Raw genomic sequence first — 72,089 nt, forward strand, 5'->3', positions numbered from 1 at the left:
TCTTGAAAAATAAATCAAAGGGCTAGTTTCCATCCAAAATGAAGCATGGAAATTCACTGGAAGTTTATACTCCTTAAGTACAGCTCAAGCGCACTAGGACCTGAAGTGATAAGAGCTTGAGTTTGTGGTTCAGCCTTAAGGGCTAAGTGCTTCTCAGAAGGAAATAAATCTGATCTCAGTATGACCATACTGTCCAATTATTTAATGCTAAAAGTGCAAGCAGAAGAATAATATCTGTTTCTCAAGATGAGGTGAAATCTCCTTTTATAAATGTCCTGATATTTGATTAGTCAGATTTCAACAGAAGTGGTACTTCTCCAGTAGCCTTACAGTCTCATTCCTGTTACCACTTATCCAGCCCAAATCAGGCTACCTAAAGGCATTCTTGTTTTCACTGCAGTGCAGCATAGTGCTAGTATTATGGATTAATTATGTGTATTTTTATTTATTTATTTGTAATGCATTTATTTTATTATTATTAGTTTATTTTATTGATTTATTTATTTTTAATTTATTTATTTTAAATTTCCATCTGTTCTGCTAAGTAAAGAGCTCTGTAATTACTCTAGTTTCCCAAGCTAGAAAGTCTGATACATAATTTCTGGGTTTACTATTAACTAACCTTGACCTCAGGCAATCAGAATGTTAAAATGCTACCAATTGTTTTGTTACTAATTAAAGATTTTTAAAAAATGTCCTTGTCATATTTTTACAACCTGTAGCAGAAAGTCCAGAGTTTTCAGTTCTCTAAACACCAGAAGTCAGTCTCATTCTTTCAGTGCTTGCACTCATTTGTCTGTGAGCTAATAGAAAGGCATGTGGCTGACCTCTAAAAACCTTTATAACACTTCTGGACATGCTTCTGTTTTGAGTATATAAAGCTAAACATTCTCAGGAAGCACCAGTACCTGGAGAGTGTGGCTGTAAAACTGCAAAAGTGTAGCTGCAGAACACAGATGTTGTGCCTCTGCCACATCTTTAAATGCATGTGGGCCCATCTGATCACCAGATCCTAGGATCTGAGATTTGCTTGGTCAGTCCTGTCATGCAGAAATCTGCTAACAAACTTGGATGGTCCTTTGCCTAGATATCTAACCATCTAGCCTCCAGAAAACAGAGCCAAAGAAGAACAATGCATTGACCTGTACTAGATGTGAACTCCTCTTTGCCCTCTTCCTTATGCTCTCAGGCTTTGATGGTCTAGCTCCTCTCTGAACACCTCCTCTCTTGTCTCCATTGAAACTCCACTAATGCTATTATTGGAAATACCATCTTTTGTTAGCTCACTGATTATCAAATTCTACTGTTTATCAAGAGCAACTGGTTTATTGCAATTTCAGAGGTAAATCACCTGCTTGCTTTAAGGCTGTATCTATACAGTTTGTATTCGCTTTGTAAGAGCTGAACATAAATGCCTCTCACACTGAAAATGAGATTTCTTCTAATTAAGGATATAAACCTGTTTAGGACCTTGCTTTTGCACAGTTATTACTTGAGGTAAGTCAACATTGTGATAATTACTTGTATAAAAGAAAAAAATTAGATTCTTCTTAATTAAGTATCACTGCAGAGAGACCTCTCCACATCACAAATGAGTATTTTTCTTCTTTTCATTAAGATGAATTAATTTCTTCATCAAAAATTATCTTCTTCCAGGAAATCCAAACATTTTAATTTAGCCTTGAGGCTGAGTTCCTGCTTCTGATTGTGGTTTGTTGTTGAGTCTAGAGTTTAAAGCTTACACTTTGGTTTAAGATACTAGTAATTCTAGGAAAAAAATATTTGTGAAAATATGAAGCTTTTTCTAAAATTAGTTTTGCTTGCCTAAGCTGTTGCCTTACTCTAATTTCATGTAGTTTATTTCAGTGTATAGTAAACAAACTATTTCTCCTCACTTTCAGATGTTAAAATATAGAGATAAGTTTCTTGCCATTTATCTGCAGCAATCTTGTATTTCTGCATCTCTATTGATCTCTAGCTTGGTTCTGGAAGAGAAATGTATCTCTGCAATGTTATAGTTGGCTATCCCAGGGCTGCTCTTTCTGCTAATCATCTGGCATTTATGTTGTTTGCAACCCAAAGCCTCCTGATGTTAACTGAAATCTACTTACTGCTTTTTAATGAACTGTGGATTTGGATTCTATTATATAAGTAAAAATAATGCCAAAGTATTTTTACTTTGAAATACGAAAAATTATGAGGCAAATGAGGGGAGAACCCCCCAAGAAAATCAAAATAAACTTGCCTACTTGCTAGTATATATTGGAATGGAATGGAATGGAATGGAATGGAATACACTATTTCATTTGGGATAGACCTACAATAATCATCTATTTCAACTACCTCAACACTTTAAAGCTGACCAAAAGCTAAAGAATGTTGTTAGGGGCATTACAGAAATTTTCCAGTTATGACCACAATTTTATTTTCTTTGTCTGGAAAGTGATTTTACAACTGGATGACCCTTTTCAGAAATGCTTGGTTCATACTGATCTACTTTAACCCACTTTATTACCCACAAAACAATTATAAAAGAAAAGTGTGCTTAATTGGCAGTTGAATTTGCAACTGTCAGCTTTTCATAATGTCTCAGAATGAAAACCTGTTAATTTGTGCATTTATAATTATGAGCATTTAATTCACTTCCACATCTGTTGTATTAAATGGAATTTCTGTCCAAATTTTGACTTCTTTTTGATATAGAAAAATGGTAGCTTATTTTTAAAGCATCAAGTAAAAGGTAAAGCCTTTGAATACAGGGTACAGGATTGCAGGACTGCAGATATCACCGTATCACAGTATATCAGAGGTTGGAAGGGACCTTGAGATCATCAGGTCCAACCCCCCTGCCAGAGCAGGATCACTTAGGGCAGTCCGTACAGGAATGCATCCAGGTGGGTTTTGAAGTCTCCAGAGAAGGAGATATCAGATGTAGAAGGTGAAAAGTCTTCACAGACTACCAAATGTATGGTTAGAAAACTCTAATGATAAGTGACGAAATTATTAACCCACAGAACTCCATCAGTTTGCCTCCCTTCACGTTTGCAAATGCTAAAGGGTTCTACATTAAAGAGATACTTTTGATTTTGTTCTGTTTCCTGATATTTTTGATAATCAGGAGCAACTAATATCAATCCAACTATGATTTTGTTAACAAAACTGAAGTATAGAAAAGCATGCACAGTTTGCAAACAGCAGCATTAATTACAAGTTATTAGACAGAAAGGAAGAATTTCAGTGGGTCAGAACTTTGACTGTCCTATTAGCATCTGCTCACAAGCAACAATGGATGGTGTTTTTCATTTCTTCAGTGGGTTATCCAGTCCAAATACTTTTTTATTCTGGTAGGAATTGGAATAGATGCATCTGAAACTGAAAGCATCGTATTTCATCTTAATTGCCTGAAAGAAATGCTTGTCAGGGCCCAGCACAGCAGACTGGAAGATAACATTTTAAAGAGTTGCCTTTATCTTTCTGGGGAGAGGATTACTTCACCCTCTCCTGTTTATTTATGTAGATTGTAAACCTGTCAGGAGTGCTGAAGTGTGCACTGACTGTCCATGCCATCTTGACTGTGCTCTGGCCATGACACAAGACCATCACAATGCTGACAAGCTTTCTCCCATTACTTGCATGCCCTCCCCTATCTCCTCCCTCAAGGAGTAATGAACTTCAGATGGAGTATTATACAGGCTGTAATATGCAAACTACTTCACATGCAAGGGGCATAATCATAGCTCTGAGAAGGAGCTCATACAGACCTTTCACAGCCTCCAGCTGTGCCTCCTGCAGGGCTGAGGCTGCTAAAACTTCTGTGAAAGTGCTGCAGGTCACTGAACCCCCCTACCAGTAAGTCCTTAGATTGTCCTTTTACCCTACTGCCAAAGTTAAAAGGGCCACAAAAATGGGTTAGAAATCCCCCTTTTAAAGAAAAATACATAAAATCATAAAATAGCATTTTAAATGCAATTTACCTCTCTTCTTAATTAACTACTTCATTAGAAGTCTCCTGGAATAGTAATTAATTTGATGAATTACTCTCTACCATACTCCTTAAATGAAAAGCTGTTCCATTAAACAGCATTTCACCCTTCTTTGGAGCCACAGTTAAAACAACTCACATATAAACACATTAAAAAATCACATGGATAAAATAGAAATTAAGAATGTCTCTTTAAAACTGCTGATCATAAATACACTCATTATTTGGTGGTTTAATTCTGTAACAATTTATTGAAGTATTGAGTGAATATTTTTTGTTTTTATCTTTTTGTTTGTGAAACTGATAAAGTCTGAAGAGAGAGCTCTTTACCTGTCAACTAGCCCAGAGACCAAGTGGGCAGGTAGCACAGCATGATTATTACAACTTGTAATGAACTCAGTGAAGTATGGGTCACTGATTTTAAGTAAATTATTTCTTTGAAGTCACTGTGGAAATTTTATTTGCAACCAATAGAATAATATGACCCTTGAGTTTCAAAATATCCTTTAGAAGTGTTCAGTCTATAAAACCTTCACGTATTAAATCCTTAAACATGTGTACAAGCAAAGAAACCAAATAAATAATGCCACATAACTTGAAGGCATACGGCAGGCATAATCTTAATGAGATTTTTCTGTGTAATGGACTTATTTTGGCCATTATGCCACATGGCATAAATGTAATAGGTTAGAACAATTGGAGGGAAATGATTTCTTTATTTGATTTGACCTGAGCAGAGTGATTGAAAAGAAATCTTGACGAAAGATTTCTTCTGACTTGGTTTTGCTGTGTTTCCGTTCCGGAGAATGGAAGAAGAAAAGGAGTCAGTGTGGCTCAGCATGTAACACCACTTTGTGTAGATTGCTTGTTTTTATGTGTCAGAATATCAAAGGGGTGAGTCATAAGAGAAAACATTTTGACCTACACATTTAAAAACAAAAGAAAGTTATACTGTTACTGTTATGGGTAGAACAGTACTTCCAGTCTTTATTAAGCCTACTCACTACAAATTACCCTACCCTGAACAGGGAAGATTCATACCAGTAGTGGCAATATACATCTCCTCTGGTAGTTTAAAGATTTGGTTCTATGGTAGCACAAAAAGTGGATACTTTATACAATTGTAAAGGAGACTACCCTTGATTCTGAGATGTCACACTGAGCTTTAAAAAATATATTTCACACTGTTAAATGCACTTTTCATTAAAGCCAGCCAGATGGGTACAGAATTCCTTCATGAAGCTTCCTAAAAATTCTTGAAGTGAATGCTTGTAAATTTGTGGATTTGTAGGAAGAACATATTCAGAATATGTTTCAGTGATGCACTTGCTATATAATCTTCCTGCTACTATTCTGTTCCTCTTCCCTCATTTCTATATGGCATGCATGTACAAAGTAATGCATAAACTCTACATAAGAAAGAATCAAACTACACACAGAAGCATCCTAACTGCCTCCCATGTATGCCTTGTAGTGACAGAAAAAAAAAAAAGATGTCAAGAAAGTACAGATACACAGGGTTTGAAAATCAAGAAGAAAGAAGGGGAATTACTGTCCCCAGTTCTTTCTATTATTCTGTTACCATCAAGTCAGGCACTCCTTGCAATAATCAATTTTACAGTGAAAGTATGTGATTAAAATGAAAGTGTGCCTCTAACTGGGAACAAATGCAAATCAATAATCTGATGTAATAAAAGGTTTCAACAGCCTCTTCTAATATTTGGCATTGGTTGGTATGATCTGTTAGCGAATTATTTGACCGATAATTAACATTTTCATTTTTATGTTCATGTAAACACTGTCAAGAAAAAAATGTGAATAAGATAGTGAAGAATCTTTTTTGTTGTTGTATTGCATATCCTGGCAATTGCAAATATTGTGGCTTAGACTGGAAACTTCTGTGTTTAGTAATTTTTTTCCACTTGAAGGGTTTTTTTTTGTTGCTTGTTTGGTAGCTGGATGATGGATGCTTGAACTCTGTCCTCTGCTAACATGGTTCAGCCATGACAATTAATGCCCAATTTAGCTGTTTCAGAAGCTTAGTTGATGTTTGGTCTGCTCATCAAAGAATTGCTTTGCAGGAAACAATCCTTTTATTTGATACCAACAGGCCCATCAGCCATTTGACAGCCAAATTCCTTGGCTAAAGGAATGCCTCTGAATGGACTTCTTGGACTCTTCTTGTTACAGAATTAAGACCTACAGTAAGCCAAAAAATCTGTCTTTGCTCTTCCTAATGAAAAAAACTACAGTGCAAACGTGACTGTCACAAATTATAGCAAATCTCTGTGTTCCCACTCCTTTCTCCACAGGCAAACTGTGACTATTTCCCTTTTATTCTGTCTGCAGCAACTCTTACCACAAGTGCCAGAAGGCACGTTTTGTTATTGAAAAGCGAAGAATTGGACTTCCTGGATGATAGGGATATTTAGAAAATAAAACACCATTATCCACAGCTGTACTTCCAGTAAGTGCAAACAATCCCTTTTTAGATATCAGTGCAAATCTCAGCAGAAGGATGTATGTTTGTTGTTCAAAGTCCTGATGACCTTTCTTCTTTTTATTTCACTCTGATAGTGAATGCCTTAGTGGCACATTGGCATTTTTATCCTCCTGAACTGATGTGGGGCTTGTTAAAAAACACCATTTATTTATATTTAACTACCTGGGAATTTCCTCCTTTAACTGCATTGGCCAGTGTCCCAACTCAGGCAGTACTTAGGCCAGAATGAGTGACTGCTTTATGAACTACTTCATGGTGAGGCATGAAGGTCAGAGTGGCAGTTATCCGAATGACAAAGCCATGGATAAACTGTTCAGTACATTCTGCTGAACTATATTTTTTTTTTTTTTGGTCAGAAAATTGTTTAAATATTTTTTTAAGATGAGTATTTTGAATATGGCAGGATAGTGGAAATATGTATTTTATCCCCTCTCCTCAAGAGCCATGGAAGCATAGCATCCTGTGACCTGATCTTTGAGGAGGCACATTACAACTTCCATTACTTGGTTCAGGTGCTTACATTGTTTAACTGCACACCAACGTGACAGTGCACGTGTTCTAACAAAAAGCCTGTTTTCTAGTTTTATCTTAACACTATCAAGCAAGGACCTAAATCAGAAGCTACACGTGATTCTGAAAGGGGACAAAACAGTCATTTAATGATTTGAAGAAACCTTTATTTGTTAGTTTTATATGAGCCTTCAAATGTTTACGAATTGGTGAAATCCTCTAATGTGCATTTATTGCCATTTTATTATGTACCTCATCACCTTCTGCATTACTGATATAATTTTCTGTCTATGCTTTCCAGACATGAGGTATTTAACTACACCTTTTTCTAAAGCAAAAGCAGCCTTGATCACTCTTGACTCTTTCAAGAAATAATATTGTAAATTGTCTCTCACTTGCATGTAATTAAAATCACAATATCTTTGAAAACCTGTTGTAAATTCAAATTAATAACCTCCAAACAGACATGCCAATTATTCCTCATTTTCTGATAATAAGAATAGTAAATAATGGCACTACAAATACAAGAATTAGTAATGCAGGTGTTCTTAAGCAGTGACTCAGACTTTCAAGAGTGTAATTTTTCATCTCCATGTTTCTGCCTATTGATAGCTTCAGAACAGAGCAAGCCTCTGCCTAACTCACCTCTCAGTAATGTTCATTGGCCTCTTGAAACTCATCATTTGCATCAATTTCATTTTTTCCCCTCAGCCATACAATATTTAGAATGGTGTGTATGCATTACAAAATGTCCAATATTCCCTGATGTAAATCCCATCTACCCTAAATGTCCGTCCTTTCTTTCAACTGAATATCTAATCTATATCTAATCTATATCTATATCTATATCTATATCTATATCTATCTAATCTGTATCTATATCTATATATCTAATCTATATTTATACAGATAGATATTTTAATTTTAATACCTTGTTCATTTTGTGTAGTTGGATCTTTGACAGATGGGGGTGGCAGGAATAACAATAATAATTCCTGAGGAGAAGAAGGTCCTGAAGGGCTGCTAATTTCAAAGAAGTGGAAAACAGTAACTGTAACCAACTCTAACCCTTCATGGCAATGGGTGCTGTGGGACTTGCAGTCGATGTCTGTGACCATTTAACTGAAGGATTTTCACTGACAGTTTTATTCGCCTGAGGACCCTATTTTATTAATTTCCACCTATAGCTATTTTGATTTACTACTTTTGTCTCCTAAATATAATGACTTTCATGTCACTGATATTTCACTAAATGTTACTAGTTGGAAATATGACATTTATTGTTATTCACATAGAAAAAAAGTCTTCCAGTGCTTTGCATTAGTACTGTGAATAATGCATCAGGAGTATATTCTGTCATTGAAGGCCACACATGAAATTTAGGGGAAAATGACAAAAGAGGAAGCGATATTGTTTCTATTTGCATTCTACCACCTTTGATGCTGCTACTGAGATGTCAAGTTTTCCTGGGGTTCGTCTTTAGTTAAAAATCAGTGCAACGCTTGAGCATGCTTCTCGATTTGTAGCAGGAGGTTTGAGGATTTGGTTACTGTTCACTTCATTTGCCAATAAGGAACATGCTTCCCTATCCAGAAGAGGTTTTTAAAAATTTTCCTCCCACTGTGTTGAGTTTGGTAATCTATAGGTGGATTGCACATGGAGATGCAGGTTGTCTTTTTATTCCTGCATATATGTTATACCAGTAGTTCTGAATTTTAAACATGGACAGAAAATACTGATTACTTCATTGAGGTTGAAACTTGGGACAAAACCAATATTTACCTTCTCAGTTCTTGAAGTATCCAGGAGTTCAGGGCTTTACAGAACAGAGCCCAAAACACATTCAGAAATGCTGAAGTCAGTAAGCCTAGCGACTGGCAGAACTTCTGTTTTTCAGTCTTTTGCAGCTTTTGAACAACCAGAGCAACACAGCTTCCATGAAACACTCCCATATGACTCCTGAACCTATAGCTTTTGTTTTCAGCAATATCAGGGACTCTGTCAAGCCCAGCCCAATTTTCTGGTCTATATTACCTCATTGGTGGATTAGAGAGAGGCAAATTGTATTTGGGATATGAAAGTAAGCAAAAACTCTAACATGTTTGAGAATTATATTTTTTAAATAATTTCCTTGTTGGAGCTAGGAGTAGCACAGCTCAAGGCTGTTTCTAAGTGGAATCAAACACAGGTTCTCCACCATGCTTGCCTATGTTAAATTCTACAATATTTTACAATTTGATTTTGTATTTTGGCTTATTTCTGTAGTAAAAAATTTCAATAAAAATTCCCATTCAGGCCTGGTTGGTAGTCCTGGATGAAAGAATTTAGAAGTTATCTTCTAACTTCAAGGTGTAGCAGCCTGAATACATAATGGGAAACAAAGAATCTTTGGATCTCCAGCTCTAACCATAGTATTATTAACTGCTTGTCTGTCTGTGTTCTCATCATATTGCTTTAGTGGAGAACTGGCCGAAGAAGCACTTCTAGCTCTACACGATCCAGTAGGTGCAAGGGGCATGTGTCTAGTGATGTGCGCAGCTGCATCCCGTGACAGTATTCCTGGAGCTCCCTGTCTGCCGGCGAACAGAGTGGTTGGGCGAAGCTGCGGCTGGGGACAGATACAGTCTCTTGGTTGCCCTATGAGTTGCTACTGCTGTGGGTATCCAGCCTAGCTGGGGTGGCCGTGTCACCTGTTGCTGTGACAGGCAGCCTGGCCCCCCTGGACACAGACACCTCTCTGCACTCCGGCTCAGTAAGGCAGGAGACTTTCCGTTGTGCGGAGCACGAGCGTCCTGCTTCTCTTCCTGCTCCAGCGGCGAAGGATGACCTGGGCTCGGGATCTCCACTTCCTTGGGACAGAGCTGGGCACCCGCGGGGCTGCCCCAACTGCCCCGCTGCTCCCTCGAGAAGGGGCAAGGGCAAGGGTACGCTGGGTGTTAGGGGTGTGGGGGGCAGGTGCTGCGTCCCTCGGAGCACATGGAGCCCCCCACTACGCGACAGCACGGTCCTGACGCGGCGACTAACCGACAGCCCGGGCGCTGGTGCGGGTGGCCGGCCGGCCTCCCGGACGAGGACGGGGCGGCGGCGGAGAGGGAAGGAGGGAGAGCAGGAGGCCGGGAGAAGAGGCGGAGGGAGGGCGGGAGACAGGCGGTGCTGGGCGGGCGGAGAGGCGGTGGCGGGGCAGCGCGCTGCGCCGCCGCGCCTGTCCCCGCTGGCGCGGAGTGAAGCGGAGGTGAGGCGGCGCTGGGACGAGGAAGTAGCGGTGCTTTCGGTCGGGGCTGGACAGTGGGACCCTTGCGGGGAGCGAAGGTACAGGGAAGCGGCGCGAAGCCGGGATGTCGAGGCCGGTACCGGCAGCGGCCGGTGTCACTCGTGCCCGGCGTGCGAACTCGCCCCGCCCCCGCGGCAGCGGCGGGCACTTAAGGGCTCTGCAAGCACTGAAGGGGCACTGCGGGTGGCCGCGGCGCTGCCTCGGGCGCGCTCCTGCCGCTCAGCCAGTGATGCCCACGTGCGCGCACGGCCAGGGCGGTTGGCCCTCAGCGGAGCGGCCGCGTTGAGCAGGGCCGGACAGGCAGGCAGGGAGGGACGGAAAAGCTCCGTGACGGGGTTCGCTGGCTGCGCTCCCGCGTAGCTGTCCCGAGTGACAGAAGTGCCTGTACCCCCGGCGTGCGCGGTCGCTGATCTCGCTCAAGTAACTGCCGCGCCTTTGTGACGCGTTCTTCGAGCCTATGCTGCTTTCTGCGTTGGGAGCTTTTGCCGACAAGAATGTCCGGAGAGTAGAGATGGGAGATAAAGTGTAAAATAACTTAAAGAATTGACTTCTGCATAAGGGAGCGTCTAAAATACAAGTTTGTGCTTCTATGAGGGAACTGGGGAGTTGGGAGACTTCAGTGTTGGTTAGGTTGAAGCTTTAAAACATTGACTTTTGAGAGGAGAATTACTTGGAAGATGTGAGGACGTTGTTTTGAAAATAACTGCCTAAGAGTGAGAAGGAAAATGGAGTTTGGTTGTCGTCTCAAAACATTTCAGTTTGAGTGTTTCACATTTGACTGCGCTTGGGCTGATAAATACTTTAGTTCTAGGAGCATCTCACAAAAACTTTTGTTCATATAGTTTAACCACCAGAATGTTTTTATATGATTTTTCTGATTATATGCACATAAGCATTATATATTTTAATACATTATTTTGTGTATCTTACGTGTGCAGAAGATATAAATGCACTGTATGCTATATCTTCATTGTATAATGCATGGAGATAATTGTTTTATCCTCCGGCTGAAGCGCTTAAAATGTGATGCCATGTCACATCACTCAGAAAACTGGAAATTGGATTTGTACCACAGACAAATATTATGGAATTTCTTCTTCAAATGTCATTTGAACAGCAGTATGCTTCTTACAATGTCTCTGTATTTGTTTTTAATATTGCAGATGCCTTTTGATTGCAAGACTGCTGAAATGTTCTGAAGGCTGCCTCTCTTTTCCTAACCATGAACAGTTCAAAATCACCAGGACTGGCTGGATTTGGAATTTTGAGAAACACTACCTGCCACACAGAGAAGAAAATTTCCGTTTTCTTTTCAATAATCTTCATGACAGTGGGAATTTTGTCCAATAGCCTTGCAATAGCCATTCTCATGAAGGCGTACCAGAGATTTAGACAGAAATCGAAAGCCTCATTTTTGCTTCTTGCAAGTGGCTTGGTTGTCACAGATCTCTTCGGCCACCTCATCAATGGAGCCATTGCAGTGTTTGTGTATGCATCAGATAAAGACTGGATTCGATTTAACCAGTCCAACATTCTTTGCAGTGTTTTTGGCATCTGCATGGTTTTCTTTGGTTTGTGCCCACTCTTACTGGGCAGCGTGATGGCTGTTGAACGGTGCATTGGAGTCACTAAGCCAATATTTCACTCTACAAAAATGACTTCTAAACATGTGAAAATGATGTTGACTATGGTATGTCTGTTTGCTGTTCTTATAGCTTTGCTGCCTGTTCTTAGGTTTAGAGCCTATCAAATTCAAGCATCGAGGACCTGGTGCTTCTATAAAACAGAACATGTTGAGGACTGGGAAGACAGATTTTATCTCTTACTTTTTTCTTGCCTTGGGTTACTGGCCCTTGCTATTTCATTCTTGTGCAATGCTGTGACAGGAATGACCCTCTTAAGAGTCAAATTTAAAAGTCAACAAAGACAAGGCAGATCTCATCATTTTGAAATGATCATTCAGCTCTTGGCTATAATGTGTGTTTCTTGCATTTGCTGGAGTCCATTCCTGGTAAGACCCTAATGTGTTTGCCAATTTTTAATGCACATCATTGTTTAAAAGTTACACTTTTTCATATCCAGGTTTTAAGGCGCTTTGGCTGTGGTAATAGCTGTATTAATTTTGCAGCATATTGCCCACAATGTTTGTTACTTATTCTCCACTTCTTACCATAAGCAAAATACGTTGAGTAAGCTAACTATATGGGGACTATGAGGACTGTGTTTCCCATGCTGTGAAGCAGAGAATGGTAGCAGAAGGACGGCTACAATAAATCAGAGCAATTACTGACTTTGTCCAAAAATTCAGTGAAATCATGAAGTGGAGAGTCTGTTTAGTCTATTCCGTGATTCATATATTTTTTTATTTATGGTAATCTGTTAGATATTGTTATGGTTTACTGCTACTTGTGAACTGTTTTACAGGAGATAACTGTTAAGAACGTAAAAATCCTCCACTCCATTAGCAGGTTATTAAGGACTTTGTTTAGAGTCATGTTAAAAAACAGTAGTTGGCAGAGGGTTAAAACAAAAGCTTGCTTTATACCCAACCAAGTTTATAGTCTGGACAGATGACTAGCAAAGATGCTCTGTGCAGTTGGTGCACTTTCTTAGCTGTCCTGGCTGCAATTTAGGACTGCTTACTGGTAACTGCTGTGACTTTTCTAAAGTGTTAGGTGTTGCTCATGTTAGTGAGTGCTCTGTCAGTGAGCAGGGTCAAAAGCAGCAAGATTATGATATGGGAAAGAATTTGACAGCTCCCATTGTATGGTGGCATTATAAAGCTGATATTAACTGTGAGTCTTTAGTAAACCTGACTGAACAAATTTTTTTATTGCTGTTAGAGTGAGAGAGGTTAAGTCACAAGTAATACGAAATCTTAATTTATTTCCTAGAAGCAAAGTCTCACAGTTTTCCACTGGTGTTAATGAGGAGCAGTTTTGATCCGAGTTTACAAATAAAGGAATTGAAATCTGAATCAGGTCTAGTTCTATCTCATCTATTTACTGCCTGTGGTATATGAAGTTACCTGAATTACTTCTGAATTAGATACTGATATTGGTTTAGCTGCAAGAATTAGGTGTATCTGGCAGGTAGAATTAAATTAATGCAGTCTTGCAGATTTCAAGGGGAAAGTCTGGATATACATCTCTGCATCACTGAAATACACAAACCCCCCTTCGCTTTTGTTCAACACAGAGTATTTTGCAAGGCTTGCTTTGCAGCATAGTTTAAATTCATATTGGCTGTAGCACATAGAGCATACAAAAGTCATCAGAACAGTATAGCAAGGTTTTTTAGTGAACTTCCAGTTACTTCCAGACGCCTCCTGAAATTTGTCTAGAGAAAGCTAGAGGACGGTTTTCAGGAAAAGTAGCTAAAATGATGAGTTTTTAATCAAAAAACAGTATATTGTGCTCTGGTGACATTTATTTTCATATAAAATAACTTGTCCCTAAAGGCTGGAGTAATTTGAATTTTAGTAAGCCCTTGGGTTTTCAAAGAGATACTTCACTTACTCAGCATATGAAAGAACACTAAATTGCAACTAAGATAGTTGTTTTTTCAGTGTTAGTAATTTTCCTATGCCTTTCAATTTTTTTAAATTATAGAAACATTTAAAAAAATTCTTTCATGGAATAATAGGACATCCTTTGTTAAAGTATTTAACTTCATCTAAATTGCAAGCAATTCTGGTTCACTTGTGACAAATCTGTTGGTGCTCTGTATGCATTCCAGGCTTGCGATGCTTTGCTTCTGGATCTTTTGCCACCTAAATTAGTCTGGCATTATGGAAAATAGCTCTGCAATGAGGAAAATTTATGTTAGAAATGAGCAGTTAAAAAAAGAAAATTTAAAACATTAGTGAAAGGTAAGATTTTGTTCTTGAAATAAAGTTTAAAGGAAGTGAACAAGTGTTTCAGCCAGAGATCCATAGTCAGGAAAATGCAATAGGATGGGGTCCTTGGTGAAGTGTTAGCTTTCTTAGCTGTTACAATCACAGAGTTTACATGAAATTTAATACGATGAATTACCCAGTCTTTGTTTTGTATTGATAGTGTTCTGTCCACTGAATGCAATCAGAATTTTAAGTGTTAATTTGGCAGGCTTTATTGAAATGCAGTCAAGTATACAAAAGCAAGGGAATAAAGCTTAGCCAGAAATGTTATGTGCGAGTGAATTGTCTTGATATCAACCAAAGCAATTAGAACCCAGACAAACTTTTAGAAGAGGAAGCAGAGGAAGGCAGTGCAGTTTATGCCATATATTTGCAGATACAAGGATTTGGTTTTGTTTGAGGTGATTCTATATTTAATACTATATATAATAATATATAATATTATAATTAATTACTATCTCTATTTTAAGAGTCCTGGAGATCCAGTGCATTTTTCAGAAGTGGAGCTTGTGACATGGCTTGTGTGGACAGGGACTTCTGATTTTTTCCTTCAGATTTCTTCCTCCTAGTTTCTTTCCTGAAACTCCATCTCATCTGTTCATCGAAAATCAGTGTATTTTGGAAGGTTTCTACCACTGTATGGAAATCTTTCCCTAATGAAGTACCAGAATGAAGGATACTCTGTGCTGCTTCATATACAAAGGAACATTTTTCTCATTTTGAAGAGTTGAGAGCAGGAGGAAATTCACAAAAAAACTCAACCAGTTAAATTCATGAGTTTTCTGTTAATCTATATAGTCAATGATTTACATAGCCATATATGTTCTGATAGTTCAAATAATTTTGCTTTGTGATGGGTAATTCCAGGAAAATATGTTCTAAAGATCGTTACATCAATATCTCTGTTTAGTAGGTCATCCAATTTCATCCTTGCTAGAGTCTTAGCCCTTTGCTAGGGATATGTGAATTTTGTTGGTTAAATTTGATCCGTGGAGTTTGGATTTCCAAAGCAAATGGTTGGGCTGGATTATTTTGTGATAACCATCTGTGATTAAATAGATTCTTATATAAGGCTGTTTTTTGGCTGTGACTTGATGTCTGCCCTGTCATGAAACAGCCTGTTTTTTGGACCTGTGCTTGTATGAGCAAATTCTGACGTCGGGATGTTAAATTCTGTAGGGCTTAAGGGATAAATGTATTTTAAATTTTGTTTCTGGAGTATCAAAGTGAACTTCTTGTACTTAGGGTCTGGAAGGGTTTATTTCAGAGTGAATTATCTACAGGAACAAATGCTGATAATTGAGAAACATGTAATCTTTTTCATATGTGGAACACAGCTTTAGCCTGAGAAAAATACTTTTACATTCACATTATTCTTGTTAAGGTCTTTTTCCATGCATTTATCTGATTAATTCCATTCCAACTTTACCTCCCTCTGCTGCAGAAAATAGCCACTCTTTTTTTTTTTTTTTCTTTTTTAAGGTCTTAGCTGATTATTTCATGTGATTAAATCAGCTTTCAGTCAGTTGCCTTTTTTTTTTTTACTGCCCAGATTAATTGCTAACAGTCTCTTCTCAGGTAATCTCTTCCCTTTCCAATTTGTTATGCTAATTGATCTCTCTGAACTTGCTCTGACTTCTTTTCCTCAGATTGTCTCATGCAGCAAAGCTTGATGGTTGGTTTTCATGTACCATGCATTTAGCTAACAACTTGCTGAACCTAGAGCTGCTGGAGCTGGTTGGAGTGGTCCTTTCAGTGAATATGCTGCTGGATGAAGTGGTGCACTAACAGGGAAGCTCTGGGTGAAACACCCTTACCCCAACCCACTCCACCCCAGTTGCTCCACCAGGTAGTTTGGGTGCTGAGACAAGCTCACCATGGTTGGTGTGTGCTGAGGAAGGTCAGTGGGTTGAAGGTTTTATGCTAACTAAGTTCTAGGCTGCGTAGTTGCGTACAGTATGAGATAGTTCGTTGTACCTGGCAGGCCTCTGTGCATCTCATTTTAGTGTTTCTGTATGGATAGTCCTGTATATAGATGCACAGTGACACTTTGCCAAGAGTCATACCCGTGTTACCCTTGAAGTGTCTCCCTCCATTCCTATTCTCTTTATTTAATAAGCTGGCAGGTTAAACTCCTGTTGTACTGCCTTGTGTTTATATGTGCAACGGGCATGGTGCCTATGAGCTCATCGATTTACTAATGCTGTTTGTATGCCTTCAGATATTGCTGGTTGCATTGTCTCTACAACAAAATAGTTAACAATTCGTCCCTTGCCTTGTGCTCTCATGACTGGTCATTTGCATAATCAGAAAATGTAGCTGAGACACAAGATGTTCCAAGATGCAGGTCCATACTTTGCCAGGGAGGTCCTTGTTGCCATTAGAAGTATGTCTGCCCCAGGTTTCATGGGTGGCTGCTCTTTAAAAATGTGTTTTCTCACACTAGAAAAACATGCTTTTTTTGGTCAAAGCTACAACCTTTGTGAGCTGCTTGTGCTGCCTGCACAGGCACTGTCAACAAGGAGAGTGAACTTTTCTTCTGAAAAAGAATAATTGAGGCTTTCAGCTTCCAGTCATCTGCTTTTGAAGACTACTCTTAAACATGTCTATCTAACCTTGCAGCTTTGAATGCTGTTGTAAAATTTGCAGGCGAAAAATACACTTTGTCTGTCTTTTTTCAAGATTCAGATTTTAAAGAAGATAATCAATGATAATGATTATGTTTGTGCTGGCTTTTGTCATTGAAGTCTTGTCAAGTTTTGCTAGAATGGCTGTTTGTTGAGACCATACAGAGATGGGATGTGTTGTCAGAGTAAGGAAGGTATGGTTTGAACTGGATCTGTGGCAGGCTGATGGGCACAGGACAGCTGTCTTGCTGCAGGATCTCCACAGGAATACCCCACTGGATGTTGTCATTGCATTCCTTGGGCAGGGTACAAGCCCATCTTGGGAGCCCACTTCTGCCACACTGGTTTTAATAACTGAAGCAGGTTCATAGGGAAAGAAAGAAAGCTTTTTTTTTTTTTTTTTTTAGCAGAAGGCCAGTTAGATATGCCTCTATCTCTAGTCCAAAGCATCAATACAGTGATGTTTTATTATCTACTGCAGGTTGTTTTATGTTTTCCAGGTCTTGCTGTGTCAGAAGAGGTCATATCAGGAGCAGCTGAATAAAGTGCTCCCTGACTTCCTCTGGAGAGAAGAAAAAAATTTCGTATGAGTTAGCTTGTCTTTCAAGCTAGACTAGAAAAAGGGACCACACTCTCCTTTTTATCATGCCTTTTAATTGCTTTTTGAGTCTCCCAGTACATCTTTTAACACTGCAGATTCAGTTACTATTCTTACAGAATCATGGAATGGGCTGAGTTGGAAGAGACCACCAAAGGTCATCTAGTCCAACCCCCTCTGCAGTAAGCAGGGGCATCCTCAACCAGATCAGGTTCATCAATGGCATTTGTGCTGATGCCTTTTCCCTTTCAGATTCTTTCCTTTCCTTATTTCCACACTCAGCCCCACATCACCACAGCATCTGTAGGGTGGTGGACACAAACCCTATCAGCTTTCTGTTCAAGTTGCACCTATAGAAAATTTGCCACAGAACATCCTAATGAAGGCTGTTTACTAGAGAAGTGTTAATTCCTCTCAACACTGGAAGACACGTATCTTTGGCCATGTCAAAGCAGATGACCAGTCCTGCTGTTGTGGATGCCTGGGACGAGAAGTTTAGGAGTGGCCAAATAACTTTCCTCTCTTTGAGAAGAACACTCTACATCTCTTATTCTCAGGCCCAGTACTAGCAGAAAATGCTTGTATTTAATCTTCATTTTAGGTGACCTAACTTGTCATAACAAGTGCTGATGTCTTTATTTAGCAGCCTATTTGTATTACACATTCTGTAGTGGTTTAGCAAGTGTTAAATGAGCTTCTTATATCCAAAGTTAAATCACTGATCTAGTAGGGTAATTCCTAGCATTATGTCCCAAAATTTATTTTTTGAATAAATAGCTGATTTTAAGTTAAGAGGAAAGAAAACACTCATTTTAATTGAACTATTTGTTAGTCTCAAGACAGAAGTGTCTTTTTCAGCTAATTTCCTGTAGAATAAAGTTTAAGCAGCAGCTCAGACAATTTGAGCATGACTTTTTTGTGTCACCCTGAAACTACTCCATGGAAAGAAGTTGCAGGTGTTTGTGAAAAGAGAATAACAAAGTTTAATACAATGCATTAAAAATTCAATACACTTATTCAGATGTGTTGCTATGATACTAGAAACCCTTAGATAAGATGTTCGTGCCTTTTTCTAATATTGATTGTAGGGTGCTTTCTTTCATTTTGGATTTTTAAGAGGCACAGCTGACAAATTTCTGCCTCGTGAGATGAGAAATGGAATGAGGATCATTTTAGAGTATACCTACCTAAAATGTATACTGAATTTCAAAGGTACCATGGTGGGGTTTAGAATTGGTCTGTTACTATTTTTGTCTTTTACAGTTTGTAGAGATCTCACGAGCCTTAGCCTTTTTGAGAAATATGAATCATTTTTAAAAAATGTTTTTTAAGTGTGGGCCAAGGAGTAGTTTATCATAGCATGCTTAGAAACTGTATTAATTGTGGCTATATTTGTAATTCAAGTGTTTACATCCCTGTCACAGAAGGCAGGGAACTGAGCAGATGAGGTGCTCTTTCCACAGAAAAGAGGTTCTATAGAAGAAGTGTACTGTGCTCAGCATATTGTCCTACAGTAATAATGTAGGAAGGGAAGAAAAGTTGAGATTAACAGATTGTCCTTTACCAGAGGCTTTTGGGAAAGCATAATTATAGTTTTTGTTATCTATGTTTACTTGTGCTATTTGGAGAAACTTAAGTAAAACCTTTTCCTGAAGATGCAGTGCCATTGGGAATGCAATGAGATTGGTTTGGAGAGAAAATGTAGGAGATGCAGGTTTCAAGTCATGGGAGAACATTGCCTTTTCAAAACAACGTGATCCTCTTTTTCTTTCAAAATTACTTGCAACTCAGTTTAAAAATTTGTATTATGTATATATGCCATTAAACCATAAAGGTATATAAATTGAAGCCAAATTTTTGTTCCAAATAGATGTCAGTGACTTGCACAGAAAATGTTGCCTTTTTTTTTTTTCCAATTTTGAAGTCACTACCTTAAAAAAATGGAATTCTGAAGATTTCAGCTATATAAATTTGCCACTCCTAACCTCCTGTTATTTATTCAGTTGATAATGTTTTGGATTCTGTACTTGAAAAGTAAGTCAATTTGACATGTTCAAACGATGTTTGATATAAGAATTCTTCCTGTTTCCTAAATATTACACTTCCTCAGGCCTTTCTTGCTTGAAAATATCATACACTGCATAACTGTTTTTGGGAAATGCCATACATGACATAACCATTTTTCTGACAGACCACACCACATCACATCCTTTTCCTCCAGCCAGACTTTGAAATGCTGCAAATCAGATACCATCAAGTCATTAGGTGACTATGACTCTGATCCACCTTTAAACAACTTTAATTTTTCTCCACTCTTTATGTTGCATAACGCATATGCATACCATGCATAACATGGTAAACATACACATATCAAAAATATAATTACAAATTTTATATGTATATGTGTATATAGGTGTATATATATCATAGAACCATAGAATCAAGAAGGTTGGAAGAGACTTCAAAGATCATCGAGTCCAACCTGTCACCCTACACCTCATGACTATCTAAACCATGGCACCAAGTGCCACGTCCAATCCCCTCTTGAACACCTCCAGGGATGGTGACTCCACCACCTCCCTGGGCAGCCCATTCCAATGGCCAACCACTCTCTCTGTGAAGAACTTTCTCCTCACCTCCAGCCTAAACCTCCCCTGGCGCAGCTTGAGACTGTGTCCTCTTGTTCTGGTGCTGGTTACCTGGGAGAAGAGACCAACCCCTCCTGGCTACAACCTCCCTTCAGGTAGTTGTAGACAGCAATGAGGTCACCCCTGAGCCTCCTCTTCTCCAGGCTAAACAGTCCCAGCTCCCTCAGCCTCTCCTCATAGGGCTTGTGCTCAAGGCCTCTCCCCAGCCTCGTTGCCCTTCTCTGGACATGCTCCAGCAATTCAACATCTTTCCTAATATATATATATATATATTTCTCCTTATTTTTCCCTTACACCCATGTAACAAACATTGTAATTTCTCAGATAATTAAACTGAAGGTCTGTGTCCCTTGGTAGGCAATAGAGTAGGCTCTTTACTTTTTTAGACCTCTCTTGCTACTTGCGGTCTTGCAGGCTTGGACACGCACCAAGCTGTCTGCATTCCTGAATTGTAGAAGAGGTGAAAAGGCCACTATGTATCATGACTGACTCACTGTGAATTGTTTCTCCCTTCTTTTAACACTTCTAACTACATATGGGTATCTCTGGATTTGTTGGTATTTGCCCTGAAATCCTGCTTGTATGTGCCTTTCCTCTGAAATTGGAGTGAACTGTTCAAGCGAACCCATAGAGAACTCAACGTAATTCTTGGAGGCTTAGTAACAAATCTGAGAGAATTTTAGAAATGGCCAGGTAAGAACTGGCATTTCCTACCATCCCTGTAGATGAATATTTTCTTGCTTTCATTGATGTTAAGTGGAAGATTTGCCTCTTGTTGCTGCTTGTATCTCTTCACAGGCCTGTAAATACAGTGGAGGGACATGTCTTTAGAAATGAAGCAACATGAACCTGATGATGTTTGAAAAGAGTTTACTTCTAAGCTGTTGACTCCATTCTGTGCATAACAGTAATTAAATGCTGAATTGATTCTATAATTATGGGCCCCTTTGCAGCTCTTCTTTCCTCCAGGATGTCTGTGCATTGTCTCTTTTTCTCTGTATTCAGTCATTTCCTCCTTGGTATTATGTGTTATTTGTGATTCTTTCTTTGGGTATTTGAAGGTAATTAGTGAGAAAAATTCTGTTGCTCGTAAATCAGTGAGAATGTTTATTCAACCAATAAAAATGTGATAGTTTTCCAAATGAGTGTGAACACAAACCTGAAAAGGCAAAGAAATGAAAGAGAATAGGTTATTTCCAGGGTTTGAAACTTTATCCAACTGACTCCAATGAAAGACATGAGTGGATCCTGAATAAGTATAGTCCTTACATCCCTAAGTATTTATTTGATTTATGTTTCTCAGGATGGTCCTTTTTATGCATATTCTTGTTTTCTGGTCACAAGAAGTCTAACAATTGTTCTGTAAAGTTTCTCTCAGCATTGCTGAGTAAAAATATTTTATCTGTAAAATTAATCGTTTTGTACAAGAGATATTTGGTGCAGGCCTTACTATTAGGCAGCAATACATTCCTTGTTCTGTGGTAGCAGGCTTTTAAAAGAAATTTTAAGAATATAGCTCAGGAAACAGGTTGTTTATTTGACTTTGATGTGGACACTGTGTTTATTCATTATGAAGTGAGTCATATGAAGTGAGTTTTTAATTCTAAAATCTTCTCTATCCATATCCCTTCTTCTTTCCTTTCAAATGAGTTAATTGATTAAGCTATGAGAGTGATTACATTCCCAGCTAGTTGAACTGAAGTATTTCTAATTTTGAGGGGGGAAAAGAAGGAAAAAGGACTGTCAATCCCAGACAGAAATGTTTGGGTTCTTTGGGAGAAACAGAGAGATGACCTGAAATGCTTCACTCAAGGCCAACCTGAATTTATGTTGCTGCAAAACAAATGAAAATAGGTAGTCTCTAAGGGGAAAGTTGACAGAAAAGAAAAGCTTCACTTTCAGTTAATGTTTGCAAGTTGCGCACACAAAAAATCCTTCTGTTTATGAGGCTTAATTCATAATTGCATTCCTGCTTTATATAGACTATGATAATACCAAAGGCAGTTAATAAAATATAAATAGTGAGTATTTCATTGTGGCAGTTCACTTTTTTCCCAGTAATTTTGACAAATTCTTGCATGCACAAAAATGTAATTTCAAATTACATTTCCAAATATTTGTTCAGAAAGTGTATTGCCATCCATAAATATTTTGCGCAGAGCTGTAAAAATACAGCTGGTGAAAACGTCACACTTGACTCTAATGGCACAATAATGGAGTGCAATAGGCTTTGAGTCCTTTGCAGACCTGGGCATCCACAAGGAGAGCAAAAACTGAAGAAATGAACAGCTTCAGCAAGAAGATATCCTATGGTGAGGTCAGACAGAGCTGAGCTGCTGGGTAGCAAACACCCACAGAGGCTTAATGTCATGGCTGCAGTGTCATATGTATGCTTCTACACTGCAGTCCTCTCTTGGGCACTCAGTTGAGGTGAGATTTGCTCTGCCAATTAGGAGAGGCGCTTGAATGTTCTGTTTCAGGGCTTTTATATTGCTAACATGAGAAAAGTGATACCGTATTCATGAATCAGCATCATCACCTGGTCACAGAATTAACTGTGTCTGAGAAAGAATATTAGAAACTGTTTCCATTTATTTGCAAAAAAGTGTTGTGCTTTCCTGTATTCTCTCCTGTATTTTCTTTACTTGTATCATAGCAGTTGTTCTTTGGGAACAACCTGGAGCTCAGAGTGCCTTTAGCTTTACAATACCTCCAAAAGTTTTACACAGCTCCCTTTTAAAGGAGGTAAATATGGAGCACACGGAGGATATATAAATTATGGAATGTTTTTGCAAGTTCAACTACATCTGTTTGTCTGGGGGTTAGAATCACAGAATCATAGAATCAGTCAGGGTTGGAAGGGATCACAAGGATCATCTGTTTCCAACCCCTCTGCCATGGGCAGGGTTTTTTCTGTCTGTTTTTCATCTGGGTTCTGTATTTCCTGAGAGAGACTGCAAGCCTAATAGAAGAAGGGATTTTCTCAGACTATCTGCCTTTAACAGCACATTAAATTAACTTTTGTGTTTAAGGGTGCTTATAATGGCAGGTGGTAGCTACCATCCATTTACCTGTTTTGGACTACAGCTTGGTTTTGAGAGGTAGACAGCTATTTTCCTCAACTGAATAGTGAGCCAGTGGATCTGTTGTTAATTTTCAGTGGCATTTTTGTTTTTTTTCACTGAAGTGTACATGATGGAAAGGGGTCTCCCTTATTTTGCTACTACTAGTTAAGAGCTGATCCTGTAAGTCTTTACAGATGGAAGTATTACGTAGCCCCTTAAAAGTATCCTCTGATCTTTAATGTGGAGGAAAACTTGCTAATGTGAGTTCAATTCACTTTTAAGTACACATCTTTTTGAATAAAATCAGTATATTCAGTTAAAGTTTACATGCTAAGGCAAATGATCATCTGGTATATGAAAGTCGAAGGTATGGTTTGTGTTTTTCTTTTTTAAAAGGGAAAGGAAAATATTAGGGGAAAAACATGTTGCAGACCTGCAACATAAAAAACGTGGCATAAATAATGCAGTGTGTGTACTAACATTTTGATGACAGAAGTAGTGTGCTACCTGTTTTTCTTGGAAGCCCTTGCTTTTAACCTATATAGAATCACATTAAAAAATAAAATGAAGCATACTCTGTTGCAACAAATGCTTATTTTGTATACTGCAATATCTATATAAAATGATACAGGCAATTTGTTGCCAGGTTTTCTTTTCCAATGTCTGTTCTTAGGTGATATAAAATGGTACATAAAATGTGAAGATAGATGCATTTTGATTTCTCTCTTCCTCTCTTTTGCAAATGGTTTTCTTAAAGTTTCTGTTTATAGGGTACTACAAAGTGTCATCAACTCTTACCTGTATCAGACAGCAGCTTCTTTGTAGCACGTATGAATAATGGAAGTGCCAAAAATTCTGGAAATTCAAAATAATTATAAAATCTTTGTTTCTATTGAACGGGACATAACCAGTAGAATACTGTCTTGAGCCCTGTGTGGCTTACGAGGATGTGATATACATTTCTGGATTCAGCATAGGCATCAGTGACAAAATATAAGTACTCTGCAAATATTGGGGAAAAAAAAAATCATGGATTTTCTTCCATAATTGGAAATTCTCAGAACTGCTTCTAATTAATTCCAAAGGAAGAGGAAGAGGGTTTGCAAGGTTCCTGCAGGGATGTGAATCCTGAAGGCTGAGCTACTGCAGAGGAAAAGAATTTATAATATTTATCTGCCCTGCTTTCTATGTCAATCTCTTGGTGACCGGTTTTTATCCAGTTTCCTGAAGTCAAGGTTTGAACCTGCATTTAGCCAATGCTCTGAAATGCATCAAAGTGGCATTACAGTTTATTTCCTAACCAGCAGCAAAGTCTGCTTCTTGTTTTGATTGGCTGTCCTTGAATGCTAAGAGGAATGTGACTGAGCAGCACTGCCATTTAGCTTATTAGTTGTTCTCATATACTTGAGATCCAATTGGAAGGGAAATTAAAGTCATACTGTTTATATTTGTAGAGTAGTGTGAAGGTTTGGAGCATTTTTATTGTTTGTTGCACATCCCTGAGGGGAATGGCAATTCTTTGATGCTATGTGTTAGATGCAAAATTGTAGAAGTCAATGATTTCAAAATGATTTAAAATGGGGTTTTTTTGCAGACTTTCTGGATTTTGCAAAGTGAGCTCTGGTTTCAGTGAAACCTGAAATTGAACAAAAAGGATGGAATTTAATGTAGTGTGTCAAGTCCTTGCTTGACACAAATTTTATTTCTCTGCATTTGATTTTAGGGACAAGGAATTCTCAGGAATTCCCTCAGACTGTCAAGAACTAATAGGATTCAGAGTAACTTTATTTCTTACAAACAGGCAGCCTTGGTTTGAAAAGTCACTTTTACAGTTACATTTTTATAGTTCCTTTCCTTAAGAGAGTTTGAATTGTATTTGCTCCATCATGTGATACTTTCATTTCCTGGTAAACCAGGGAGACATGCTGCAGCTGTGTTGATATAAACGTCTAATTCAGCAAAGTGCTACTTTGATTTTCACATTGCTAAGCATGTTAGAAAATGGCATGAGTTACATTTCTTAATTTATCATCTGAGGATTAGTTTATTGAGTCATACTGCCAAATCTGCATGAATATTGCAGTTGTGGAGATCAAAGGCAACTAGATATGATGCAACTATGTTGCCTTTTCCCACTTCTCCACTTGTTTATGTCTGGCTACAGAGGACAGAATCCCTTCTTCATTCTAACTTGCTGGACCTACAGGAAAGGAAAAAAAAAAGTCAGTCTTTGAATTGGTTTCTCGACTTTGAACTAATTATTGAACAAAATTAATGAAATGAAAAGAAAATAAGTGTGCTTTGTAGGCCTGCAGATGAGGTCTTGCTCTCAGAAGTCAGCACCGCAGCAAGCTGTGGTGGCAGTTTCTGAGCAGGTATCTTACGCTAGTTCAATGATATGACTTTCTCACACCTAAGGAGCAAACACAGATTGTCTGCATGTTTTCCTTTAAAGAAATCCTTTGTTGAACAGCTAGCCCTTTTTTATCATTTGTGATTTCAAACTGACTTTGAAATAGTATTTTAAGAATTTAAATTTAAAAAAATTGACCATGAAAATGTGATAGAAATAACCATTTTAACCCTCTTCAGCTGGAGTTTGGCATCTTGTTCTAGAAATCATCAGATGATTTTAGAAGGGCTTAAATAGCCAAGACATGGCCTCCTCTTTGCCTTGTCTTTGGTTGTGGTTGGCTTTGTTTGCATACAGTTTTCTTAGGTGTTTTCTCAAGACATGGGAGAGCTCCCAGTATAGTGCAGGCAATTTGGAGGAGCGAGAAGCTATCTGCATACTCAGAAATAATGACATGGCAACATGTCTGTCACTACCACTGCTCTGCAGCAAGTGTTTTAAGGTGAAATTGTTCATGCTTGGGGTTAGTCAGAGATTCTCTGTCTTAGACCAGACCTTGATGTAAATCTCATTATCTCAGAACTAAAAAAGTTGGGTTGTCATTTTATGTTGATTATAGTGCTACAAGAAAGGAAACATTTCTTAATTTCTTCATAGCACTCTTGAATAATGAAAGTAATATGGCTAGTTCTTATTTTAGTAAACAAAATCTGTAAATAATGTAGATTGTACCTTATTATTTCCAGCAGAGGGATTCACAGCTGAGTTGCTGCAGCTTATGGCTATATACATAAACTCTACTTGCTACTTGTGATTTCAAATATATTGTTTTTCATATGTCCAGTATTCAGAAGAGGTTCTGGATGAAGCTTCTCCAAGTATCAGAATCTATAAAATTATGTATCAGATTTCCTTGTTCTGATTTACTTTATGTAAATACATAATCAAAACAGAGGTACTTTATGTTGTGCCAGCAAGTTGAACAGCAAACGAATGGATTCACTTAGAGGTGATTACTGCTAAATAGAATCTCAGAAGTTTACTGGGTAATGTGAGAAAACAGCAGGTTTACAACATCAGGACTGAGCTACTCTTTCTAGATGGTAACCTCGACTGCTTCCTCTGCCAGGCATGACATTGCAATGGATTTGGAATTTATTAACTGTTCAGAATATGAGAGAGGAACAGACAGAAGTTTGAAGTACATCAAGAAGTAGATTAAGAAGCTCTATGTCTGTATTAAGTCAGGCATGCAGTGCATTGGATAAGGACTTTCATCTGTGGGCTCTGCTGTGATGTCATTTGCTGCCCAGTCCTACTTGCATGACTAAGGAGTATTACATCTGATTTTGGCTTGTGGTATGAGACCTCTAATAAATAAAATGTAGAACTGCCCTAAGAAAACATCCCATGCAAAAGCCAAAGGAGTTGTCTAAGTTTGGGTGGGCTGCTGATGTCAGAGAGGAATGTGCCTAACGGTTGTGGAGTGAAGAGCAGATTCAGGGAACTGATTTGTAGGTGTTTGTGTTGGCTTGGTGCTCTGACATTCCTCCTCCTTGCACTAGCTCCCAGCTGTGCTTCTGCTCGTCTCACCAGCTTCTTTAGGAATGTTCCTAGGGGCTCACTTCACTGCTCCCAGAGTTGTCCCTACAGAAACACTTGATCAAATGTTTACTCAAATACAGTCTTCATGTCTTCACTCAAGTTTATACTCAGATGTGGTGCCTTGCAAGCTACAGGTAGGGCCTAGGAATACAGAGAAGCATTTAAAAAGTCATAAAATAGGTTTGCTGGAATCTTGAGTAGTAGTTTTCTCTCTTAATTTGTTATTATTTTTAGTGTTTGGTTTGTTTGTTTGTGTTTTTTAAAACAATGTATCTTTGTGAAAATGCTACCTTCTGCACTGGGGCATTCTAACCCTATCATCACCCAAAAAATCAGTTGTAAAATACCATGTCTCTTAGTTAAATAACTGTACCTCTTTAAAGTCTTTGGAACTGAAAGCTTTGCTGTTTCATCTTTCTACCAAAAAAAGTCTTCATGTGCTTTTAACATTAATAATAGAGATAATTTACCATCCTCTGGTGGATTCCTGGCTTTGCAGAGTCAGGCTTTCTTCACACAGGAACTCAGGTTACAAAAGCTCAGTGGCAGAAAGCTTGTAAAGGAGAGATCTGTAGGGTGGGAGCCCCAGTGGCATGTGGTTCACTGGGGCTGGTGTTTCAAAGCCTAGGTTGCAGCTCTGTAAAACAGGGAGGCCAGCCACAACTAGCTGGGCTGGTGTAGTTCTTGAGTATCCTCTGCCAGAAGCTGACAGTCTGCTGAACTATACTGGAAAAATAATGCCTCCACCCCTGTGAAACTGTTGGTGCTGTTGGAGGTCTGTCCCTGTGCAGCACCTCCGCAGGTGAATGAAGCCCTTTGTGTCTCCATTGGCAAGAGGAGAGGTAGCAGTGGTCTTTGTCACCATGGCTTAAATTTTCTTAGAAACTTCTAAACCCTCTGGTGTTAATAAATTGTATTCTGTTGCAGGTTAAAATGTGTGGATCTTCTTGATGAAATCAAGACGCTGTATTCCTTATACAGCCTTTAATTTATAAAATGTTCTAGTCTACCAGTGGCCCCTTGAAAAAATCCATCCCTGGAACAATCTTGATATGCTTTGTTATCCTAGAGACTGAATAAGTTTTTATTCTTTGCTGAAATCGATTTTGGAGAGTATTCTCTGGCTGGCTGGCATTCTCTGCTCAAGGTTCAGCAGAAGTAGTTTAGCAGAGACATGTATATGTCCTATATAAAACATTAGAGGGTTTCTAGGATAATAGATGCTGCAAGCCTCAGAATATTTACTTAGCAATTGAGATACACTGATCACAGAATGGTAAGGGTTAGATGGGATCTATGAAGATTATCTGTTCCAATCCCCTGTGCTAAAGCAGGTTCACCTCAAGCAGGTTTCACAGGACCAAGTCCAGCTGGCTTTTGAATATCTCCAGAGAAGGAGACTCTATGACCTTTCCAGACAGCCTGTTCCAATGCTCTGTCATCTTTAAAGTAAAGCTGTTTATACTTATGTTCAGGTGGAAGTTCCTGTGTTCCAGTTTGTGCCCATTGCCCCTTGTTCTGGCCCCATCCTCCTGACACGCACCCTTCAGATATTGATAAGCATTGATAGATCAGCTCCCAGTCTTCCCTTCTCCAGGCTACACAGCCCCCAAGTCTCTCAGTCTTTCCTTGTAAGACAGATCTTCCAAAGAGAGATGCTGTGAAGGTGTGAAGATTAGCGATAATATTGAAACAATTTCACTCATTTACATGCTCTCTTGTTTTACATTTTTGATGTGTAATTTTAAAATGTTCCATTTTCAGGTGACAATGGCCAGCATTGGGATAAGTGAGAGTCGTTCAAAGGAGACCTGTGAAACAATACTTTTTGCACTCCGAATGGCAACGTGGAATCAGATTTTAGATCCCTGGGTGTACATTCTTCTCCGGAAAGCTGTACTTAAAAACCTGTACAAAATCACAAGGGGATGTTGTGGTGTGCCCATCGTAAACTTACACATGCTGGAACTCAGCTCCATCAAAAATTCTTTGAAAGTTGCAGCAATATCTGAGTCACCAATGAGTTCCAAACAAATAAACCTGCAGCCACTCACCTCTACGGGGCAATAAAGTTAAACACAGTGTATGACAAGATGATGGAGGCAACGCTCATCCATGGACAATACTTTAAAATGAATGCCAAGGCTCAGTGGTTTGGCATTTGTTTTAAGTTGTGAGCTCTTGTCACTTACCAGTTCGATACTGCTACTCCAAAATGTGCATTTGAATGTTTCAATTCCCTCTGGAGTACATCCTTTTCAAAACTGGTAGAATATCCATAAATCACCTTATGTTTGGCCCTTCCAGGTACTAAAGTGAACAGGGTTCCTTATATTGCTCCCCACTTTGCTTTATCTTAGCAGGCTTCTTTGCAACATGGAAGCGTGAAAGTGATCTCCAAGGTGATTTTTAATTTACCAGTGATAATCCAAATCAGTTTTAGAGTCACTGCTTCCAGAGGTAAGGTCCACCATCCTGTCCATAAGGGTATTCTTTGCTTCTAGGCACTGAATTTTCCAGTTGGATATGTAAAAACACATTTTGACTGTGCTCCGCTTATTAAATGATCCAGTTTGCTTGGTTCATTGCCTTGACCTCTTAATTATATACTGTTCCATGAATTTTTGGGAGAGCTGCAAACTCAGTCAGTGAAAGTGTACCTTTCAAATCACTGACAAAAGATGGGGTTCCCTGTAGGAACAGGGAAACAGATCAGATTGCTTACAGGTATATTTTCAGGTCTATTGGTGAGTTTTTAGTCCTTTTAACAAATATTGTTGAAACTAACAGTCATAAAGCTGTGGTTAGTCTGTAAAAAGAGTATTTCTCTCCCCCACACCCCACCAGAAGGAAGTTTCTTGAAGTGTTCCCCAAATGCATATGCTGAAATGCTCATGAAGTGCATGTTCCTCTGTCAAAGGTTGCATGTCTCCTTAAAAACGTGTGTGACCAAACGGGCAGCTCTACAGGTAACTGCACAGGGAGCATGGTTTTGTTTGTGAAAGCGCACTGCATGCTCAGTTTTTGCAGGGTCTGTGTCTGAAGAGCTGAGGGCATTCAGTATAGTTGAAGGTACCAGAAAGCTTCCAGGTCTTTTCACAGGAGGCTCCTTCATCTTTAATGCTGCTAAAAAAAGCTTTGTGTTTTTATGACAGTATTCTGTTCAGAAGCAAAAAAGGAGAGTAGCAGAGACTTTGTAGCAGAGGGATTGTTTTAAGATAGAAATGTCTATCTTTTACTTAAAATAACTGCATGAGTGAATTGCTGGTGTGTTTGTCCAAAGTAGTGAAAAACTGATTCACAAAGACGACGATCTGAGGGACCAAACTATTGACAGACTAGAAATCCATGTTGTATGTGAGAATAGTTTAAGTCAGAAAATAAAAACTCAACATGTTTAAATATTTAATTTTTTTTTTGTTTGTTTCCAAAGCTATTTGTTTAAAAAAGGTTGAAAAATGAGTGTGTTAAGTCACCCTGTAATGAGATGAAATGGCTTCATTTACTCTAAGGAATTCCTGTATGTGGTTTATTTTCTCAAAGAGCTGATAAACCATGGAGAGATTTGATGTTGGTATAAGCTCCACACTGTTGCTTTATGTGAGTTCTGCTGAAATCTGGAAGCATTCAGTGAGTGCTTTTTCGTTTCATAGAATGTGATGCCATTGTATCTGCTGACATAAATTATTTGTTCTTTATGGAAGATTGTTGTTTTAGCAACTGCAAAAAAAATGCTGGTCCGTAAATTGTTGAAGTATGTGACTGGTGAATGAAGCTCATCAATGTTCGATTTTGTTATGTGAATAAACGTATCTTGTGTAGTTCATAATCATTGACTTGTAAAACAAAGAAGCAAAAGTTTATATGTATATGTGATTTCTTATATTTTGTGTACTAATACATAGTAAACGTAAATTGCAAAGCCTCATTAAAGTTATCAAAGTGTCTCTTGAGAGTTGTTGTATTTTTGCGTAACAAAAGTGATCTGAAATTGTTGAAACTGATCCTTGCGACAAAATCCCTCACATTAGACTCAAGCCATCCACTGCCTTTCGCAGTGTTTGTGCACTTCATTGTTGTGAGCAGCCCAGTGCAGTCAGTGGTGTAAGAGAAACAAGATCAAATTCTGATCACAGTATCACAGTATATCAGAAGGGACCTCAAGAGATCGTCAGGTCCAGCCCCACTGCCAAAGTAGGACCACTTAGGGTAGTCCACACAGGAATGTATCCAGGTGGGTTTTGAAAGTCTCCAGAGGAGACTCCACAAACACCCTGGGCAGCCTGTTTTAGTGTTCCATCACCCTCACTGTAAAGAAGTTTCTCCTCGTGTTGAGGTGAAATCTTCTGTGTTCAAGTTTGAACCCATTGTTCCTTCTCTTGTAACTGTGAACCACTGGAAAGAGCCTGGCCCCATCCCCTTGGACACCCACCCCTTAGATATTTATACCCATTGATGAAATCCCCTCTCAGTCTTTTCTTCTCAAGACTAAATAGCCCCAGGGATCTCAGTCTCTCTTCATAGGGGAGATGCTTGCGTCCCCTAATCATCCTTGTGGCTTTTTGTTGGATTCTCTCCAGCAATTCTCTTTCTTTCTTGAACCGGGGAGCCTGATGATGCATGCTTCGAAAAGACAAGTAAAATGGAGCTTGGAATTAAAATGTTTTTATCCAATTATACGCCAACATGTTACACAGGCCCTGATTAGTTTCACATATGCTGTGAATCCTGAAAAAATCTGTGAGTTTTGCTGATGATACTGTGTCTAGGTCAGTGAGGTGGTAAGCTTCAGAGACAGCTCAGGAAAGGATCACTCAAGGATGTGTTACCACTGAACGTGATTTGATTGTCATTGCGTTTCATCTCACAGGAGAGCCAGCAACATGCTGTGCTCTATGATTAGCAAATTACAGGGTTTATGGAATGTGAGATTGTAAGAAAAACAATAAGATAGCTTCACGCTAGGCTCTGACTATTGCTCATGCAGGGAGAAAAGGGCAGTCTGCTTAGCAATGTACTGACAATCAACTTAGAGGTTGGCTAACCACATGAGCAGTCACAAGCTGCTTATTTATGGCTAGGCAGTAATTAGTGTCTCCAGAGCAGGCAGGGGCAGTAAATGTTCTGGTGGGAAGAGACTGAATCTTGTTTCTGACTAATGACTGAGGAAATCCTCAGGGTGGGTGCATATATTAATCTAATTGGGACCTTAAGCAATGGCAGGCTGTATAGCCCAGGTCCTAGCCTGGGCTGAATCAACCTGCTGAAGCAAAAAAAAAAGCATCAGTAACAAGTCGATCATGATGGGACTTAGGCAAATATTTGTAGTTTGTTACTGAGATGCAGAGATCGAGAGCAAGGTTCAAGGTCTTTCTGATCTGATTCTTGAGGTGATGTGTCTACCTTGTGTGTTTATTTTAGATATTTATATATAAATGTTCTTGTTGCTTTAGTTGGATGTATTAGGAATGGTTTCAGGAACAATATGTGCCAATTCTGTAGCCATGGTGATCCTTTAGGACAAAATGTTGAGACCTTTCAGGTGTTCCTTGCCTTCTGATGCACTCTTCCAGGATGTAACTCCTAATGCAGCACACCACTGATAAACTGCATAGATTGGCATGAGATTTAATTCTCAACAGCTGGATCCAGAGAAAAGCACTCAGATCCCAAAGGTATTTATAACACCTGTTCTGACTTTTATTGCTTCCTACAAAAACCCCAGATGCTTTTCAGTTTAAACTTCTGTGGTCTGCCATGGTTAAAAATGGCAAAACTGGTATTTGATTTCAGCAGACAATGATTTCCTGCTGAATGTAAATTAGTTTTAATACTTAATAGGAAATCTTAAATTCTAACAGTGTAATGCTGTTCCAAAGATGAGATAAAAGAGCGGCTATTTAATGTAAGTAGTTTTATTTTGTAATCTTGATATAGCACTGAGTTTACTAGCTTAAGATGAATACCCATTACACACTGATATTGGGTGTACATCTCAGATGGAAAATATTGCACATTAGAGCTGTGTTGATTGGTTCAGTAGGGACTTAATTTTTATTCTCATATAAATAACTTTTCAAAGGTGAATTGTTACTTAGCAGTGGATGCAGCAATGCAGGGGGCGGTGGTGATGGTTTGCACATCTCACAGCTTCTTGTCTCAGACACTGGAGCTGGGTAAACAGTGGGAAAAATATCATATTTGGTTCTCTACATGGAACAATTATCACAGCTCACTTAACTGTGATGCATGTTTATTCGTACATCCAGTTGGATGCCTTGGAAGACCTTTTTCTGTTGTAAATGCAATCCAGACTGTTAAGTAAATGATCTACACCAAAATGTTTGCCAAGCAGGTTCTTGGGCTGTTGGGGTGCGTTTGGAGTGAGCTAGCTGAACCACAGCTGGGAGGATGACTTGTCTGACCATGTGCTTTTGCTGCTGCCTTTGATGTTTGAGTGCACTGTGAGTTGATTAAACTTACAAGAATGGCAAAAAACGAGTTCAACAAAAGAGGGAGTAGCTGTTTACAGACATGATGAGTTGGATTGCTCTCTTGTAGTGCCAGAAATTTTACAAGAGTGAAGCAAGGAGATGGGGAATGCATCAACAAAGGGATGAGCATTGAGACCTCCCTGGCTTAGATGATGTAAATTTTTCTCAGCTGTTTTGTGAAGCCATGCCCTTGGGTGGAGACCAAGACCTACATTTACTTATCTTTATAGGGTTCTTAAATGTAACACACAAGATTCATTAACTCATACTTTTGTCAGCCTTTTCTGGTTATTTAAACTAATTAGGTCAGTTTATAGGTTTTTTTGGTGAAGGTTGGAAAAGGCAATGGCTGGTACAAGTTTTTCTCTGTTATTTGCTCTTCTTTGGTAAGAAGCGATCCATACTTCTTGTTTTTGCTTCAGTTAAATAGTGTTTGGCAAATCAAAATAGATTTGCAGTCTAACTGGTGTAGCTGGTACTCTGCTTTTATGCAGAGAGATACAATATGATTCTGTAACTCACAGTTTCTGGCTCAAGTACCTGCTACAGCTGAATACACATTCTTAGCAGGCTTCCCCTTCTGAGATCTGAGCTAGGGAGTCTGCAGGAAGGATCCAGCCCTGGTATGACAGCAGAATGTAAGTGTGAGTATTTCCAGCTCTTCTTTCTGCTCCTTCTAGTACCAAAATAGAGGTCTTCCTTTTCCCTTTTTTTTTAAATTTTGGAGGTGTGTGGAAGGGATGTGATGGGACTTTTTAGGCTAAAAATTCCCATCCAGCTCTGGAGAAACATAGTAGTAGTTTGATGACTTTTTAGAGGTGATACATGTTTATAAGCAGTAGGCAGAGCAGTCAAGGAGCATATCTGTTGGTGGAAACCTAGGGATTTGATCAGAGAACCTGAAAATTGTGCCAAACTAAAACATTATGTCTTACTCTGTACATTTTATTAATAAGAAACAAGAAAAACAACAACCATGTTTGCAGCAAGTTACAGGAAGAATTAACATAAAAATGCCAAGCATCTAGTCAGTCACAACTGTTTACTATAACAGATCTGACCTTCTTCATGTGGGGAAAAAGGCTTCCTGTAACATTTCTGAACTCCAAATGATGGTACTGTTGAGGACAAAGCTATCTCACTTGTCCCTTTTCCCTACTGCCTCCTGTAAACAAGATCACATCTGAACTTATTGGGTAGTGTTTAAATATTAAAACTTATAGTTAAAAATGCAATATAAAAAACCCTCTGGTTTATAATTAGGAGAAGTGAAAGAATGAGATAGATATACTAAGGATTTGGTTTCTTAAAACACATTCATGGAATCTTAAAATATCCTGTGGTTGCAGGAATATAGACATGTATCTATCCAGCTGTTTAATTTCAGCACCATGGTTGCAAAATAAATACTTGCTACAGAAGTTTGCAAACATAAATCCATTGCACTTAAAAAAAAAAAAAAACTTTACTGCCAGTAGGAGGTTGACAAGTTAAAATACTTGAGGCAAAAAACTGTTATCATTAAGTCATCACTAGCAAGTAGCTACCATTCCCAGCAGAAGTTTCTGTGTGTATTTACTTTCTTCTAAAGCCAGCAGAAGAAACATACTTGAATTTATAACTGATAATGCAATTTAAAGTATTTGTAATCTGAAAAATTTTCTTCATTGGGTTACATCTTTCAGTCCAATTTTTGCTTCAGACACACTGAAGGCAAATCTGCATGGAAGTGAGGACTCCAGAAGAAAGAACTTAAAATAGTCCATGCCAAAGCATCCTGGTAGCCTAGACTAAAACTTTTGCAATGACACTTGGATAAGTGATAAAGCCTAAATTCCATTCCAGGACTTAAGTTTTTGTTATTATAGTACCTGATGAGTAGTGACTTCTAGTAATTTCTAGGGTGCCTTAATTTTCATCCATTAAGTTCTTTGGCTGTCTGAAATATCACACACTATCTGCTGCTCTTTCAGGTCTATGTAATAGAGAGAGGAAAATGAATAAGGAAGAACTTTAATCCACAATTGATTGAAGCAATTCAACCCTTACTTCCTAAAACAGTCTGTGTTGAAAATATTATGGTTTGCAATAACCAGTGTGACTGATCCCCTGGCAGGGAAGAAGCATGACTCTGTAATGTGTATTTGAAGTACTCACCCCTTAACAGACAACTGTGCTGAGCCCTGGGGTCCAATTATTGCTTAACTGAGAACTCTAGAAAATAACCACCAAAAAATCCTCTGCCACTTTAGTTATGAAGTCCAAGGTGTCTTAATCTGACACAACATAAATAACACTTTACTACTTCAGTGATCCTCTGCCTCCTGCTTTTACACAGTCATTATGCAAGGCCTTATGTTTAGCAAATGACAGGGGTTCTTGGAAAATGTTTCTAGCAAAAGAAAAACAATTGTCAAGGGAAAGTTAGCATAATTCATATATGAAAAGTAACTTCCTTCTTCAAATGCTTCAGGTCACCAAGCAGGAACTATGCTTCTTGCTGTAATTAAGCAGGGATGATTTTTCCAACTTGCATACCTCTTCTTTATTAAGAATTATCGAACTCACTTGTGGTGGTTTTAAGACTATGTCTTTAATTTTTCTTCATAGAGTAACTAATTTAAGATGATGCTATTTTGATAAGGAGGGGGGGGGAAAGCCCAAATGAATCATCATAATGCTGATATCCCAATAATGGAATCTCACCTACTATCTTAATAAACTCTACGCTCATTTTTGGTCTCAGTTTTGCTGTGTATAGTCCTACTAGGGCTAAAATGTCAGTAGTTCATGAAAACAGACTGAGTTTAGGATGCTAATGTGTAGAAAAATAACACCATGAGCCAAAGCCTTGTTAAGTTATGTGTGAGTGCCAGTGGCTCCTGCCAGTGTAGTAATTAGTGGTGTGTGGTCAAACATAATGCCATGTTTTGCTTAGTTCATTTTGCTTTCTCAGCTGTGAAAATTAGAAATGCCACTTTAATTTCAGAGCTGTGGACTGAATAACAGGAGATCAGAACAGCCCATGTCTGTGTACTGCATATTCTCCATAGAAATATAGATTTGCAATAATTTTGCAGTGTAAATGTTCAGCAGTGGAATATAATAAAGCAGTAATTTGACCTAGATTATTAGGAGCTGATGATGATATTGAAAGTTTGTTTTGTTTTTATTTTTTTTTCCATAGAAAATCATTGGGAGATGTAAATAAAATAAAATCCAATATTATGTTAGACTATTGTAAGTGTCTTGAGTCAGATTTCAGTGCTAATGCAAGGCTTCGATCCCAGGTATATTATTTATAAGTGAGGTAACAAAATACCTGTAAAAAACCAAGTCAGTATAACTTCATCAAAGGTAAAAATCTCATGTCTGATGTTCTCTGGTATAGTTATTTTTGGGGAAATTATGCAAAGTACAGACAGGGAAAGTTACAGATGTTCTTGGATTTCAAATAGCCATGGCCTGAATGAATGAGCTTAGTCCTTATCTTAATCCATATATCCAAACAAGGAAAAATACTGCCTGAGACAAGGAAAATTGTATAAAGTGGGTTAAATGATAGTGTCATAAACATGTCAGCAGAGTCCCAGCCAGAGGAGTCACTCTTCATGATTGTGCTCCCTCCAGGAAACAAGATGATGTGGCAATGTTACCCCATTTATGCCACAGGTTGCTCTAGAAAGACCCCCAGATAAATCTACTTGTCAGCACTCCCCATATCCCTCTGGGTGACACTTCTGTGGCTAGGATGTGATGCTTCAGCAGTGTTAGCAGCTGGGCCATGGAAGCTCTTCAGAGGTGGGGGATGTTGTTGAGGCCAGCTGTGGTGATGTGTAAACATCCTTAGGAGGCTGGATGGAGTGGCTGAAAGCCCTGCAAGCCACCAGCATCAGCAGACCGCACTATGCATTTGCCAGGGTGGGTGCAATCCCTCATTTATAACTGACTGGTACAAAACCAGTTGATGTGAAGCTGGGATGGTGAGATGAACATGCATTTTTTTCATTGTGAAAAAGGAGGAAAAAAACCCAATCACTCCTGTGGTAGATGTGGGAAAAAAAAAAAAAAGAAAAAGTAAAGCATTTCACCTGAAATACTGTTGCATGAGAACATGCTGCCCAGAGGGCAGCTCCAGCATGCATTCTTCCTGGGACCCTTATTCCTCAGTGAGATTGAGGTCATGTGGGAGCAATAACTAATTCTAAGTTTTCCCACTTGCCTCAGGCTTTACTGAATATGTGCAGTCAGAGCAAGGAAATCTCTCAAACAAGCCCATATGAAAGGTATGTACAGCTCTCAGGAGCAGAACAGGAATTCCTCATTTTCTTGAGACACTTCGGTTTCCTGCCCTGGGCAACTTAATAAAATCAACCTGCAGATGTAGTCAGTGATTCCGTGTCAAGGGGTTCACCTGACATGTAGCAATGTCAGAGAGTAAAGTGCCTAAATAAATTTCAGGGACATAAACATTTTCTGTGGAAAGCAATATTGCTACTTTTAAGAGTTGGAAGAGAGTTCAAAGCAGGGCTGGATGATTTTTGCTGGTATTTCTGATGTTACATTCTGCTACCCAATAAGGGACTTGCAACTGTCACCTTGCTGAGAAAATTTCCGATCAGAGGGCACATGCTGAAGAGAATTAAGAGAATCTGCTGGGGGGGACATGAACAGCATCTGCAGCCCCCATTCTCTCATTGGGAGGGCCTACTTGGCCAAGGGAATCAGATCAGCATTGTTGCTTCTTGCTTGCTTTCTCTATGAGGAAAAACTGTGCTACTCATTTAAAGGCTGTTGTGTGCTGTGCTTGCTTGTGTAGTTGTCACTCTCTAAAAGCTGATTCTCCCATATCTTTTCAAATTGTCATGAACTCTGCTAACAGTTTGCAGTGGCTTGTTCTGATTTGGAGATGAGTTATACTAACTGAGATGTGGTGAATGATTCCACTGCTGCTAAGGAGTGATGATTCACATTGCAGCATATCATGAGTGCAATGTGTCTGCTAGTCCTAATCTAATGTCTGAAGTAAACATGACATTCCACAACCACAATGCTTGCCTAAGACAAAAATAGATGTCTGAGTAGGGTTAAAACAATGATCCTCAGTAAAGCCACTTGTGCTGGAGACAGTATGTTCAAGTTCTGCCATCAAGGGGAAAGGAGGATCTAGGTGACTTCAATTTTCATGAGAAGGACTTATCCTTGCTAGTTGGGACTCCATTCCAGATACAGTTATGAGGAAAGTTTTTAATTATCTGGGGAAGATGAGTAAGTAGATCGTTCCCCAGCTCATATTAATTTATACAAAATTTGGTCACTGTTAGCTGGTGACTCAGTATATGTGAGGCAATATGTGTGAGGCAAAGTGCCACTATTTAACAAACTATTTACCAAAACAAAGCAGAAGTTGCAGGAAAAAATGTCACTGTGCACAGGCTCCACACTTTTCTGGCTGTTTCTTTGTGAACCATAAAAAATGTTCATTTGCAGTTTGAAGCTTTGCCTCTCTGTTTGACCCTGCCCAGTGTGTCTGACAGGATAGAACTCAGTTTATTTATAGTTAACATAGTTTTTATATTTTAAAATTCCATATGGGCACAGAGACATGACAAATATTTATAAAAAAACTTTGTAGTTGCTGTAAATGTATTAATATGTAAACAAAATATCTGATGCACTAAAGGACTAATCTGACAAACGTCTTCTTGAGCCATCATGACAAAACATTCATTCTTTAAAAAGATTCAAAGGTTATAAATTACCCCATCAGAAGGTTTTATTGTCTTTCAGCCAACAAAGAAATGCAGATGCCTTCTTCAGTGTCAAAACTAGATGTTGTTATGCCAACTTCCAAAGCTTCCAGCCAGCTGCATTTCTCCAGGCTGCATATCTCCCCAATTTATCCAAAACTCTTTGCATGATAAACATAACTAACTTTAATCATTCTGGTTAAAAGTGTTATGGCATTCTAAGCAGAAGGGAAGAGCTGGGATTTTAGAGTGGTTAGAAAAAGTAAGAGAGAATGAAGATTGGTTGGGCAGCCTTACGAGTATTTGAAAAAAGAAAAAGAAAATTAACATCCTTATTGAAAACCACGCTGGTTATTTCAAAAATATTAGTAATGGGTATAAATTGTTATACAGTCACAACTGAGTAATATGGAATAATTTTCAGTATCCACTAGAAGCTGAATGGTCATTTATCTTCTTCATTGCATTGTTGTAGCACTCAGGATAAAATGCCAAGTGCAGGATGTTCCCTAACTATCCACATTGGTATTTTTCCTTTTGGGATCTTGGGATTCTCAGTAGATTTAGAATGAGACATAGAGTTCAGAAGGACTAATGAGAACTCCTTTGAACTATTTCATTTTTCTAACATCTAGTTCACATTTATTTGTGTTATATTTTAATATAAAAAAAGTTGCCTGAATTAACCTGAAAGGTGTGGTAAAGACTGGTGGGAAATTGAACTTCACATAACATTCTAGAAGTCAAAGATGGCTTATTTTATTTTTTCCATTTATTTTTTGGCTTGCAAATTCAAGACCTGTCCTCTGTGGTGGTGCCATGCTTTGCCTTTTTCTTTCTTTCTTTTCTTTTTTTTTAATATGCAAAGAATGGGACTTTTCTTTTGAATGTCCAAGAATATATTCAGGCTGTGAAGCAATGAAGATAATTTTTGATAAAATTTTTGATAATGAACACCTCAGCTTGATGTAATTATTCTTGGTGAGAAGATAAAGAGATCTGCTTTCAGTTTGTATGTCAGTAAACCCACATATGACAATCTGCTGATGTTTAATGGCACGGCAGTGCGAACAGACAACCTCACATGGTTTTCATTTTTTGATTATGATTCGAGCTTAGCCAGGAAAAGCCCTATGGGCTTTTATAGCTGAAATGCAAAGGGCCTCAGAGAATGGGAGGCTGTACTTTTAAGGCTCCAAATGCCAGATAACTCATTTGACATGCAACTTCCATCAAACTGTGCTGGCCTCCTTGTTAGCACACAGTTGCCACAGCTTGTGACGCTATGTGCTAAGTAAGATTGGGGACTAGAGCAATATCTATTTCTCATGCCTTAAAGGTAAAACTGTTGAACTTATTTCAGAGTTGTATTTCTGTTGTTTAAGTTGTGTTTTCTTGGGAGGGAGAGCCCGGTAATCAATTTAGACTCAATTCAGAGTCTAAGTTGTGAAAACCATAAGGAACTAGAAAACAGTCCCTTATCTAGATGTCATGAGCAAAGTGCTGTTTGCTGACAGCTGCATGTGTGCACCTTAACCACAGCTGTGCTTTCTAAAGCATTGTTTTATACTTTCTTTTTTTTTTTTTTAATCTACTTTGAAATAATTTGTTGAAGGAAGAAATTACTTAATTTGAGCTGGTACAATCAAGATAGGTATGAAGATAGGTATTAATGCGCTTTTAAATTGCAATTAAAACAAGAGAAGCATGATTAAATCTGCAGAAGGATTCAGTCTTGGATTTGATTCTGTTCTCTTAGTGACAGAAATAAAAAGCATTTAATGGAAGAGGAAAACCACTCCAAACAATTTAAGGACACACCAACATTTTCTTCTCCAGTGTGAGGTGGAGTGATGCCTTACTTAAAGCTACCACATCCTGCTATGTTATTTAGGCTGATGCCTAGGAAATTTTCCACAGATTGAGTATAAAGTGGTACAATGTAAATAAATTGCTACTGGATGTAAAGGGAAAATAATGAGAAGGTCTAAATAACCCCACTGGTCTGATAACTAACATACAGTCAGTTGTATAAACTAACTTTCTCTCTTTCTCAGCTCTTTGCTCTGGCAGATACTAGCTGGTTGCTCTTGCTTGGCTGTTTCTGACCTTGGCTGTGTTCTTGTTGTGGCTAAGTATTACCAAGCTACTTTGCCCTTCTCTCTCTCTTTTCCCTTGTACAGGGCAGGGGAAGGGAGTCGAGAGGGGGAAGCTGTTGGTAACCCGCTGGTTTTGTCCAGGGGGATTCTTGTGTTGTTTATAAATTGTAAATACCTGTAAATATTTTGTACATATTCACTGCATGTTATACTTTTAGATTGTAGTTTTGCTTGTAAATATAGCTTCATTTGCTTCCATCTGAGCTGGTCTGGCTATTTTATTTTGGGGGCAATTTCAACCCACCACACAGGAGTATCAGAAACAGCATCAGTCCAGTGTGAAGCTTTGCAAGGCAGGTGTGCATGTAGTAATGGATTTCAAGAGATGGCCTTGCAATTCATTTGGGAAATTTGCTCATAATAAATGCACATGGTTCAAATGAATATGAAAGAAATAAGTATACAGTGAAATTAGCCAATTTGGCTTCATATTTTAGTGGAATTAAAATACTGGCATTATATGTGATCATACAGCAAAGCTGTATCATACAAATTATGTGCAATCATATTACTTAGTAGTAGATTTAATAATACTCAAGAGAGAGAAGATTTGCTTGCAAGTCCTTTTGATGTAATCTAACACAGACCTCTTATTAGGCTGTGTTACATGGGGAAGTCATTTAGGTCATGTTCCTGACTGAACCTGGAAGGAAAAAGCAAGCAAAAACACAGTTTATAAAATAGTGGTAGACAGGCTTGCTGAGCAGGTTATGTGTATGTGTCTTGAGATCAGGAAGGAAATAGAGCATGCTGGGGCAGGTCACCAAAACTGAATAGGGGGTTTATAGCATCTGAGGCAGACCTCAAAATTGTCAGGTAGGGTAATACTCAAGGTGCTGTCATGAACAGCTGCATGAATCAGATTCATGAACTGTGATCACAGTCTTGAAATAACTGTGGCCCAAGTGTAATGTTCATCATCACTTATTTCATCCCTTTCTTGCTGCTTGTGTGGCAGGGGAGGGTAGGTGAGTTGTCCTTCAGTCCTCACAAAAGGTATTTGTTGTCTATTTACATGTTTGCAAAGAGGTCTTGTCTATGGGACCATCTGTGAGACTCCATGAGAACTCAAAGTACAACTGGTCATCTTTGCTGAAGTTTGAAACATTAACCTTTTGCTTGAAAAAGTCATGTTGGACAGCTTTTTGGGAAAAAGCAGTTCAGCTGCCTGTGGAGATGGGACTGAGGAATGATACATTATTTGGCTTACAGCCGGTGGGAAAAATAGCTAAGGATTGTTTTGTGATGCATATGTACATGCAGTGTAGACACTGACTGCAAAAGGGACATTGATTCAGGCATTTTGTAGCTTCTGAGTGCTTAACTTTTAAACCTTTGTATCTTTAAGGAAGATTTTTATTAGTTAGATATGTGATAGAGAAGCTTGCCTCTATAACATCATAATTAATATAAAATGTCATCAGAAATAAACTGACAAGGTCAACCAGCCAGAAAGTAGCTACTCTTTGTTTGGGCTGTATCCATTCTGAATTTCTCTGGAATTACATCACAAGTGTGCCTTTGAAGGGTGTGGTATATGAAGTTCCTGTGGGAGAAGGTGCGAAGGTGTGGAGCTGCACACAAGTCCTAGTCCTTAGAACACTGCTTGCTGGAAGTCTGAACTTCCAGACTGTGGTGCACGAATACCTTCCTTTTCTTACAACACTGAAAAATTATAGCAGCTAACAGGACAGCCTTCATTACTGAGCTGGTTTACTCATGCAGTTATGATGAAGAGGTAAGCTGGTTTCAATGCTGTAGGAGAAAACAAATGTAAATAAAAAATGCAATTTTTTTTAAAATGAAGCTTATTTTTGAGCATAAAATACAATGAGAATGTCACAAAACTCCTAATGTTTTTTTCTTGGAGAGGAAAAATTTATTAGCTCTTAGAAAAATAACACACTTCCCCGATTCCTCCATTTCCTTCTTCCACAGAGTTCAACTTTATTCAGATTATATATGTAGAAAAAATTAAGAATATATAGAAATCTTTAGTTTAAAATGATATTGTTGTTTCTAAAATTAAAAAACCCCTCCACCATAACCTTATTTGCTTTCACATAAGATACTGCTAACTTTGTAACTGCTAGCAATAAACTAATCCTGTTTAAATATTTGTAGATGTTTATATTTTTATCACAGAAATATATGCTTTCTTGGGAACACACACCAAATAATAATGAATATGCAGCAATAATAAAGTAGTGAAGAAGTAAAATTATTTTGCTGGGGGTATGTCTGTATGTAAACAGATGTGTCCACCCACACACATATATATATATATGTATGTGTATATATATATAAAACAAAGCATAAAGGTTTTCATTTATCAGAAGGGAAGACAACTCCAAGCTTTGTGCTTCCCTTTATAATTATTAAAATAACATGTACAGCAAGAGAAGGACAAGTTCTATGTGCAAGAAAAAAAAAATCTATGTGAATAAAATACATCTATTCAGTATAAATGTCACGCTAGTGCTTTCACTGGTGAAGAGGAAAGGACAAAGCACTCCTATCCTCTGTAAATAGGATGTTATTTTCTAGCCTGACATTATTATCCTCATCTGAAATACTTTTATTGCTTATGTTATAAGTTCAGAGGTTGCTTAACTCTGCTCTGATTTCAACTGACCTGCTTCACAGTTTAATTGTATGCAATACTGACCATCATGTTACTCAGCTGGAATTTGGAAACCACGCAGAAAAGTGTGAGACTTGACACTTGTTACTACCACACTAAAATCATTCCCCATAGTGTTGCAAGGCATTACAGTGCTCTAAGTCAACTTAAAAACACTGGGAAACATGATCATAAAAACATAAAATGATTTGGGTTGGAAGGGACCCAAAGATCATCTAGTTCTAATCCCCCTGACATGCACTCCCCTCTGTATTAGTTTTGTTACCCTGTGGGGAAGAACTTCAAAGCTAAGCTGCTGCTCTTCTTTCCTTCTCCATGTACCTGAGGCATTTGGGGCTTGGTGTATAATCAAGATCACCAGACAGATCTCGATTATTGGTGTACAATCAAGATGACACATCACACTTTGCATCAGACACGTTTGCATGTATGATGGGCTATGTAAGTTTTGTTAGTGTTGCGCTAGCACATTCTCAAAATGTACTTCATGTTGAGACTGAAACTGGATTTTTAAGGATATAGAATTATTAAAGACAAGTGATCCTGCTTTTGGCAGGGGAGTTGGATTCTGGAGGTCCCTTCCAAACTCTAACATCCTGTGATTGTCAGTAGTACTTTCATTAAACTTTCTAAAATTATGAAACACTTTATCTGTTATTTAAGGGTTTTAGTCAGGTTTGTTAAAGTATTTTGAAGTTCTTCTAGCTGAGTGAGAAAGTGGAGGTGGAATTCCTGTGAGCTAGACATTAACTGAGCTGGCTTAGTGATGGACTTGACACACTTGCAATTGTTTTTCTTTCATCAATGTCAGAACTTTATTTATGAAATCTAATGGATTTTTTCCTAAAGACATGAGGAAGCACAGAAAAAAAATACTTAGTGCATACGTTTGTGAGAGATGCTATCTCTTGGTTGATCTGTCTTACATGCTGTATATTTGTTATAGCTTTCATCCACTAATGGCTTATACTATTTTCCCTTTCAAACTCTACATTGCAAGACTATTAGAAGTGGATTCTCTCTGTAGATTTATTTGACCTAGATGGCAATAGTTTTGCTATGTCTGTTTGCTTTGGATTTTTATCTTTTGTGGGTTTTTTTTTCATTGTTTTCTGTTTTAGCTCCCAGGAGATTGTACAGATGTAACAAACAAACAAAACAAGCAACCCAAAAAAAACCCCCTCCCAACCCCACATTACGCCCCCCCCCCCCCCCTTCCCCCAAACAACTGAGTGTAATTTTCTTTTCCATCTGCATTTACAGTTTTGGCAGGAAGAAGTTTATAGCAGAACAGATGGAGTCAGTACAAAAACTGCATCTGTTAGATTTGTTAAATTGTGATAGGGTGCTTAAAGCCCAGCACTACGCAAGGGAGAGAAGGACTTATGAAGCCAGAGCCTGATAGATAACTGTAGACAAGGAGTGGAAACTTGTTAACCACTGAAGAAAGATGGAATCATGAATTGCTGCTCTTGTGGGGCCATCAGTTTGTCTTGCTCATTGCTTCAGTAGCAAAATTCCTCATGTGGAGAAGAGGAGCTGAAGTCTTGTCCAGATGATGTCAGGAACAGCTGGACATGGGCTCTGTGATATTTAAAAAAAAAAAAAAAAAAAAAAAAAAAAAGAAAATCAGGTCCTTCCCCCACCCCCCTTTCTTGTTTAGAGCAGAACAAGAAAACAAGTTGCTGTTTGTACTTTTCATGTGATCCACAGGCTTAATGTGTAAACCTGGAAAATCTCTCTTCATTAAATTATCCTAAAATGTGCCTTAAGAACACAATACGATTTTTAGTATGGCTGAAAAGTTCTGAATTAAATAAAACCATCTAACCACAGGTTTATGTAAGACAAAACAGAAAAAATATTTAGTCTGGGTGAATGGTCAGAACATTTTGCTGGGTGCTGTGTCTACAAATCAAATGAAGAGGAGATTTGGGAACTTGACATAATATGTAAACAGAGATGTACCAGGGCAGCTGTAAGGAAATGCTTCCTTTTTTTTGTAAGAAAATGGGAAAATTCAGTGTGAAATTCCTTTGACCAAATTTTATTTGGGGCTTCTTTTGCACGATCTGGAAACCACGTATCCAATATAACGTCTTTGAATAGTATCTGCATAATAATGTTTCTGACAAGTGAAAAATAGGTAGGGTGTGGATGGTGACACAACACCTAAAATTTTTCTACAAGTTTGACATTTTAGAGGGTAATTCCAGTGACAAATATTATTGAGCAAATCTGACAAGAAAATGTCGTTTGGCGTATCTCTTCTCTCTTAATTTCTTGAATGTGTATGTTTTCTGTGGCATGTGAAGTAGAGGTGTGTTGGTCCATAAGCCAGGCGTTGCTCTGCAACTGGATTTCAATGTAATCTCTATAATGATTTGTGAAATCAAGTATAAAAGGTTCCTCTTTGAAGCATATTCAGCTGTCCTGTACCACTTTCACATGAAACAGCACATAGAAATTTTAACTTCTGGAAGATACCTTCTTGGTTTTATTCACAAACTGGGCAGTTTACATTTTTTAGGTGAAAGTTTAGAGGTCAAAGAATGTATTAGAATGTCTTGGGTCACTGTGGTTCGTTACTTGATCTCTCAGCATCCATACAATGTTGTATTAATAGGTTTTAATTTCCTAACTTGTTATGGATCTGTAAATAAGCAATTGTAATTGCTGATGTTCCTAAAAGAAATAGTTTGATCATGGATCCTTGACATAAAATTGTAAAGGAGGAGAAGAGGTAGAATGAGTTTGAATGTTTTACTAGTAAAAAAACGCAACTGTGTTTAAAATGAATTTCTGCCTTCTACCTTTAAATCAAATACCTTATAATGATAAGTTTCACATATCGTAGTTATCATTCACTTAAGGAGGATGAAGAACCAGAATGAAAAGTTTTTACATCTTTCCCCAAATATCCCATTTGTTTTGTTTTACAGTCTTGAAGACTGAAACTCACATTTCTGTCTGAATCTCCAATGTTACTTTGAATTTTTCATTGTCCTTGGTGTCAGGATACCATTCAGCCTTCAAATTCAATTAACTTTCAGTTGCAAACAAGTAATTTTAAAGTTTTCTAGGGCCCTCTGAATATCCTATTATAGACCTAAACTGTAACACAATATGAAAGATCTCAGCTCCACAAAGATGATGGATAGTTACAGTGTTTATGGTAATGTTGTAATGGATGATATGGGGCAATATGGTGCTGTCCTGAAATAATAGCCTGAAAAAATGTACAAACTTTCTTTGTTCTAATTATGAAAACATCATGAGTGATTTTGGGGTTTAATCTTTGATTTGTGTTCTGTGGCCTGGCAGTGATTCAGTATATTATAGTAGATAGCTCTAAAATGAGTGAAAGTTGCTTATAAATGTCTTCATGGAGTGGTCTTTTCTCTTTGCTATGAACTGAAAAGAATTGGAAGAAATTTGGGATTATATGGACCAAAAAAAAACAAAAACAAAAACAAAAAACCACAACCAAAAATTGTTTGGAGGAAGTTTCCAGGGCTGCTAGTGGCTGATTTGAACTGCCGGTAAGGTAAGTAGGGAGCAAACACAAAAAACAGTCTAAGACATTCTGGAGCAATGAAAAATAGAGTAAAATAAGAGAAAAAGGAGAAATCTAATTATTGCTGAGAATCAGAAGGCATCAAAGGCCCTGGTGTAAACATGATTGTGTTATTCCACCTTACCATCTAGTTCTGTCCTTGACAATTATGCAGTGAGGCAGGGGAAGAGACCAGGGAAGAGAAGGAAGCTGTATCAAGGCTGTGGTAGGAGGGCAAGGGCTGAAAGAGCTCTACTGCTCTGGCTTCTGTGGTGGCCATGTGCTGACTGATGTGGGGAGGTGAGCAAAGTCTTATAAGGATGCACAGTATTTATTTGTAATTGAAAAATGACTCTGGCTACTGTACCATCATTTGAATATATCTTGCTTACTTAGACCTGAAGGAGCAAACTATTTCTCATAAACAAATCTCTGTTCATATAATTTTGAACTGAAGAGAAATTAAATAGTATCTCTTGTTCCTAAAGTTTCTGACAAACTTTATGTTTTAACACCATAACATGGCCACTTAGAGTGAATACTGAATAGTTTCTGAAGGGACAATCAGCTGGAGGATGTCATTTTTTGCTTTTTGTATTCTCTTCCTCAGGATCAGAGCAGGAGAAAAAAAATAATTAAAATAATTTGGAAAAAAACCCCAACCTGTTAATTTATTAGTAAAATAACAGTTTCTGTGGCTGACAGTTTTTTTTCTATGCCATATTTAAATCTTACATCAATGCCCATGACATTGATTTAAGATCATTTTTACAGGAAAAAAAAAATTAAAACAGTAGAGCTTCAAGAAGGATTCAAAGGACTTGTAGTATAGAAACTAGGCTTATTTACTGAATTCTCTGCTTTATTACAGGTTTGAGAAATGGGAGATAGGATTTATCATAGCTGGAGACACCTCCAATCTGTCAATGAATTGAGATAACAAGATTCACATGTCTCATCTCTGAAAGGATAAGTGGATGCAGATAAACCTGGCTTCCCTGGTACTTCAGACTTGTATTCACGAAGCCTTTGTTATATGGTCTTACAGATATGCTATAAATGGCTGTAAGTAAACATTTTTGTGTTATTATTTGACTGCAAATTCATCTCATGGAAATGGTCTACTCAATAAAGCCATTAGGATAAATCAATTTAATACGTCAAAACCAAATGATCAATAGGACCCAAACCAATTATTCTGTCATTAATTAGCAAGGGTTAGACTAAGAGGTGATAAAGCATTTTCCACCTCCTTTTCACAAAGCCCTTTGCAAGTCAGTGTTCCTGGTCCACAGAGAAACTGAAGTGCTGAAGGTCAGTAATAATAAATGGGATATGGGGAATGGTTCTACTGGGGAGCAGTCTTGCACCCTGAGCAGAAACAGCCCAATTACTCTGAGAGGGCTGACCTGTTCTGAAACCTTACTGAAACTAATATCATTTATGGCTGCTTAAAACCATTTTGGCTTTATAAAAAAATCCATTTTAAATTCTGTTTTTTTACAGTCAATAATGTTTTCTTTCCAATCACTGTAAAATTACTCTTCAGCCTGGGTCAGAATATTCAGCAGTGGAAATATGATGTTTCGTTTATTTCAGAACAGTTTCAAGATGTCATGAGTTGACATGGAAAACCCAGATGCTTTTAATACTGAAAACTGGGAAATAGATTTTGAACAGGAAAAGTATCTTGTTTGATGTGCTTCTTCAGGAAGGAGAATAACAGAACATTTCCCAATTCTCTGCTATGCTATTAATCATATAAAAAGATTGAGGCAAAATGGTTCCTGGGCATCTATGCAGAGCCTTAGGAAGATCTTGAAGAAATAAAGAAAAAGCCCAATAACCTCACACAACACTTGCATCTTCATCAGCTATTAAATCCCCTATCAAACCCCTCAGAGTAAATTTGATAATTTGTATTTTTCATATCTTTTCTTTAATATACATAAGGGGAACTGCAAACATAGCTTGCCAAAATATCATCTCAAAAATTAACACAACAGAGTCAGAAAGTGCTAACTTTAATTTCTGCAAAGATGTCTTTTTAAAAATGTATGTGTCTCTTTTACCCAGGTATGCCTGCAATGACATAGTTGCATCTCACACTCAGCAAGCAAGGTGATAATACTTCTATGCAAGTGTGGAGGAGAGCACTAAACCTTCAGTTTTGATGTGGGAGTTGGCATAATGGTCCACACAGGATCTGAAGCAGGAAACTTCCTTCAGAAAAATTCCTTGGAGGTCAGGTTGTGTATTGCTGGTTTTTTGAAGTCAGCCTGAGCAGCTGTGGAACACGGGACACAGGGAGAGCTCCACCTTGCTCTGATGTGACTGTTTCTCAAAAAACCCACCCAACCCTGTTCATGAAGGAATTGCATGGGTGTTTTTTTTCTGACTACTTAATTCAAACAAGGTATGTGACATTTCTCTCACAAATTTGAATTGCTGTTTATAAATATGTTTGAGTGTATGTGCAATTTTTCTTGGAAGAGCTAAAATAATCACACTTTGAGTCACACAGTGTCAGCAGGCACAGATAGCTTCTCTTCTGCTCTCCTAGTGACTTCTTTACATCCTCTGTTCATAACTGGTCTGAATGGCTGACACAGTAATTTTCAGTGAATTGTCTCTTCTCTGTGCTTCACACAAAGCAGCAGTCTATAAATATAGACTCAGCTATAGGTAAGGCAAAAGGCTGTGCCTACAGATTCCGTCTCTCTTTGTGCAAAATCCCATGGGAGTAAAGTCTAAAAAAGAACAAGTACGGTGCTAGGGTTGCCTATTATACTGCTGAATGGTTTGGAATATTCCTTGCAATGGAACCAGGGGAATGCTGTAGTTCATAAGTTTTGTTCAGGCATGCATATCAAGATGTGGCAAAAAGTGTAAGGGACAAGAGTAAACAAAACTATTTGTCAGGAATACTGACCTTAGGATCCTGATGGAACAAGTTTTGTTGGTATTTCTTGTGGCATATTATGGCCAAACTTCATCTTTAGAAACAGCTTATGCAATTTTCCCACATTCTAACATCTGAATGCCTAGTGAACTCAAAAGCCAGTGCAATCTCTTTTATTACTTGAGTAGAGATTTCCCTTATAACATGAAAATGTTTATAGAAACCTGCTTGAAGTGCATGATTGAAAGTGGTGGCATTGTAGTATCAGATGATGAATCCATTTCATAGTGATATTTGCAACCTTTGTCAAGAGAAGTCTCTGGATTTTTCTTCAGTATTTATTTTTTATTTATTTGAAAGAGTCTTAGAGTCATGTCAAAGTCATAATGGGTGACAGTAACTTGCTATATTTAAGCAGATATAAGGACTTCTTTATATTCACTGGGCAAAGAGTTGCTATGAATTGGAGCTGTTCCTGACTCTAAGTGAGTAAGCTGAGAGTGTCTGAGCTCTGAGCTACAATCTAGTGTCCAGGTTCAGATGCAAGTCAATCAGGAGTTTTAGCTAATGAGCTGTGGATGGGAGTGAAGGGAGAGAGGGCTGTTTGGCTGAATCTGAACTGGGGGTGTATATAAGAGGGTTGGAGAAGTGAGGAGTACCCAGCAGCCTCGCACAGATGAGTGTGGATCTGCTGTGAGACCCCATCTTGCATTGTGGGGAAGATCCAGAGCACAGATCCTCTCCTTGTTTCTGTGTGTTTCGTTTCCATTCTGATCATGGTTGTCTCTGTAATCAAATGTCGAAGTCAGGAAACTGCTTTTTCTCTCTTCTGGCTGTGATTCATATTGGATGTAGCTGAGGCTTTTATTGTTTCTGGTTCTGCTGCTCAGGTACTTCACTGGTGGTTTGCTGGAGCCTGCGAGAGCAAGGTGCTGCTGATAAATCTCTTCCGGATTTTGTTTTGGCAGCACTATACGATTAGTTTCTAAACATTGTGAGCATTTACAAACCATAGAATGCTCCAAACAGTTACTGAACACATTAACCATCTGCTTTCTTTGACTGCAATAACAGTGTTGCTGTGAATCCTTATTGCTATATCTATTTATTTGCACTTAATTATAACTAATATCACAAACATATTTATTTTGTTAGTGGGCAGTGGTAGTTGGTTGTAATACTATGGAACCATGCTGTTAAGGGATCTTTCCATAGCAGTAATTTATCTCAAAGGACATTACAAGTGGGTTTACCTGTCATATCTTTCAAACTTCTTAGTTCTGTATTTAACAGTTTATTTAATGTTTTGGCATTCATTCTGTTCCAAATGACTTTTTTCCCCCAGAAGTTTCAGCCCAGCAATGATTCTGTGACTGTTCTTATGCTCTGTCTGGTCCCTCAGAAATGTACTACAACACAGAAAAATCACAGAATCACACAGAAACATTCAGGTTGGAAAAGACCCTCAGGATCACCAAGTCCAACTGATAACCCTACTCTACAAAATGAACCCCTAATCCATATCCCCAAGCACCACATCCAAATGATCTTTAAACACATCTAGGGTTGGTGACTCAACCACCTCCCTGGGCAGCACATTCCAATGCCTGACCACTCTTTCTGTGAATTTTTTTTTCCTGTTGTCCCGTCTAAACCTACCCAGTTGTCACTTGAGGCCCTTCCCTCTTGTTGTATCACTAATTACCTGTGAGAAGAGACCAGCACCAGCCTCTCCCCAACGTCCTTTCAGATAGTTGTAGAGAGCGCTGAGGTCTCTCCTCAGCCTTCTCTTTTCCAAACCTAACAGCCCCAACTCCCTTCAGTTGCTCCTCATAAGACTTATTTTCCATGCCCTTCATCAGCTTTGTTGCCCTCCTCTGCACTGGCTCCAGCATCTCCACATCTCTCCTGTGCTGAGGTGCCCAAAACTGGTCAGAATACTTGAAGTGTGGCCTCACCAGAGCCGAGTACAAGGAGGCAATCACCTCCCCATTCCTACTGGACACAGCATTTTTGATACAAGCCAGGATGCCATTGGCTTTCTTGGCCACCTGGGCGCACTGCTTGCTCATATTCAGTTGCCCATTGATTAGAACCCCCAGGTCCATTTCTGCCAGACAGCTCTTCAGCCACTCTTCCCCAAGCCTGTAGCACTGCTTGGGGTTGTTGTGACCCAAGTGCAGGAAAATAAGAGGTCAAGAATCATTCATATTTATTGTCTTTCCATGACTGTAGTATATACCTAAATTAAGTTGGACCTTTTTCTTTGGCCTGTCCTTCAATATGAGTTGTTAAAATCAGCATATTCTTTCTTTTTCCAGTTTCTGAAACATTGGTGGAATATACTTGGAGATGGCAAGATTTGGTTTTGCAGGTGGTGTGGGTCTTGTCTGTAGCCCCATTCCCTTATACTGTTGCTGAGCCAACAGTGTTTGCAGGAAGGAGTGGTAGTAAAAGGCTGTTAGTAAAAATGTGTAGGGAGCTGTGACTGCATATCCTAACATGACCTAGGGAAAACTTCTCAAAAAACAGAAAAATGGAGGGTGTTGAAGTTACAACATGTTTTTCTATTCTGTTGTTTGACCAAGTTAATAGAGAGGTAAAAGAGGTGTGTTTTGAGACATGTTTTTGAGAGATGTTTGTAACATTCTCTTCACTGATGAAGCCACAGTGGTTTCTCAGGTACAAGTCAGATAATAGAGAAGATGGTTCAGACAGCTGGTGCAACTTTCCACCTTTGTCACCACGATGTCTCCTTGCCTTGTACTGTACTGTAGAAGCAAACTAATCTGTGGCTGTTAATCTTGCTAGGGATCAAAGCGTTGAAAATACTTCTTGGTAAGCATCCATCACAGTGTTCAGGAAATTGCAGATGTAATTGCAAATGAAAGAACGTTTTGAAGGCTGAATCCAACTTTTGTGCATCTGAAGTGTTGTAGCTTTTGCTTCCCTTGCCTTTGGTAATCAGATTCTGCATCAGGATCAGTGTCTGAATAGCAAATCTTAGGGATTTTGTAATGAGCCAGGAAACTACCTTGATGCAGAAGAGCAAAAGTAGCTTGGCAAAACAGAAAGGTGAAAGTAGAGTTCTTTGCTCTTTCATTTTCTGTAACAAAATTCAATTTTCAGTCTTTCTCTGTAATAAGAACTTCCACAATACAATTTAATTTTCCAATCACTGCCAGTTCTTTTCTCTCAGCTCATGTCTAAGTCTTCAATATATATTTTTTTTTCCCTTCATAATTGAAAAATCACACTGGTTGTTCCTGAAAAAGTTTTGCTCTTATGCTGACAGGCAAAGTTATCCTTAACTATATGCTTTAGAGCTCAATAGTTCATGGTGATAACAGTTTTAATGTTTTCTGCTTTGAGGTTTAGAGGTGTTGCCCTGTGAAGGAGTGCATTTTACAGCACTGCTCTTTGCTGTACTTGTCAGTGGAAGTGCCAAGTATGACATATTTGAACCAGAAGTTTCCATGCACTTTGTTTACTATTCACCTGTAAACCTTGAATTTTCAGTTCAGTCTTTATGTATCTCTTGTGGAAGAAATATGGCAAGTGATTGCACCTTAGAAATGTTGATACACCGCTTCCATGTTACCATGGAAGAAAAGATGACAGAACAACTTCACATGCAGAACTTAATAAAAAAAAAAGTTAATATACATATTGTGATATTTCTTTTTCTTTTAAAAAATAAGTTACAGGATATATGAGAGAAAAAAAAGGGGTGTGAACTTTAAAGGTAAAACATACATTTGACTTTGTCATGTCTCTACTGGAATTCTTTGCTTTTAGGTGTTCTTTTTAGCAGTGGGCAGGATTCTGTGGGAACAATCTTCTTTCTCCACTTTTTTCCTTCTGGAAGGGCTTCACATCATTAGGGTTCAGTGAGGCATGGGACTGAGGTCTAATATCAGGAAACTCATTCAATTTTACTGTGACCTGTATTGTGGGAAATGTGTGGTCATTGCTTTCCTAATTTCTCTGTCATGCTGGCTCACTCCCAAACAAGACTTAGGAAGAGCAGATTAATCTGGAAATGTACTTTTTGTTGTTTTTCTTGTTTGTGCCAAATTTTCAATTAAAAGTGTTCAGCAAGCCAAGAAACCTGCCTTCCCCCTCTTTTAAAATTTATTTTATTAAGTTTTTGGAATTTGGAATAGCTTTGTACTTATATAACCTCACTTTATGTCCATACATATAAATATTTGAGAATATTTTCCATGGAAAGACTGAATAGTCCATAACTTTTAGGGTAAAGAGAGAGATGCCAAAATTCTTCTAAACAGCTATGTAGTTATTGAAAGAAGGAGATTCCAGGCCTAGAGAACACAGGAGACCCTTAGCTGCAGATCTCTTCCACTGTATGAATGACCTGCCATGTGAGTTATAGAAACCTGTCTTACACGGAATCTCTCCCTTTTAGGAAAAGGGATTGGGCAGCAATAATGTCAAAAGTTTATAATCCGTACTGAACAATATTCTTATCACTGGCTAGCTGTACCTTTCCCCTCTCTCATTTGTCTGACCCTTCCTAGAAAAATGGGAAAGGTTTTTGAGGTAGTTCAGCTTCACAGTACTAAGAGCGGTGCTCTAAACCTTAGGCATGTTATAACAGCCTCATTAACAACCTGAGACTGATGACTTTCTCTGTTAAATGAACAAAGGAAAATGGGATTTTTCACACACAAAAGAAAGCTGCATAAGTTAGACTCTGTCTCATAAAAGGCTCAGTTTGATCACTGAAAAGCTATTCAGGTATTCTGTGATCATTTACTTGCTAGACTTTGAGGTAGAATTATGTCATATGAGTCACTGTGCTTGCTGTAGGAGCCAGATCATTTCCAAAGAAGACCTTAATGCGAATGTGACCTGTGGCCCTTCTTCAAATGTTTAAATGAGAGAAAAAGGAAAAAAGAAGCCATAAACTTCCCTGTCATCTTGAAAATGTTTGGGACTCATGAAGCACTTCCTTTCTGCACCTTAAGGAGAAAGGATGAAAGGGGTCTTTGTACTTTCTGTGAGCAAGAAAGTCATAAATCTTAATATAGAGCTAAAATGTATACTGAACAGGAAGGAGGGATGATTTGTCCCCCCATGTGTGATGGGTGACATGCTGGTTGACATCAGGGAACTCACCACAAAAAGCTACAACTAGGAAAACAAAGGAAAACTAGAGTGCTGGGAGTGGCACAAAGGAAAAGTAATGCTTAAAACACCCCATGCAAGTGAGGAGTTGCTGCTCTACTTTAAATACTCCTCCAAAAGTAGGTTGCCTCAGGGGTTAGGACAAAAGTAAGTGGTTTCATCAAAATTTAATCTCATTTATTATATAGAAATTATTAAAAATAGAGTAAAATTAAACCACCCACCCAGAATTAGACAAAATTTCATTTTAAGCCCTGAGATTTTATGCTATAAATGAAACTGCTGAATTGCCCATCTGGACAGAAAATGGATAGCTTCTGCAAAACAGGTTGCTACCTCTTCCACGGGTTCAGTGCCAGATGGTAAAAGCAATATTGGCACTGGAAGAAAGATGCCAGCTAGATTGCTCTGGTATCCAACATTGCTGTGTGTAAATGTGTAGGTCACACAGATTGTTTTAAAGGCTTGAGACCTCTGTGCATAAACAGGTCTATACAGTTGCCTCTTATGCTAGGTAATAGATAGTTGAATGAGTCTCTTGTCCAAAGTTCTTGAGCTCTCAGTAGGTAAATGCCCTAGAAATTCTACTTCTGTTCTGAAGACGTCTGTTTTTGTCACTAGAAAGTCCACAAATTCTTGAGGAGGTGGGGAGGAATTGGGTCTAAGTCTGCAGTCTAGCTAGACTACCCTTTATGAAAAAGATTTGCTATAAGGTAGTTCAGGAAGGAATCCATGGAATCAGTGTACAATGATATAAATGAAAGTACTCAGAAGAGCCTTTAGGAATTTATAACATTCTGAAATCCTCATTCCATGCTTTCGCAAGCAGTGATTAAATAGATGTAATGACAATCCTTCTTGAGCAGCTGTTTAGCTATGGAGAATGGTACAACGTATACTAAAAAAGTGGTCCAGGAGCAGAGGCATGTGCTTCTCCTAATACTGACCTCAAAACACTTCTCTTTAAAACTCTGGTCTCTAACTATAAGGAAGTCAGAACTGGAAATAGCAGCTACATATTTCAAGCTATTGGATCTTCAAAATGCTTTTTGCTTTTCTGGAATAATAATAATAATAATAATAACAACAACAATAGTCATGTTTCTGAACAAGCAAGAAGCTTCCTTACTAAGGAAGAATCATATGGTGAAGTGCTGTGCTTTTTATTATGAATACTGGTTCCCAGCAAAGTGAAATGTGGCAGTACTAATGTTTCTGTTAAGCTTTCCTAATATGTTTAATAATACTATACTCTTTTAATAATTATTTTTAGTATTTTGTGACTATCTGATGTCTTCTTTAGTTTCTTTGAGTCTTCTTGACTACGAATTTATAGGACAGAATAAAAAGTGGTCTGAAATGGAACCTCATGTTTGGCAAGAGGAATAATATTTTCCATCAAAATTTCCCTAACTCCTGTTAATTAATCTTTGCCTTCAGTCTTCAGAGATCAGAACATAATGCTCTTTTATATAGATAGGTCTTGGGCATCTCACACAATTCCATCAAACAGATGTAATACTGGAAACGAGTTTCAAGCCTCTTGGCTGCAGCTACTCACAATTCAGAGTACCTAAGAAGTCACCCTGAGCCCACTTTTAGTGTGTTTTCTTCACTGTTGAGATTTGGCTGGTTCATCTTCTCAGTACTGGCAATCAAAATTGCATGGTGATATGGAGGGATACTTAGATTCCCTCAGCTGTAATGAGCAAATGTTTATCAGGCCCTGGAAAAACCTTCTGGAATAGTGTGTTCTGCACTTTGCAGGGTTTTGCTCTCACCTTTCCTGAAGTGCTTGGCAAAGGAGATTGCACAAGGAGTTTACTGAATCAAGATTCACCAAATATTAATGCCCTTTATCTAATCATGTTCTGAGGGGTGGCTAAGCAGGTTAATGTGGGAATGTTGAGTGTTAGTCAGGAAAGAGAGTAAGGACATTTCTTGCAATTTAGAAAGGATATTTGAAATACTGAAACCAGAGGGTTCCCTGCCTCCTGTATTTGATCTAAACTGAAGACTAATCTCAATCTCAGATGTGTTTCAGGCATCTACTCAAATTGTGTGGCAGGAACAAAAGGCAAACATCTTCAGCAGATAAATGAAAAGATTGTTTCTTTTCCTGTAAGTGCCAGCCTAGCAAATTAATTTTTGGCTGTGGAAGTCAAATCATGTTCTTCACGTCTATTTCATTACCTGTAGTAAATGGTCAGTCGGACAAATTATAGTCTCAGAAAACATGTGTCATCTATTCTGATGGTCTGGTAGCATCAAAGCTGGAGCAAAACTGGTCTGTCACCAGGTAGCATCTCTGATAGCACTGCAGAATAACTGATTCACTGGAGCAGCAAAAGGCTGATGCTCAGTGAAACAGAAAATGATGTTAGGGTTGCAGTGGAGTTGTATGGCTTCATTTTAAAATAACTGCTAAACATAGATGATACAGGAATACTGGAAAAAAGAAGCTATTTTTTTTCATAGAGAGATGTGACTATCTCCAAAGTTTTAATGTTGACTCTTTGCATGCCATAAACTCACACTTGGTGCACACTTTTTTACAGCCAAGGGCTCCTGTCTGGCAGCTCCAAGTAATGGCTGTCTCAAAAGAACGTTTCTGCTTGGCCTAGAAGGCCATTTCTGCTGGAGGGTGCTTTAGGTGCTCTAGATCCTTCCTTTCTACCATGGCATATTTCTTCTTGCCCTCCCCTGACTACCAACCTTCTGGGGTTTAGCAAAGCAAATTGCTAGAACAAGCACCTAAACCCATCTCAGATTTTGTTCAAAACCCTCAAACCTGAGTTTAAGCTACCTCAGCAGTGCATAAGCTTTTCTTGCTTGTGCTACAGGTGCTGAGGAGTCTCTCACAGCCCCTGTGCAGGGAGAGTGTAAATTGCGTATCTGCTACTGTCAGCTCTTTCCCTCACCTGTGCCAAGTGCAGAGTGACAGAGAGCTGCCACTAGTTTGTGTTCACAGCAGCCAGAAAGAATTCCATGGACACAAGCCACAAAGGACCATGATACAAAACTAGAGTATGAGGAGATTATATTTATATATATATATATATACATGCACACATATATCTACATATATTTATATACACATGTATATGAGTACATATTCTCTATATTTATAAATATTTCTTATAACATTTCTGCAGGGAAGTGCAAACGGGAACAAAAGTGCAATTAATTTTTGAGTAGAATTCCCTGAATAGCTCCACCATTTTACAAGACCTGAACTTAAAGAGCTTCATAAAGGAGTAGAGTTTCCGACAAGCAAAATGATGAAGTTGTGGAGTTTCAGGCAAGTAAAATTATCAAGATGTGGATTTTTTAGAAGGCAGACTGCAATTTTAATGCATGCTAGTATTTATGGAAAGCTGTGATATTTTTCTCAGGCAAACACAATAATCACAGCAGAACAAGGCAATAGCAACTGATATTATGTGATATTTTGACAGGCTCAGCTTCATTGACGATTCAGTCAAGTTACTCAATTTTCAATCTGCTCTTCACCAACTTCTGCTAGTTTTTATGTACTTTTATTAACTTCAGTAGCATTACTCTTGATTTGGCTATTATAAGAATAAGGATAGTGTATTAAGAAAGAAGGATTAGTCAAAATGTGTGTTTATTTAATGCTGATCAAGGATGAGAAGGTAATATGCTATGCCCTGGTTTCCCCCTGTTGACCTGTGCTCTGGTGCAGGGCACATATTCAAGATGTTCTCCAGCCTTCTTCTTCTCTGATTATTCCTTGGACTGTGATTCTGTTGGTACTGAGAGATTCTGTGTGGATATGTAGTCTTCTGTCAACAGAAGACCTGTGATAAGATAAATAATAAGCAAAATATAGATGTGTGTGATATGATACAGTGTCTTGTATCATTCAAGTCATCATGAGAAAGAATTTGTTTCAGTAGTTTCAAGGAAATATTACCTTTAACTGCCAGTATTAGACAATCATTTTGGATAACACATGATCTTACTTCAGCAGCAGAAGAAAGCTGCAGGAGCTGAGATGCTGAATGCTGCTGGCAGTGGCAGATGCTGTCCTAAAGATTTCAGGTTTTTTTTTGTTTTGATCAAAGTTGCTGTGAATGGAATCTAATTTATGTCTGAAACCCAGGTCTTAGTCTGAAAATAGTGGCATAAAGAAGTTATTCTTTCAGGTCATCCCACTTTCTCATTGAAAACTGATTCTAATCTTGGATTAAAGTGAAGTTTGAAAGTATATTTTTCTTTTAAAGAAGAAATAATGAACTAAACACCATTTCCCCCTCCCTCAGTGTTTATTTCCTGTTGCTGGTACCTTCTTGAATACCAGTCTCAAAAACACCTGAAATGATTTAATTTCATCTTTTCTTCCTAAAGCAGTGTAACTTTTTTTTTTTTTGGCACCATCTTTTATTTTTTTTTAACCAATGCTACATTTTTCTGTGGCCTTCTTTTGTTTATTGTCCTTTTTGGATACTACAGTTCTGTGTTGGTCAGGTAGACTCATGCTGGTGTTAACATTGATTAAGTACTTTTATATAAAATTATCTTCCTGTCCTTATCGCTTAATTTTGCATGCAAAGACTGAGCCCATTTCTTTTCCCTCTTAGCAGATGTCTGGAAAATAACAAAGAGCAGATAAAGCCAAGTTTCTGTTTTTAACATACCTGCCCCTGCATCCAAGCAGCAGAGGCAGTGCAGTGGCACAAAATTGCTCTGGATGTGCTTTACTGTCACTGATTGTGCATAAGAGCAGTAGGGAAGTGTGCAGCAGGCAAAATTGTTTTTCGGTGACATCCAGGTTCCTTTTCTGCATTATGGAGCCCGCAATGTTGCTCCAATGACAATAAAGAAAAAAAAAATCAGTTTATCAGTGGTTTGAAAAGTGAAAATGTCTTCCTATGAAGACTTTCATGATTTCAGCCTCATTTCTTTCATCCTATTCTGGGTAGAAGATATACAATCTGATACAGCATTCTTTTTTCTTTTCTTTTCTTCCCCCCCCCCCCCCCCAATTAAAAACTGTCAACCAGCCTGATGGATAGTTCACTGGAACAGCTTGTAAGTGTTTGTTTCTCTCAGGAGAAAGACAAGTGACTATGCATCTTAAGCTACTGTACACTTTTTACCTCCTTTCTCTTCCTATCCCACCGGCAGCTGTGGGGCCACTTCTGCCCAGCTGCTTCATAGCCTGTTGGTCTCCTTGATACATTACTGTGCAAGGGCTCTTCTTGCTGTCCATCTCTAAAGCTTTTTCCTCTGCAATACCTATTTTCAAGCTTAAATGAAGTCTCACGCCAGAGAGCTTGCCTAACAGTTCTAGAGAAATAACAGAGAGTCATGCTAAAAATGTTATTTTATATATCCATAACCACAAATTATATAAAGCCAACAGAACTTCGCAGTAAAGAAAACTTTGTCCTGTTCAAGAAGTTCTGGCCTCAAGAGGGTGGAGGAAAAGTAAATGGGAAGTCAATTTTAGTAAAAAAAAAAAAAAAAAAATTTAGAAAGGATGAACAGAATGGTGTGTAGAACATGGAATAAAAGCAGATTAGAGGGGACGTGAGGAAAGTGTCATCAACAAATTGTCTTTGTGGTAGTGAATAAGCCCAGATCAGATCTAGATTCTGACAGAGTTTGTTGACACTGGAACGAACCCATGAAGCACAGCTTCTATAGGGATTAGCTGATTAGTTTTTTGTTTTAAATTTTGCCCCTTTCTGGTTTGCTTTCAGATGGAACTAAAAGCTCAGACTTGGACTCTGCCCAATCACAGACATGAAGGCAGGTTACTGATTGTAAGCATAGGAGGGATGCCGCACTTCAGCGTGCTTTGAGTTGACACAAACATACAGCTTGGCTCACTGTGACTTCTAAATCCACGTGTCAGCTTTGTGAACTCTCTTTAAAACAGAAAACCAATTAAAAAGCCACAGGCTGATTTTCAAATGTACCTTGAAAACAAAGGAAATATTTTTTTAGATCCAGATTTCCTAGGAGACTTTGCAGTTTATAAATCAATGGCCATCCTCTCCTTAGGGCTGTGAAAGCCTATTATGGATGTGTGTGTTTTAACTAATTGTGCAAAGCTCTTGGCTTTGAATTTAGCACTGGAAAAGTTCAGTAGGTCTAGTAGCAGCAGTAACAGTTTCAGGAAAGACCTGCAGGAGAGGATGCTTCCTTTCTTTTTCATCTTTTGCTGAATAGTCAGTAACTCAGGGGAAGAATATGGAGCTAAACTGACTTTGTTCTGATTTATTTCTGTGGCTTAAATCTTGTGCCTCTTTTGATACTACAATCTCTTTTATAGGTCAGAAATTTAAGAGCTGAAAACATAATGGATTGGTTCCTCAGACTTGTTCAAATAAATCTTTTCTTAGGGAAGGAGTGAATTAGATTTTGTTCCTTATGGAGAACTCTTAATTTGCATTACTGGCATCAGTCAATATATTCATCAGTTTAAAAGAGATATAAAAGTACATTGATTGCATTAAATAACTGTGCTTTTGAGTTATAACTGAGTTTGGCAGGTTATTTATCAGCAAAGAATTATTTCTGTTTTTACAGATCCAGAGTTTATTGCTTTCCTTTTGTATTCAACTTATCTCTTGGGATGATAACCAAGAAATAATTGCTTCAATGAATCTAAAGTACTTTTGCTAAGTTTTCTGGAACTGCTCAAGGATGTATCTTTCATGCTTTAAAGAACTGCCCTATTATTGGGCCTTTTCTAATACCTCACATAAGCATTTTAGCTTGAAGGAAAAGATCAGAAGTGACTGACAGACTGAAGTTGTAGAGGTTGAAGCTGGTAAGTTTCATGTCCCCAAAATGTCAGTGCTCAAGTTCATTTCCTCTGTTAAGCCCTGCACATCTAGAAAGGATGGAAAGACCTTCAGATTCTTTTCTTGTCACAGCAATCAGAGAAGTCCTAAAGTTTGCCCCTACAATGTGGAATTAGAAACAACAAAACATTCTCAAATGAATTTTGTAATTTTATTTTTATTCTTCTTCAATTGTGCTTGTTGCCACCATTTTTTAGCACTGAAGTCCATGGGAAGTAGGCATACCTGACTAATTCTTGGAGCATAAATTACTGCTGGTTTTTCATTCAATAGATGCTTTTGCAGTGTGATTGGCACCCTGTCCTATTCTGGGATAGCACCACACTTTACCAAATCAACATCATACTGTCATGAAATGATCCCATGTTTTAATGATATTGGAAAGTCTCTCAGCTGTGCTGAGATGAGGTTGTCCTTCCTCCCACTAACACTCCTTGTTGCAGCACTTCTTTAAAACTAAAAAAAAAAAAAAAACAAAAAAAAACCAACTAACTTTAAAATTGTTAACATATTCAGTCAGGAAAATAGAAGATTTGTAGGCAGAAAACTATATAGGTCTTGAATTCCGTGGTCTGGGTTGAATCATCTTGAGCAAAACCTTCAGAAAGTACTCTTAAGAAATTTCTCAGTTCTAGACTGGCATCGCCTTAAAAGAGAGTCACCTGAGCCCTGTTACTATGGCTAAAGGCTTCAGAGGGTCCAGCTTAAACCAGGGACTGAAATAAACAATTAATTTGCTTGCCTGATGTCACTATGCCTGATCATGCAGTTATTGGGAAGAAAACACAGGAAACAAAACAATGCCAGGTCCCAGGCAACTAGCAACAGGACAAGAGGGCAGGGTATGAAGCCGTGCCAGGGGCAGTTTAGATTAGATATTAGGAAGCATTTCCTCACAGAAAGGCTCATTAGGCACTGGAATGGACTGCCCAGGGAAGTGGTGGAGTCACCAGCACTGGAGGTCTTTAAGAAATGATTGGATGTGGCACCTGGTGGCTTGGTTTAGCTGATGTTGTGGTGTTAGGCTGGACTTGACGATCTCAGATGTCTTTTCCAGCCTCAATAATTCTTCTGCAGGTATATTCACAGAATCACAGGAATACCAAGAATCCTTGACATAACAATGGCAATCAGGAGATGAAAAATATCCCAATGGGATAATGAGGAGAAGCTCTGCTTGCCCAGCATCTGACCTGACAGCAGCCAGCCCTTTTAATGGAGAGAAGACCTTTCTCTAGACACACATATTTGACTTCCCAGTGGCTACAGGTGTGCAAAAATTATACCGTGGAGGTTTCAGTGGGCAGCGACATGTGCTCTTGGCTGTGTTGGGGCCAGTGCATGAAGTCACACGTCCTGGGACAACACAGCCACAAAGCCAGCCTGAGGCAGCATGACTCCCTCAGAGTCTAAGAATCTGACAGATTCAGGATTTTGGCACTGTCTTCTGCTGACAAAAGGTAACAGAGGAGAAATGGACTCTTTTGTATGTGTATACATATAAAAAAGTAAAACCGAATCCAGAACGTTACTAGGTATGCATCATAAGCAAGGTAAGCTGTATACCATAGCAGTGACACTATACTATGAGGGCCATCTTGTGGTCAGAGAAAGTTTAGCCTCTGTGAGAACAGCAAATTAAAACTGGGGGGAAAAAAAAAAAAAAAAAAAAGAGAAAACCAGAAATCCCAGAAATGTATTCTATACCTGAAGATACTGTCAGCTAGATTGTAATTCTTAGGAACTGGTCCTGATCAATTGCACAGGATGAAGCTGCTCTGCCACAGCTCAGTAATCCTCGTGTGACTAACAGCAGGGTTAGCTGTGATACTGTGCCAATGAACAAAATAATGTGTTCCATAGGGTGGGAAGGCTGTTGCAGACTAATAACTGCAGTCAGACTTTCTTTTGATGAATACTTTATGACTCTTTGCTTTGGAAATGCCTTTAATTCTCTGTATCATAGAAAAGCATTTTCAAAGCTGTGGATTAAATACCATCACAGTGGTAGAGTTAAGAACACTATTAGCTATTGCCAAACAGCAGTTTAAACCCAGAATCAACATTCTTTTCATGGTTATCATCCAATGAACTCTCTCTGTGCAAGATAAATTTCTCAGCTGTGTAGCTCTTTAGCTCCATATGACTCTGTTCTGGGCAAAAGACTAAAAAGTATTGAATTAAAGTGAAGCTTGCCCATTTGAATCAAATATATTCTCCATCACGGATGTAGTAAGTTGGACATTGTAATTCTGAGTGTGGAATAGATGATACAGAAAACAATTACTCCATTTCTTTTTTTCATTTTTTTTCCCTCCCTGTTGGCTTCCCAGTGAATCCAGATGCCCCCTGAAGAACCCTGTAACTTTTCTCTAATGCATCCCTAATGGGAGCTGTCAGTCAGCAGTGCTGGGCAGGCACAGCTTTGCTTAGTTTGTCTGACCATGATCCATGGTCGATTAATTGGGCTTTTTTGGTTCTAGAAGAGGTACATTTACCAAAACCAGCCCTACCATCTGGTACCCTTGGCTGTAGGTCTGCTGTAGACTATTCACAGTAAAAAATACTTTTCTCATTTGTCAGCCAGCCTTCATCCACACACAACTGACTGTTCTAATAACATTAAAGGTTCCTTATTGTGCCATTTTACTGCTACTTAAGGATTATTTAATTCTTTTAATGGCTTTGCAATGGTTCGTTTGCTTTCTGAAATTATTACTTAAAGTACTTGTTCAGAGGGAGAAAGACAGGGTTGATTTCTCCTGCAAGAAGCTGTTGATAGATTCAGAGATGCTGGCTGCCGAGCACTGCTGTAAATATTCACTATCTCAGCTCTGCAGGCTTAGCCTCTTTGTAGGGTGTTTGGGAATATCTGATAATGCAGAATATAAAAGCAGAACAGGGGAGAGTTGCCTTCAGGTTCCAAATGGAAATGACTGATCATAAACTCTGTATTTCAATGGCATTGTCTCTCCCAGGAATCTTTTGAAAGTTAAGCCAGCAAAGCCCCAAGCAGACTTTATGGACCAGGCATATCCATGGGTTCTACAAACATGTGTCACTCACTGGTAGTGTGTGTACTGTTTCCCAGTGTCATGGTTTTATAGCTCTCTGTCCATCTTCTCAGCAGTGCTACCAGCTGCAGGGTTGGAAGACCTGTCTACAGTAGTCGTGAGAGCTTTCACTTGGAAAGAGGTCTCATCATCACCAGCTATTCAATAAAGACTTAGCTGGCTTTGGGTTTAGGAGCTTGGTGTGATTAAACTGCCTGCTTCCTGGACGTGTGCTCAGAGATGGAACCACCGTCACCTTTCCAGAAGGGAAAAGGAGAGAAGCATCAAGAAAGAAGGCACATATATCCTTTCTCCCTTTCCAGCTCTTTCAGTGTATTTGTTGCAGTGTTTTTTCTGTAGCATTTTGACACTGTTTCCCACAGCATCCCCCTAGTGAAACTGGCTGCTTATGGCTTGGATGGGTGGATGCTTTGCTGGCTTAAGAACTGACTGGATGGCTGGGCAGCTGGGCTCAAAGGGTGGTGGTGAACAGAGTTAAATCCAGCTGGCAGCCAGTCACCAGTGGTGTTTCCCAGGGCTCAGTATTGGAGCCAATTCTCTTTAATATTTTTATTAATGATCTGGATGAGGGAATTGAATGCACCCTCAGTAAGTTTGCAGATGACAGTAACTGGGGGTAGGAAGGTTCTGCAAAGAGATCTGGACAGGCTGGATCAATGGTCACAGTTGTATGAGGTTTAACAAAGCCAATGCCATGTCCTGCATTTGGGTCACACCAACCCAAAGCATCACTTACAGGTTTGGGGTAGAGTGCCTGGAAAGTTGCCTGGCAGAAAAGGACCTGGGGGAGTTGGTTGACAGCTGTCTGAACATGAGCCAGCAATGTGCTCAGGTGGCCAAGAGTGCCAACAGCATCCTGGCCTGTAGAGTGTGGCCAACAGGAGTAGGGAAGTGATTGTGCTCCTGTATTTGGCACTGCTGAGGCTGTACCTCAAATACTGTGTTCAGTTTTGGGCTCCTCAGTACAAGAAAAACACTGGGGTACTGAAGTGTGTCCAGAGAAAGACAGCAAAGTTCGTGAAGGGTCTAGAGAACAAGGGAACTGGGGTTGTTTAGTCCAGAGAAGAGGAAGGTGAGGGGAGAAGAGACCTCATTAGTCTCTACAAGTGCCTGGAAGGAGGTTGTAGTGAGGTGGGCGTTGGTCTCTTCTTTCTAGTATCATTTCACCCCCCCCAGGTACAGATCATGCATTTCCCCCATCTTTTTCTTCATTTCCATTTCTGACAGCATTTGTAGTAAGTGGCAAGGGTGTAGAATTATAGCTCTTTAGTGGGTGAGCAAGCTGCTTTCTGCAATCAAAATGAGACAATAGACACTTGGCAATGGGCTCTGCTGCTTGAACAGGAAAACAGAATAAATGAGACGTGTCGGGAATGATTCTGATGCCATACTCAAAGATTTGGGTGTATCTTGCCAGATTTCAGGTTAGATGTTTAACCCTCCCAACTTCTTATGGCATTGCTACTCAAGAATAAAATGTCACCACTTAAAGGAAAACCAAGGTTTTCCCATCTGTGACTGTGATAAATGTTGTGTCCTGTGCAGAGATGCTCCAGGTTTATTCTGTTCTTTGGAGGGTTTGTAGCTGCATTACCTTCCTACTTGTAGGGAATAATCTCCCCTTTGCAAAAAAAAAATACAGTCAAACATCTATCAGCTGCATTCTCTAGCATAAGCCTAGCATATTTCCGTACTAATAACAAAGAATAGTGGGTATCAGCATACTCCTTGGTATTAAAATGTTAGCAAAACCAGGAAAAATTCAAACTGTCCAATTCATGAACCAGGCCTCATCAAAGTAATTAAAATCTGGTTACTACTCATTGGTAGTTCTGACTGGACCACAGCTGGCTTGTATTTTATATAAGCTTATGGTCTTATATAGGTCAAAATGGTTAATACAATGAATTAACTATTAAATGTTACTTTAATTAAAGCAGACAATCATGCACATAACATACAGACCAGCAAATTAATATGAATGTTATATATCTGTATCTAGTATATTGATTTGCTTTTAGTTTTCTGGACCTTAAGAGTATTCGTGTGTAAAGTATGCTCTTGACATTGTAAGTAATTAGTTTATCTAAACTAGTGATATAAATTTAAAACTTGGGGCCCTGATGTTGTCTGGTTTATTATTATTTTGCTATTTTTTTGGAAAACAATGCACAAATTTCATGCTGTAAGAAGTCCCATTGGGTTTACTAAGGAGCAAGAGAAAGGGAAAAGAGAAAGAATGCAGAATAAGAGTGCTATATTTGCAACTTGTGCTCCCCTTTTTGTTCCCTATGAGAGTATAGGTTTGATGTAATATTTAAATATAAGCAAAGCAAAGTCACTGATGCAATTTCTTTCTTGTGACATGATCTATTTAGTCTGAATTCTGTTGACAGCTGAGTAACACTGTTACCTGCTAGTATGATTACAGCAGTGTCCGCCTTAATTTTCAAATCTAGTTTGCATTTAATGGAATGTAAGATGAAAGCAGCTTGGCTGAAAGTGCATCATCAGCACTGGCTTGCTAAATAATGGATTTGAGACTGTAGAAAGGCCCCAAACTATGTTGGAGTGAATCTGGGGTAGGGAAACTTCAGCATGACTTATTGCAAGCTGATGACATAAATCATCTAGTGAAGACCAGCTACCAAGCTTATTTTTTGTAGAAGACATTGGCATTCATAAGATGGAGGAGCAAAACACCTTCATCTAGGATCAAAATAGCAGTGTGTCCCTCAAAGTAATGGTGACTACGCAGAACATGCTATGGCCAGCATGTCCAGCAAGACCCCCTTGCTCCAAAACATGAATGTTTCCTGTGGACTGCAATGCCATACAACATATTTTGGTGCAACTCTGTGCAGCACCAAGGAGCACAAGAGCTGGAAGTGGACCAGCTATGATAGCCTGGAGGAATCCATTGTGCTGGTAATGTCAACAGTCCTGTTTGGGCAGTGGAAATGGGGGTTGGGGAATGAATGCTATAGCTGCTGCTGCTTCTACAGCTTGACTTCCCTGGGTTTCAGCTGATATTACCTGCTTTATCCTAACTGACAGCTTTTATGTAGTGCTGCTGTGGGGGTTGTGGAGGAACTCTGTGTCAGGATTTTGGTAAACCGAAAGTCAATCTCTAGTGAAAAATGTTTGGTATCTCTCACTGTGATTCTTCTTTTTGAGCACAGGCACAGAAAACATTTCAGCTTTGGTTCGTGCAGCTTCATTATTTTTTGCCACCTTTGAGAAAAGAGGATTTGTGGTTTTGGAGCTTGTCTTGATTAAGCCCTTTTTTTGTCTTCTGGGAGATAAATATTTAGTACTCAGTTAGATCAGGATATTTTCCAGTACATTTTGTTTTCAGCTGTGATTTCCATTTAGCTTCCATTTCTAAATAAAAAACCTTTACAGTGATAATGCTGGATGAGAGAAAAAAAAAATATTGAAGTGGTTGGGTTGGATTGGATATAAGACACCTGCCCCAGTGAAGTACATATACTATTTTCTTTCTTTTTCCTGCTATTCTTACAGGGCTTGTTACCTAACTATCATTTTCCTGGCTGGATTTCCTGTTTTGTGGTCTTGCCTCGGGGTATTTATTTCTCTTCTGTCTCCACCTGCTGTTTTAATTCTGTTTTTTGTGTTTTTTTTTTTTTTTTTCTTTACATGCTCCTGTGAAGCTTTATTTTTTAAAAGAGGACACCTGGCAGAGAAGCCTTGTTTAGCCCATCAATTCTCCAGAGTGTTTATCAAATCAAAGAACTTCCTGATGTTTCTTGAAGGCATAAATGAGTTCAGCCTACATCTAACGCTCAGTTGTAAGTTACTTTACTGGTTGTCTTTTGCAGGAAATTATAATTACACAACAGTAATTTCTTTCAACTTTTTGTTGGGGAAACTCTTTGGTTTCAAAAATCTATCTTAAAAGGACATGACGTGATCTGGGTGTTACTGTCTGCACTGTCCCTGTGATGCTTGTCATTTTAACAAGCTGAAGTAAATAGCTTGAAGTTAAACTACATACAACATGTTTCTGAAGCAAGGAAGGAGAGCTTGAATATACTTAACCAAGAAAAGATGAGCAGAAAAACTGTACAAATCTACTTGTGGGAGCTGATGTAACTGGTACCAGCATGCCAAAACTTTTAAGAGCCTGACAGCTATCAAGCAGGACTTTAAGTGAGGGAAAGCTTTTGTTCAGTGGAGCTGGTGAACAGCTCACTGATGTCAATAGGATACTTTCCATGTACTTCAAATTTTTGGACTTTGAATCAGGACTAACATTCTCACTGAATGTGTGATATTGTACTCCATTTGTTATCATGAGAATGACACCTTCTTCAGAGTAGATTATTCCCTTTTGGAAAGGGAGGTGCATAAAAAAGAAAATAATTGATAGTCTTAAATCCTGTACTTCGGAAACTCAAGTTCTTCCTTATAATCCTCACAGAATGGGAAAAAATAACTAGCAACTTCACAATACTTGAAACACACCTGATAATGGAGTAATTATTTTCCACAAGAGCAGATTCTTTATTGCAAAGATGAGCATTTAGTTCTATCTATACACAGCTTTGTAATAAAGGTAATAATTTCCTCCATAGTATGTATGATTAACTGAGCAGCTCAGTATGGAGTTGTCAATCCCCAAGGTTCTGGTAGCAAGGAAAGAACAAGGACATCTTGTCTCTGATTACTGTTATCGGGATGGGGGTGGGCAGAAAGATCTTGTGAATAGTGTCTCAACTCACTTTAGGTGTATCCTTTCATATCCACAAAATACTGAATATAATTGAGAGTGTGGAGGGAGGGGGGAGAAGAGGTAAAGATAAAGAGAATAAAGCAGCTAAAAATGCCTGCTTGCTGCCGAACAAAGCTGTCCCCAGGAAAAATCAGTCTTGAAGTAGAAGAAAAAGATGGGGGGAAATGCATGACCTGTACCTGAGGAAAAAAAAAAGATGGAAGGAGAGATGAAAAAATTAACACAGAATTTAAAGTTTAGGAGAATAACAGTATCTACACTAAAATTATAGAGCATTGAAGACAATAGAGATATTTTAAACAATAATTTTCACATTTTTAATCTGTTTTGGTTATTTAAATTACTAAGAACCATAAAAGTGAAGTTCTAAGTAATTTTGTTCTTTCCCGTAGTACATATGAATGAATTAATGTCACTTTAAAAGAAATTTAATGGTGTGGGTTTTTAATTTTTTTTTCTGCTGCTTAAACTGATAATTGCATTAGTGGTTCATAATGTGTTCATGACAATGATACTTTCATGTATTTTGGGTAAAAGACAGGCTCCACAAAAGAAGAAAAGCATTAGAGATGTGCAGTACAAGTCCTTGATGTGCTGGGGAAATATTTGAATGGAACATAAAGCAATTTTTTTAGGAATAAGTATTTACAATTTACAGTTCATATAAATGGTGTGTCCTTGGAGAGCTGTGTATTGCAGGAACAGGAACTACTGTGCCTGTTCAAACCACTAAGCTGCTGACACGTTTGGGAAGTGACCGCTGCAGTACCCTTTTGCTTAAGCAGTTATCTTATGCTAAGTGCTGCACCTATCATCACCATACAGAAAAGAAAGGAAGGTCATTTTCTCATCCCTGAAATTTTACATTATGTGGCATGAATTTTGATTAACTTTTCCTTGCTCATAGTTTAAGCAGTGTAACTGCCTGCAGTATTTCAGTGGTTGAAGTCCTGTGCCACTGAATTCCACACTGTTTGCAGACAATACTTACAGATAATTGTCTCTCTTCCTGTATACGAACACATTTTATCAATGAGCTCTTTGGAAAAAAAAATATTTTGCAAGTTTAATGTATAAATCCTTTTTTAATTGTGTGTAAAAAAATTTCATTCCTTCTGATGACAGCTGTGTTGACTATTTGTGCCCAAAATTACAAGTGATCAGAAAATGGAAAGTGAAAACAGGTTCACCTGACTCAGGCTTTAGAAATGACCAAAGTGCCAAGGATACTAAGCAGACTTTGTGCTGTAAAAATAGTGGAATGATATCAGCCACTAACTGGAGGAAAATAATACTGATTTCTGAATTCAGTGCAATCAACGCTCAGAACTTCCTATCAGGTAAGGTTCCTGGCCTGACATTCTTCTAGTCAATACACAGGGAGAAGTTCAAGAACATATTTCCAAGTTACAACTGTATGGCTAAGACTCGAAGCTATCTTTGGCAATACTTGTTCAGTTAATGTGCGCTGCCCTCGCTCTGCATCCTGCTTTGCCAGCCTGCTGGGTTTCAGATGAAGTTCAGGGACATAAGATGTGGGTAAGGCCCTGTGAGTGGTGTTAACCACAGCCCTCTCTCTCCATCTGCAGGCTAGGTGCTGAACTTCCAAGCGACTGGAATGCAAGAACGGGAAACACTCCCTCGACGGCACGGAGAACAACTCAGTCGTTTCCAAGTGAACGAACAGACGCTCACTTGCCACTG

General features: G+C 38.6%; 1 protein-coding gene across 1 annotated transcript; it reads left to right on the plus strand.

Moving 5' to 3' along the window:
* The first annotated feature begins 11,488 nt into the window (after positions 1 to 11,488).
* On the plus strand, positions 11,489 to 29,130 carry PTGFR (prostaglandin F receptor). The gene is made up of 2 exons (XM_054384491.1): positions 11,489 to 12,277; positions 28,825 to 29,130. Exons 1-2 carry the CDS (start codon positions 11,489 to 11,491, stop codon positions 29,128 to 29,130), a joined length of 1,095 nt encoding a protein of 364 aa, XP_054240466.1.
* The last annotated feature ends 42,959 nt before the right edge of the window (positions 29,131 to 72,089 follow it).

The sequence above is a fragment of the Indicator indicator genome, chromosome 10, assembly GCF_027791375.1.
Source record: "Indicator indicator isolate 239-I01 chromosome 10, UM_Iind_1.1, whole genome shotgun sequence".
Lineage (NCBI taxonomy): Eukaryota > Metazoa > Chordata > Aves > Piciformes > Indicatoridae > Indicator > Indicator indicator.

Bases quoted from the DNA above. Each gene is read 5' to 3' on its own strand.
- PTGFR (XM_054384491.1), top strand. From the start codon at position 11,489: ATGAACAGTTCAAAATCACCAGGACTGGCTGGATTTGGAATTTTGAGA. The intron at 12,278-28,824 runs GTAAGACCCTAA...TTCCATTTTCAG, and splicing joins TTTGCTGGAGTCCATTCCTG to GTGACAATGGCCAGCATTGG.